The sequence below is a fragment of the Salmo salar genome, chromosome 09 (genome assembly GCF_965601325.2).
Source record: "Salmo salar chromosome 09, fSalSal1, whole genome shotgun sequence".
NCBI lineage: Eukaryota > Metazoa > Chordata > Actinopteri > Salmoniformes > Salmonidae > Salmo > Salmo salar.
Window position 1 is genome coordinate 93,610,963 of NC_138299.1, and position 72,089 is coordinate 93,683,051.

General features: G+C 44.6%; 2 protein-coding genes and 1 long non-coding RNA gene across 6 annotated transcripts in view; 2 read left to right on the forward strand and 1 right to left on the reverse strand.

Moving 5' to 3' along the window:
• Positions 1-20,067: 20,067 nt before the first annotated feature.
• Positions 20,068-33,235, reverse strand: LOC145858052 (uncharacterized). The gene is made up of 2 exons (XR_014378829.1): positions 33,010-33,235; positions 20,068-22,122 (listed from the first exon to the last, which is right to left on the reverse strand). It is a non-coding gene; the product is annotated as an uncharacterized LOC145858052 (long non-coding RNA).
• A 2-nt stretch (positions 33,236-33,237) lies between these two features.
• On the forward strand, positions 33,238-46,705 carry LOC106612156 (cytoplasmic polyadenylation element-binding protein 4). 4 transcript variants are annotated; one of them, XM_014213087.3, is made up of 12 exons: positions 33,238-33,377; positions 34,498-35,654; positions 37,021-37,116; positions 38,290-38,383; positions 40,464-40,514; positions 40,684-40,707; positions 41,691-41,867; positions 42,066-42,155; positions 42,262-42,380; positions 42,801-42,915; positions 43,099-43,280; positions 43,503-46,705. In XM_014213087.3, exons 2-12 carry the CDS (start codon positions 34,578-34,580, stop codon positions 43,728-43,730), a joined length of 2,253 nt encoding a protein of 750 aa, XP_014068562.2. In that variant the 5' UTR covers positions 33,238-33,377; positions 34,498-34,577; the 3' UTR covers positions 43,731-46,705. The 4 variants fall into 4 exon arrangements, with proteins under 4 accessions (XP_014068562.2, XP_014068557.1, XP_045580124.1 ...); XM_014213082.3 differs by having other exon boundaries at positions 38,293-38,383; XM_045724167.2 differs by lacking the exon at positions 33,238-33,377 and adding an exon at positions 33,429-33,842.
• Positions 46,706-70,509: 23,804 nt separating this feature from the next.
• msx2 (Homeobox protein MSX-2) overlaps positions 70,510-72,089 on the forward strand; it is a 2,309-nt gene continuing 729 nt past the window's right edge. The window contains 2 exon segments of the mRNA NM_001141603.2: positions 70,510-70,953; positions 71,883-72,089. The exon segment at positions 71,883-72,089 is cut by the window's right edge and continues 729 nt beyond it. Of these exon segments, the coding sequence (NP_001135075.1) occupies positions 70,587-70,953; positions 71,883-72,089 (574 nt within the window). The 5' untranslated portion in view covers positions 70,510-70,586.

Here is a 72,089-nt window from a genome sequence, read left to right on the forward strand (position 1 = left end):
TCCTCTCATGTCATTTCTTCTCCTCTCTTCTCGTCTCGTCTCCTCTCCTCTGCTCTCGTCTTGTCTCGTCTCCTCTTCTCTCTTCTTGTCTCCTCTCATCTCTTCTCCTCTTTTCTCGTCTCTTCTCGTCTCCTCTGATCTCCTCTCTTCTCTTCTCCTCTCTCAACTTCTCTCTCTTCTGTCCTTATCTCCTCACCTCTCCCCTGTCTCCTCCTCTCCTCTCCTCTCCTCTCCTCTCCTCTCCTCTCCTCTCCTCTCCTCTCCTCTCCTCTCCCTCCTCTCCTCTCCTCTCCTCTCCTCCCTCTACTATCCTCTCATCTCCCCTCCTTGACTCTCCTGTCTCATCTCCTCACTTACCTCTGCTCCTCTCCTCTCCTCGTCTCCTCCACAGCCTGATACTAATGAATGGTGTTCTCTATGTGGGGCCTGGATATGTGAAGCCCAGAAAGCTCCACATGAGTGATGATTCTGTCTGTGCCAGTATTCCGCACACACACACACACACACACACACACACACACACACACACACACACACACACACACACACACACACACACACACACACACACACACACACACACACACACACACACACACACACACACACACACACACACATACGCCTGACCTGCTGTGAACACAGGGGCTTGCTGTATCAGATCAGGCCACTGTCAAAGACGCAATTAGACAGAGCATAAGCCCTCCTCTCGTACTGTCACTGTGTATTAGATAGATACTGGCCCTCCTCTCATACTGTCACTGTGTTAGATAGAGACAGGCCCTCCTCTCATACTGTCACTGTTTTAGATAGAGACAGGCCCTCCTCTCATACTATCACTGTGTTAGATAGAGACAGGCCCTCCTCTCATACTGTCACTGTGTTAGATAGAGACAGGCCCTCCTCTCATACTGTCACTGTTTTAGATAGAGACAGGCCCTCCTCTCATACTGTCACTGTGTTAGATAGAGACAGGCCCTCCTCTCATACTGTCACTGTTTTAGATAGAGACAGGCCCTCCTCTCATACTGTCACTGTGTTAGATAGAGACAGGCCCTCCTCTCATACTGTCACTGTGTATTAGATAGAGACAGGCCCTCCTCTCATACTGTCACTGTGTATTAGATAGAGACAGGCCCTCCTCTCATACTGTCACTGTTTTAGATAGAGACAGGCCCTCCTCTCATACTCTCACTGTTTTAGATAGAGACAGGCCCTCCTCTCATACTGTCACTGTTTTAGATAGAGACAGGCCCTCCTCTCATACTGTCACTGTGTTAGATAGAGACAGGCCCTCCTCTCATACTGTCACTGTGTTAGATAGAGACAGGCCCTCCTCTCATACTGTCACTGTGTTAGATAGAGACAGGCCCTCCTCTCATACTGTCACTGTTTTAGATAGAGACAGGCCCTCCTCTCATACTGTCACTGTGTATTAGATAGAGACAGGCCCTCCTCTCATACTGTCACTGTTTTAGATAGAGACAGGCCCTCCTCTCATACTCTCACTGTTTTAGATAGAGACAGGCCCTCCTCTCATACTGTCACTGTTTTAGATAGAGACAGGCCCTCCTCTCATTCTATCACTGTGTTAGATAGAGACAGGCCCTCCTCTCATACTGTCACTGTGTATTAGATAGAAACAGGCCCTCCTCTCGTACTGTCACTGTGTATTAGATAGAGACAGGCCCTCCTCTCATACTGTCACTGTTTTAGATAGAGACAGGCCCTCCTCTCATACTGTCACTGTGTATTAGATAGAGACCCTCCTCTCATACTGTCACTGTTATAGATAGAAACAGGCCCTCCTCTCGTACTGTCACTGTGTATTAGATAGAGACAGGCCCTCCTCTCATACTGTCACTGTATTAGATAGAAACAGGCCCTCCTCTCATACTGTCACTGTATTAGATAGAAACAGGCCCTCCTCTCATACTTTTACTGTTTATGGAACATTAAGAACACTTCCCATAAAAACCACAAGAAAACATTTGCAAAATTCAGAGAAAGTTCTAAGAATGTTATTGAAAAGTACATTCCGTTCTCAGCATCAACAGAACTATCTCTATCTTCTATCTTGTTAGTGTGTTCAGGTGTTGTGCCCGCACCCACTAATTGGCCACACCTGATTTTAATGAGTGCTTGTTTCCTTTGAAATAGGGTCTGGTTGAATAGACTAAAATGAACAGCTTCGTTTGAGTAAATAGAAAAATATGGCATAGTAGCTCCATCCTGGTGACTCAGTGGACTAATTCCAATTTCCAAGGGAAATTTCACCATTTGTCAACTTCATATCATCATCTCCAGCACAACATTAATATATGTGAACATTGCATGGTTCTAGATTTTGTAGTAAAAAATATGGAGAAAGATAGGTGTTTCCAATGACATCCTCGGTGCGCATCATGTGATTTCAACCAATTATGAGTAGGCATTGCCTACTAATTGTCTACTAATTGGTTGGCGATTTCACGTCTTCCTCTCGATTTTTTTGGTTACAAACACGCCCTTTCCACATATGTTGATGTTGGGGTGGTGCTGGAGATGATGAATATGAAGTTGAAACATTTAGAAATTTCTCTTTAAGCCAAACTAAGCTAGCAATGTTATTAAAGTCTTACTGAAACATTCAGTGACATTTTTAAGGAAGTTGTAAAAAAAAAAAGGCCAAATAAACTATACTTTTCATCCTCAGAACTTTGATGAAAACTTTCAGGGAAAAATAGTAAAACGTTCTCAGAACCTCCCTGCAACTTAAAGATTTACTTTCCCAGGCTAAATTTTCACTTCCGTTCTTAGAACGTTGAAAAAACGTTCAGTTTTACCGGTCAGGAAATGTACACTATAGCTTCGTTCCCAGAACCAATGGGAAACCAAATACATATGTTCCCACAACTTCCATGAAACAAATGTGCTAGCTGGATGCTCTCATTTCATTTAAAAATCCCACAAAAACTCCCACTGTAGTTAACATCATTACTAACCTTTAGACTTATAAGTTACCATACCAGTCTCAGTGATGGCTAACTCTTGAAATTAATTTGGTCTTTACAGAATTAGATAAATCAGCTTTTCATTTTTTTGCACCTTACTTGTGGAATAATCTTCAAAATTCTCTACAATTTGATGTTTTGGTGCCTCTATGGCAATTCAGAAAGCTGATTGATGACCTTCTGATTGAAAACGGTGTTTGTTTTTTATGATTCTGTTTTGTATTTCTGCTTTCCATGTGTGTATCTTTCTAATTACAGGGATCATTTGTAAAAGAGACCTTGGTCTCAACATGACCTGTTAAAATAAAGGTTCAAATAACAAATGAAAAAATACCCACTGGGCAAAGACGTCAATTCAACATCTATACCACGTTGGTTCAATGTTATTTCATTGAAAAGACGTGGAAACAATGTTGATTCAATCAGTGTGTGCCCAGTGGGACAGGAACTCCAATTGCAGTAGCAAGGACTCGCTGACCTCCTGGACAGTGCCAGTGGTTGACAATAGCTAGTGTGTGTGTGCATGCGCGCGTGTGCACACACTCAGAAACGTAGGTCACAACCAAACAGGCACACACACACACACACACACACACACACACACACACACACACACACACACACACACACACACACACACACACACACACACACACACACACACACACACGTTGAGCCTATTAGCAATTCCTTTACCTCATCTCTTGGTCGACTGTAGTTGCATGGAAAAGAGAGCAGAATGGTAAATGGTCTGTTCCAGTCAGGCAGGCTGCAGGGTGAATTAGGCCCTTACAGCTCTGTGACGCAGGTAGCCACAAGGCTAACAACACACGTTCCCGCAACTTTAGAGAACATTCCCTTAAGAGTCTCATTAGGTCATTGTCTAATGTTTTAATAGGAATGGTCCCATGATGTACAAGAAATGTTTCCAAGAGACCATTCCCTTAAAGTCAAATTGAACTTACCCAGACTGTGGTTGCCATATTCTCGGAACTTAAAATCTAAAGTTCAAGACACGTTTCATGGGAACGTTGCAAGAACATTTGATTCCAGTTTTCTGTAGGTTAAGAGAATATTCCATCAATGTCTCACCAAACATACACAGAACATGGTTGCAATGTTCTCAGAATGTAAGCTATTAATATTCTTGACGCTTTAATAAGGATCGGACCCTTGTTTTCAATTTTTGCCTAAAATGACATACCCAAATCTAACTGCCTGTAGCTCAGGCCCTGAAGCAAGGGTATGCATATTCTTGGTACTATTTGAAAGGAAACACTTTCAAGTTTGTAGAAATGTTAAAGGAATGTAGGATAATATAACACATTAGATCTGGTAAAAGATAATATAAAGAAAAAAACAACAGTTTTTTTTGTATTTTTTGTACCATCATCTTTGAAATGCAAGAGAAAAGCCATAATGTATTATTCCAACCCAGGTGCAATTTAGATTTTGGACCATGTTTCTATCAGAAGCAACACTACCACCTGGGCCATGTTTCTATCAGAAGCAACACTACCTGGGCCATGTTTCTATCAGAAGCAACACTACTACCTGGGACATGTTTCTATCAGAAGCAACACTACCTGGGCCATGTTTCTATCAGAAGCAACACTACTGTCGTGTCTTTGGCATCATTAAACTGCAGACTGTTATTTTATCAAATCAATTCTCTGTAATTATTATTACGTGATTAAACTAATCATGTAAATGTAATTAACTAGGAAGTCGGAGCTCCAAGGAAAATCTTCAGATTACAAAGTTATAATTTTCTTAATATAACTTTCAGATATTTTAATATCTGATCAATTAGTCTTCTAATTAATGAATAATTCTTTACCTCACGTTAGTCTCATTCCAAACATCGTAAATTGTTGGATATATGCACGAACCCAGCCTTCACTATGAATCATCCATACATCAATTGTCTTAATCATTTATTTATTAACTAACAAAATAATCACAGAAATGCATAAACAAACAAACAGTAGATATGCTTACAAGGAAATGATAGGGGATGTGTCCTAGTGGGCTAAACCGATATATCGGCTTGGTGGACAAAAGGAAAGTGGGTGTGGACTGAGAAGGGCGCGAAAGACAAAAGTCACTACACAGTTGATAATTATATATTGAAATCCTTTGCACATGAACGCTCACTCATTCGGGAATAATTGCAATCAATATATATATTTACACTCAGTGTGTCGTCGTGATCTCAGTTGGAATCGTCCGTCTTTCTGTTGGAAGTTCATCCGCCCGTCTTTCGTGGTTAGAATGGATACTTCAGAGTCCCATTCAGAAATGTTATTTTAGAATAGATGTTTTGGCGGTTGTCCGTCTTCGCATCCAATGGTACAGAATTCCTAGCTACAGACTAGTAATTAGTATCGAAGAGTTACTCTTATTCTGTCGGAATCAATAGTCTCAGAGTTTCAACAACCATTACAACCTTAGCTTATACTCAGGTTTTATGGTCTCTACTCAAACCTTAGCTCCCTCGATGCTCGAGGTATGCGTGGTCTGCAGGGAAATTCCCCAGGTGCGGGTTATATCCAGAACAGTAGGAAAGGGCTGTCCCATGATGCCAGATCAATGTCTGTGCTCATGGGGCGGGCCTATGACTTAGTTAAACTCCAAAGGGAATTGGACTCTCCTTCATTAAACAGTTAAAAATCACATTACATAATTTCAGAAATAGTTTCATCTTTACTCATTCATTTTATACAACAATTAGATGCAAGCCACACAACGGAGACTCTTGTATAAACAGTGTCACGATCATTTTGAAGAACGGACCAAGGCGCAGCGTGTGTTGAGTTCCTGTCACGCCCTGGCCATAGAGAGGGTTTTGTTCTCTATTTTGGTTAGGCCAGGGTGTGACTGGGGTGGGCGTTCTATGTTCCTTTTTCTATGTTTTTGTATTTCTTTGTTTTGGGCCGAGTATGGTTCCTAATCAGAGGCAGCTGTCTATCGTTGTCTCTGATTAGGAATCATACTTAGGCAGCCTTTTCCCACCTGTGCTTTGTGGGATCTTGTGTTTGTTTAGCTTCCTGTGAGCAGCCCAGAACATCACACTTCGTTTTCATCTGTATTGTTTTGGTGAGTTTCGTATTTATTAAACATGTGGAACTCTAAGTACGCTGCATCTTGGTCTACTCCTTTAGACGATCGTGACAGAAGATCCCACAAAGAAGGACCAAGCAGTGTGCCCAGGAGGAGCAAGGATCCTGGGCCAGGGAGAGAAAGGACTGGATATGGGAGGACATCCTGGACGGCAAGGGATCCTACACTTGGGAAGAGATCCTGGTCGGAAGGGATTGCCTCCCATGGGAACAGGTGGAGGCACTCAGAAGAGCGGAGGCAGCAGGAGAAAAGGACCAACCGCAACGGTATGAGGGAACACGGCTGGCAAGGAAGCCCGAGAGGCAGCCCCCAAAAAAGTTTTTGGGGGGGCACACGGGGAGTGTGGCAGAGTCAGGTTGGAGACCTGAGCCAGCTCCCCATGCTTACCGGAAGCAGCGTGGTACTGGTCAGGCACCGTGTTATGCTGTGAAGCGCACGGTGTCTCCAGTGCGCGCTCATAGCCCGGTGCGCTATAGGCCAGCCCCCCGCAAGTGCCATGCTAGAGTGGGCATCGAGCCAGGACGGGTTGTGCAAGCCGTGCACTCCAGACCTCCAGTGCGTCTCCAGGACCCGGTCTATCCTGTGCCTGCTCCCAGAGCCAGGCCTCCTGCATGTCTCCCCAGCCTGGTGAGTCCTGTGCCTGCGCCCAGAGCCAGGCCTCCTGCAAGTCTCCCCAGCCTGGTGCGTCCTGTGCCTGCTCCCAGAGGCAGGCCTCCTGCATGTCTCCCCAGCCTGGTGAGTCCTGTGCCTGTGCCCAGAGCCAGGCCTCCTGCATGTCTCCCCAGCCTGGTGTGTCCTGTGCCTGCGCCCAGAGCCAGGCCTCCAGCATGTCTCCCCAGCCTGGTGAGTCCTGTGCCTGCGCCCAGAGCCAGGCCTACGGAAAGTCCCGCCTGTCCGGAGCTGCCAGAGTTGCCCGCCTGTCCGGAGCTGCCAGAGTCGCCCGCCTGTCCGGAGCTGCCAGAGTCGCCCGCCTGTCCGGAGCTGCCAGAGTCGCCCGCCTGTCCGGAGCTGCCAAAGGCACCCGCCTGTCCGGAGCTGCCAGAGTCGCCCCCTGTCCGGAGCTGCCAGAGTCGCCCGCCTGTCCGGAGCTGCCAGAGTCATCCGCCTGTCCGGAGCTGCCCGAGTCGCCAGCCTGTCCGGGGCCCGCTGCGAGGGTCCCCACTCCAGAGGCGCCACCTAAGTGGGCCAAGCCGAAGGTAGAGCGGGGTCCACGTCCCGCACCAGAGCCGCCGCCATAAGGAAGGCCCACCCGGACCCTCCCCTTTAGAGTCAGGTTTTGCGGCCAGAGTCCGCCCCTTTGGGGGGGTACTGTCACGCCCTGGCCATAGAGAGGGTTTTGTTCTCTATTTTGGTTAGGCCAGGGTGTGACTGGGCTGGGCGTTCTATGTTCCTTTTTCTATGTTTTTGTATTTCTTTGTTTTGGGCCGAGTATGGTTCCTAATCAGAGGCAGCTGTCTATCGTTGTCTCTGATTAGGAATCATACTTAGGCAGCCTTTTCCCACCTGTGCTTTGTGGGATCTTGTGTTTGTGTAGCTGCCTGTGAGCAGCCCAGAACGTCACGCTTCGTTTTCATCTGTATTGTTTTGGTGAGTTTCATATTTATTAAACATGTGGAACTCTAAGTACGCTGTGCCTTGGTCTACTCCTTTAGACGATCGTGACAGTTCCACATATTTATTACTGTGAAACTTCAACTAAAAAATCATACAACGAAAGTGAAGCATAGAGCGCACATCAGCACTCAACAAAATAATATCCCACAAATGCAGGTGGGAGAAAGGGCTTCCTAAATATGATCCCCAATTAGAGGCAACGATTACCAGCTGCCTCTAATTGGAACATACAAAAACACCAACATAGAATATATGAACTAGAACACCCCCCAGTCACGCCCTGACCTACTACACCATAGAGAACAAAGGGCTCTCTATGGTCAGGTCATGACAGTACCACCCCCCCCCCCCCCCCCCCCCCAAGGTGCGGACTCCGGCCGCAAAACCTGAAACCAAATGGGGAGGGTAGGGGGGTGATTAGTGTTGGTGGCGGCTCCGGTGTAGGTCGTAGCCCCCGCCCAGACCCCGGATCCGGCCATCACACCGGGCTGAACGCCGTGCCTGGACTGGGCATCGACGCAAAGGAAGGCTCCGGCCATGGAGCTGGGTTGGACGCTGTGCCTGGACTGGGTACTGGCGCAGAGGAAGGCTCCTGCCCTGGAGCTGGACTGGACGCCGTGCCTGGACTGGGCACCGGCGCAGAAGAAGGCTCTGGCCCGTTGACCGTCGCTGGAGGTTCCGGACCGTTGACCGTCGCTGGAGGTTCCGGACCGTTGACTGTGGCTGGAGGTTCCGGACCGTTGACCGTGGCTGGAGGTTCCGGACCGTTGACCGTCGTTGGAGGTTCCGGACTGTGGACCGTCGCTGGAGGTTCCAGACTGTGGACCGTCGCTGGAGGTTCCGGACTGTGGACGTCGCTGGAGGTTCTGGACTGTGAACCATCGCTGGAGGTTCCGGACTGTGAAACGTCGCCGGAAGCTCTAGACTGTGAACCATCGCCGGAAGCTCTGGACTGTGAACCGTCGCCGGAAGCTCTGGACTGTGAATGCGCACTGGAGGCCTAGTGCGTGGAGCCAGTACAGGTGGCACCGGACTGGTGACACGCACTTCAGGGTGAGTGCGGGGAGCTGGCACAGGACATATCGGACTGGGGAGGCGCACTGGAGGCCTGATGCGTGGAGCCGGCACAGGTGGCACCGCACTGGTGACACGCACTTCAGGGCGGGTGTGGGGAGCTGGCACAGGACGTACCGGACTGGGGAGGCGCACTGGAGGCCTGATGCATGGAGCCGGCACAGGTGGCACCGGACTGGTGACACGCACTTCAGGGTGAGTGCGGGGAGCTGGCACAGGACGTACCGGACTGGGGAGGCACACTGGAGGCCTGGTGCATGGAGCCGGCACAGGTGGCACCGGACTGGTGACACGCTCTTCAGGGCGAGTGCAGAGAGCAGGCACAGGACGTACCGGACTGGGGAGGCACACTGGAGACCTGGTGCGTGGAGCAGGCACAGGTTGTACCAGACTGGTAACACGCTCTTTAGGGCCAATGTGGTGCCGAACACACCAAACCAACATCTCTCTCCTTTCTCTCTCTCCCAACTTCTCCATCGCCTCCCTGACGGTCTCTGGCTCTTCAGGGCGAGTGCGGGGAACCGGCACAGGACATACTGGGCTGGGGAGGCGCACTGGTGGCCTGGTGAGTGGAGCCGGCACAGATGGAACTGCAGCATACTCCTCGCCAAAACCTCTCTCCGGTATCCCTCGTTGACCTCCTCCAGAGTTTGCCATTGAGGCTTTGGCACTCCCCGCTGCTCCGCCGACCGCTCCATGTGCCCCCCCCCAAAAAAATGTTGGGGTTTCTGTGGCTGTGGTCCCCGGTATCATCGCTGTCCCCCTATGCTCCTTGGCGACCAAGGAAGGGTCTCGTGTCCTCTCATGTCCTCCCAAGTCCAAAACTCCTTTACCTCATTTACGCGCTGCTTGGTCCTGCGTGGGTGGGATATTCTGTCACGATCATTTTGAAGAACGGACCAAGGCGCAGTGTGTTTTGGGTTCCCCATATTTATTACCGTGATTCTTCAACTAAAAAACAATAAACATACAACGAAAGTGAAGCACGGAGCGCACATCAGTACTCAACAAAATAATATCCCACAAATGCAGGTGGGAGAAAGGGTTTCCTAAATATGATCCCCAAATAGAGGCAACGATTACCAGCTGCCTCTAATTGGGAACCATACAAAACACCAACATAGAAAATATAAACTAGAACACCCCCTAGTCACGCCCTGACCTACTACACCATAGAGAACCAAAGGCTCTCTATGGTCAGGGCGTGACACAGAGTTATGGTAATGTGGATGCATTGTCTGTCATGAGTTTCACAAACATTAAACAAAATGGACCAGCCATAGCTGGATTCTCCACCGACAATGTGCACACATTCTCCAAAACATTGACATTGTTCAGTTCTCAAGTTCTGTGATGTACACGAAGTTCCTTTGATCTACTGTGAAAACTTCTCTCTCAATACTGCCTGGCCATGAGGAGAGAGACTCCTCTATGAATTTATGACCTGCGATACAGAGCCTGGGTGTAGGGAGAAGAGAGAGAGAGAGAGAAAGAGGGGGATGGTGCTCGCTATACCCAAAGAAGGACACGTCATGACACTACCACCTGGGCCATGTTTCTATCAGAAGCAACACTACCTGGGCCATGTCTCTATCAGGTGCAAAACTACCACCTGCGCCATGTTTCTATCAGAAGCAACACTACCAGCTGGGCCATGTTTCTATCAGAAGCAACACTACCAGCTGTGCCATGTTTCTATCAGAAGCAACACCACCACCTGGACCAAATTTATATCATAAGAAACACTACCTGGACCATGTTTCTATCAGGTGAAAGACTACTACCACCTGGACCATGTCTCTATCAGAAGCAACACTACCAACTGGACCATGTTTCTATCAGATCCAACACAACCACCTGGGCCATGTTTCTTTCAGAAGCAACACTTCAAAATGCGCCATGGATCTATCAGAAGCAACACTACCAACTGGGCCATGTTTCTATCAGAAGCAACACTACCTTCTGCACCATGTTTCTATCAGGAGCAACACCACCACCTGGGCCATGTTTCTATCAGATCCAACACAACCACCTGGGCCATGTTTCTATCAGATCCAACACAACCACCTGGGCCATGTTTCTATCAGATCCAACACAACCACCTGGGCCATGTTTCTATCAGATCCAACACAACCACCTGGGCCATGTTTCTATCAGATCCAACACCACCACCTGGGCCATGTTTCTATCAGATCCAACACAACCACCTGGGCCATGTTTCTATCAGATCCAACACAACCACCTGGGCCATGTTTCTATCAGATCCAACACAACCACCTGGGCCATGTTTCTATCAGAAGCAATACTACCACCTAGGCTATGTTTCTATCAGAAGCAACACTTCAAAATGCGCCATGGATCTATCAAAAGCAACACTACCAACTGGGCCATGTTTCTATCAGAATCAACACTACCTGGACCGTGTTTCTATCAGATCCAACACAACCACCAGGGCCATGTTTCTATCAGGAGCAACACTTCAAAATGGACCATGTTTCCATCAGAAGCGACACGATCACCTAGGCCATATTTCTATCAGGAGCAACACTTCAAAATGCTCCATGGATCTATCAGAAGCAACACTACCAACTGGGCCATGTTTCTATCAGAAGCAACACTAACAACTGGGTCATGTTTCTATCAGAAGCAACACTAACAACTGGGCCATGTTTTCTATCAGAAGCAACACTAACAACTGGGCCATCTTTTCTATCAGAAGCAACACTACCTGCACCATGTTTCTATCAGAAGCAACACTACTACCTGGACCATGTTTCTATCAGAAGCAACACTACTACCTGGACCATGTTTCTATCAGAAGCAACACTACCACCTGTGCCATGTTTCTATCAGAAGCAACACTACCTGGGCCATGTTTCTATCAGAAGCAACACTACCACCTGTGCCATGTTTCTATCAGAAGCAACACTACCTGGGCCATGTTTCTATCAGAAGCAACACTACCACCTGTGCCATGTTTCGGCAACAAATGAGGACTGTTGCAGATAGAAATGAATGAGGAGAGCTGATTTGATTCCTCATCATAGACACATGCTTGTTCTTCATAGTATATATCCTCCACGCTGACCCTCAACATTGGTGCCCCTCAGTGGTGTGTGCTTAGTCCCGTCCTGTATTCCCAGTTCACCCACGCGCAACTCCAACACCATCATCTAGTTCTTTGACGACACGATGGTGTTAGGCCTGATCACCGACAGTGATGAGACAGACTGTAGGCAACTAGATCCAGCCGTGGGCTGATTGTTGTCAAGGGGTGCAAACTAAGCCCAAAAAGAGACCTTATTTGAAAATAACAATAATTTCATACCTTGATTGCATTGAGATACGATCACGTCTCTTTTTTTAAACTGAATTCATGGTGATTTTAGTCTTTTTTCTATACCAAAAATATATTTGTAAAAAATAAATACAAAATCGCTAAAACTTTGCTGGGCCCAAGAAAAAATTACTTACAAGCCAGTTTGGCCCACAGGCCGCCTGTTGCAGACCCCTGGCCAATAGGGAGGAGGTCAACGACTTAGCAGTGTGGTGCCAGGACAAGAGCCTCTCCCTTAACACCTATAAGACCAAGGAGCTGATCGTAGACTATAGGAGAAAGAGGGGAGGGCACACCCCCATCCACATAGGCTGTAGTGGAGCGGGTCGTGAGCTTCAAGTTCCTTGGCGTCTTCATCACTAAGAACTTAACATGGTCCACATTGACCTGCACAGTCGTGAAGATGGCACGGATCCTCAAAAAGATATACAGCTGCACCATTGAGAGCATCTTCGCTGCATGCATCACCGCTTGGTATGGTAAATGCACTGCCCTCGACCACAAAGCACAATAGACGGGTGGTGCGGACAGCCCGGTACATCACGTGGCCGAGCTCCCTGCCATCCAGGACCTCTATATCAGGCGGTGTCAGAGGGAGGCCTGAAAAATTGCCAAAAACTCCAGCCACACAAGCCATAGACTGTTCACTCTGCTACCATCCAGCAAACTGTACCAGAGCATCGGCTCTCAGAACAACACGCTCCGAGACAGCGTCTACCCCCAAGACTGTTAAATAGCAATTAGACTGCTAAATAGTTAATTAAATGGTTACACGGACTATCTGCATTGACTCTATGCACACACTCACTAGACTATATGTACACACTACATACACTCTCACACAAAACATGTAAACATCAACATAGACTACAAACACACACACATTTCAGCTATTTAGAATTCTACAGATTCCCACCTTTCAATGACAAACAAATAATAACATATATTGCTAATAATGTGAGAGTAGGGTGACTGCCCTAGCAGGTTTTGAACCCTGGCAACCAGCACCAATGACCAACACCCTAACCAACATCCCAATAAGGGATATCTCTAGAGCATGTTCTTATTGGGCCAGTATAGTTTGGCCTTGTCCCTAAAACCTAACCCCTCCTACCTAGGCACTTGAAATGACTTGATAGGTGTAAACAATAGGGTGAATACACTTTGAAGTAAATCCCAGCTCTGTTAAAATTACACCCAAGAAAAACTATTATTGATCATAGTGATTCAGGAGTACCATTAAAACAGGTTAATTTACCCCACCAACGTTATACAATTATACAGAAATACCTTAAATTGTTGAAATAAATAAATCAAATCACTGATGAGAGAATAGTCAAATGAACTGATAACTGACACAGACACAGTGGTGTAGTAGGAAGAGCTGAATGCTGTGAACCAAGAGGTTGTGAGTACAAGTCCCAGGTTGAGGACATGTTGTATTGACATACACAATATAATCATATATGTAAATTAAAAGCACTGTGTGTGAGAATCCCTAACCTTGGCAACAGCTAAAAAGAGCTGTCAGTGGTTCACCAAAGCAGCTTGTTGATGGGCTTGGCAACAGTAATTAGGCGTGATTAAACATTTTCTTGAACTTTGGGACCATAAGGCGGCATCCTAACAACTGATACACAGAAGTGTTATTGCAACGTTCCCATGAAACGTGTCTAGAACATTCATATCTTACATTCTGAGAACATAGCAACCATATTCTGTGTATGTTTGGTGGAACATTGATGGAATATTCTACTAACCCTCAGGAAACTGGAAACAGGAATGTTCTTGCAATGTTTTCATAAAACATGTCTAGAACATTCATATTTTATATTCGGAGAACATGGCAACACCAAAACATGCTAAAAAGGTTTTCAGAAAGTTTTTGATAACATAGATAGGGGGACATTCTAACTAAAATTACGGGTAACATAAAAACTTTCTCTCTCCCTAGAATTGTTAGCTGGGCAGTTATTGTACACTCTAGTATGCATCCCAAATGGATGTATACTAGTTCCCTATATAGTGCACTACTTTTGACCAGAGCCCTCCCAGCTAGCACATTTGATTCCATTGAAGTTGTGGGAATGTACATTTTTGGTTTCCCATTGGTTCTGGGAACAAAGCCTAAGTTTCCTGACCGATAAAACAAAACGTTTTTTAATCGTTCTGAAAGCAGAAGTGACATTTCTTCCTGGGAACGTACATTTTTAGGTTGCAGGGAGGTTCTGAGAAAGTTTTATTATGGTTCCCTGAGTTCTCCAAGTTTTCTGTGAGGTTTTATTAACAGTCTGAGAAATGATAGGTTGTTTGGAGGATTTTGAATAACTTCCTAAAACTTCCCCTGAATGTTTCAATAACACTTTTAATAACACCGCTAGATTATTTTGGGTGAAGTTTTCTAAACCCCATGCACAGATGGAAATTCATTTCTTTAGGGATTAATCATGCAAACATTTCTTTTTTATTGTGACACAGCATCAGTGAGACTCTATCCATGGAATTAGTCCACTGCACCACCAGGATGGAGCTAGCATGCCATGTTTTTTTTTTTACGCATACAAAGCTGTTCATTTTTCTAGTCAAACAAACCCCATTTCAAAATCAGGTGTGGCTAATTACTGGGTGCAGCCAACACACCTGAACACACTTAGCAAGATAGAGGGAGTTTTGTTGTGGCTGAGAACGGAATGTATAAATAACATTCTTAGAATGTTCTCTGAATGTTATTGAAGTTTTTTGTGGTTGTTATAGATCGTTTTCTTAATGTTCTGAGAACAGAATGTATGTTTTTAAATAACATTTGTAGAACATTCTCTGAACGTTACAAACATTTTCTTGTGGTTTTTAATGGAATGTTTTCTTAATGTTTCTCAGAACAATTTGAGAACATTACTTTAAATAGAACAATGAGGAAACCTGTGACAAACATTATGCTGAAGTACTGAAATTCCCAAAGAAGAACGTTGTTTCTTAACATTCTTGGAGCAATTTGAGAACATAACTTTATGGCAGTCATCTAATAATACACAGACAAACAAAGTTTTTAGTATTAGGTAACGGGGAAGAGAGGAGAGGAGAGCAGAGTTTCAAGTTGTATTAGTTGTATGTACAAAATACACATGGTATATACCGTCCAACGAAATGCTTACTTGCTGGTTCTTTCTGGACAATGGAACAACAATAAGAAATAATACAAGATAAGAAACCGAACATAAAGTAAATGGATCAATAGAAGAGAATAAACATTTTAGCATCAGTATAATATTATAAGAATAAGAGGAGAAGAGAGGAAATGAGAGGAAAGGAAAGGGGAGAGGAGAGGAAAGGGGAGAGGAGAGGAGAGAGGAAAGGGGAGAGGAGAGGAGAGAGGAAAGGGGAGAGGAGCGAGGAAAGGGGAGAGGAAAGGGGAGAGGAGTAGAAGGAAAGGGGGAGAGGAAAGAGGAAAGGGGAGGAGAGGAGAGGAGAGGAGAGGAGAGGAGAGGAGAGGAGAGGAGAGGAGAGGAGAGGAGAGGAGAGGAGAGGAGAGGAGAGGAGAGGAGAGGAGAGGAGAGGAGAGGAGAGGAGAGGAGAGGAGAGGAGAGGAGGAGAGGAGAGGAGAGGAGAGGAGAGGAGAGGAGAGGAGAGGAGAGGAGAGGAGAGGAGAGGAGAGGAGAGGAGAGGAGAGGAGAGGAGAGGAGAGGAAGGAAAGGGGAGCGGAGAGGAAGGAGAGGAAAGGAGGAGAGGGCAGGAGGAGAGGGGGAGAGGAGAGGAAAGGAGAGGAGAGGAGAGGAGAGGAGAGGAGAGGAGAGGAGAGGAGAGGAGAGGGAGAGGAGAGGAGAGGAGAGGAAGGAAAGGGGAGAGGAGAGGAAAGAGAGGAAAGGAGGAGAGGGCAGGAGGAGAGGGGGAGAGGAGAGGAGAGAAGAGGGGAGGGGAGGAGAGGAAAGGAGAGAGGGCAGGGGAGGAGAGGAAAGAGGAGAGGAAAGGGGAGGAGAGGAAAGGAAAGGAAAGGGGAGAGGAGAGGAAAGAGGAGAGGAGAGGAAAGAGGAGAGGAAAGGGGAGGAGAAGAGGAATGGAAAGGAAAGAAGGAGAGGAGAGTCAGACTCATATCACTGTACACATTCAGAGATCCAGCCGGTCAAATGTTGTTGCTCGCTACTTCTCTTCTTCCAGGATCTGATGCTTCTGGACTTATGAATTACATCACCACCTAGTGGCCTCTGTATTTATTTCACCTATCAGCTCTGTAACGGAAACTGAAAAAAGGACGGAGAAATGAAACATGACCCTTGTTCTCATCTGATGTGGTGCATCTTTTCTCAGCTGACGTTGAAATACGAGCTGTTTCAAGTTTCAACGACTAGAAAGATCCAAAGATCTCTTCTATTCAGACACGAGGTCAGGCGGTCGGCGGGTTTGTATTGAGCACTTCCTTCGTCGGGTTTGTTAACAGTGTCCGTTGTCTCCACTGAACATATGACGGATAACCTTGTCTCACTAAACATTAGGACTATGGTAGGGGTTTGAGAGGAGTAAACTTCATAACATTTCCAACCATACTAGAGTGCTTTTCCAAACACCATCAGTTCATGTTCAGTTCAGTCCTGATGGTTTTTAATGGTGTGTGTGTGTGTGTGGTGTGTGTGTGTGTGTGTGTGTGTGTGTGTGTGTGTGTGTGTGTGTGTGTGTGTGTGTGTGTGTGTGTGTGTGTGTGTGTGTGTGTGTGTGTGTGTGTGTGTGTGTGGACGTGTTTAACTATTCTTGTGGGGACCAAAAGAATAGTAAAATAACCCAAATTTGACCAACTGGGGACATTTTGTTAGTCACCACACGGTCAAATTCTATTTCTAGGGAGTTTAGGGTTAAAGTTAGAATTAGTGTTAGGGTTAGAATTAGAATTGCCTTAAATGTGAAGGTTAGGAGCTAGGGTTAGATTTTGGATTTGGAGCTAGAGTTAGATTTTGGGTTAGGAGCTAGGGTTTGGTTTAGGGTTAAGTTTAGGTTTTTGGGTTAAGGTTAAGGTTAGGGTTAGGGTAAGAGTACGGGTTAGTGTTAGGTTTAGGGAAAATAGGATTTTGAATGTTACTTTGTGCGTGTGCGTGCACGTGTGTGTGTCTGTGTCTGTGTGTTTTACTGATGGAGCAATTCAAACACTTCAAAAGTAGTTCATCCCGAGTTTTAAATTAGGCCTTGGAAAGTGTTCTCCTTCCCCATGTTTATTGACATCTCTGTCTGTCCTCTTTCTCTGCTCTCTGTCTGGAGAGTGACACCGGACATCAGTGTGGATGTGTGTTGTAATATACAATGGCCACCAGATGGCGACTTCTCACCAGTGACAAGTGCTATCCAACCATTTCCCAGGAGAACTTCAATACGTTCTAAACGGCACCCAATTTTCTATATAGTGCACTACTTTTGGCCAGAGCTCTATGGGCCCTGCTCAAAAGTAGTGCACTATATAGGGATAGAGTGTAATTTGGACAGGATTGGCCTCCTCCTAGAGAGTTATTGTGTGTGTTAGGATAGGGTTTGAGCAAAACCCTGCACACTACATATCAGCTGTCACAGTTAAGAGGTGAATAGTGACAGGGACAGTGTAACTGCCAGGGGACAGGAATGACAGGGGACAGGGACAGTGTAACTTCCAGGGGACAGGGATGACAGTCCACATGGATGACAGGGGACAGGGGCAGTGTAACTGCCAGGGGACAGGGATGACAGGGGCAGTGTAACTGCCAGGGGACAGGGATGACAGGGGACAGGGGCAGTGTAACTGCCAGGGGACAGGGATGACAGGGGCAGTGTAACTGCCAGGGGACAGGGATGACAGGGGACAGGGGCAGTGTAACTGCCAGGGGACAGGGATGACAGGGGCAGTGTAACTGCCAGGGGACAGGGATGACAGGGGCAGTGTAACTGCCAGGGGACAGGGATGACAGGGGACAGGGGCAGTGTAACTGCCAGGGGACAGGGATGACAGGGGACAGGGGCAGTGTAACTGCCAGGGGACAGGGATGACAGGGGACAGGGGCAGTGTAATGTGAAATGCCCATACTACAGTCTCTGTTGGAACAACACCAAGGAAACTGTACTAGTCTACACAGAGCACAGCTCAGGTCGTCATGGTAACTGAAACCCTACAGGACCAGTAGCAGAGCCATGGTGAGTAGATCCCCCCCACACACACACACACACACACACACACACACACACACACACACACACACACACACACACACACACGTTCCTACAGTAGGGTGGAACTGGAGTCATCCCTGTGACATAATTAATGAATTAAACCAGTGAACGACTGCGCTGACTATATTAATCGCCAGCAGCATACTACCCTTCATCCCGCTGCTGGCTTGCCTCTAAGCAGGGTTGGTCCTGGTCATTCCCTGGATGGGAGCAGGGTTGGCCCTGGTCATTCACTGGATGGGAGCAGGGTTGGCCCTGGTCATTCACTGGATGGGAGCAGGGTTGGCCCTGGTCATTCGCTGGATGGGAACAGGGTTGGTCTTGGTCAGTCCCTGGATGGGAGCAGGGTTGGCCCTGGTCATTCCCTGGATGGGAGCAGGGTTGTCTTGGTCAGTCACTGGATGGGAGCAGGGTTGGCCCTGGTCATTCCCTGGATGGGAACAGGGTTGGTCTTGGTCAGTCCCTGGATGGGAGCAGGGTTGGCCCTGGTCATTCCCTGGATGGGAACAGGGTTGGTCTTGGTCAGTCCCTGGATGGGAGCAGGGTTGGCCCTGGTCATTCCCTGGATGGGAACAGGGTTGGTCTTGGTCAGTCCCTGGATGGGAGCAGGGTTGGCCCTGGTCATTCCCTGGATGGGAACAGGGTTGGTCTTGGTCAGTCCCTGGATGGGAGCAGGGTTGGCCCTGGTCATTCCCTGGATGGGAACAGGGTTGGTCTTGGTCAGTCCCTGGATGGGAGCAGGGTTGGCCCTGGTCATTCCCTGGATGGGAACAGGGTTGGTCTTGGTCAGTCCCTGGATGGGAGCAGGGTTGGCCCTGGTCATTCCCTGGATGGGAGCAGGGTTGGTCTTGGTCAGTCCCTGGATGGGAGCAGGGTTGGCCCTGGTCATTCCCTGGATGGGAGCAGGGTTGGTCTTGGTCAGTCCCTGGATGGGAGCAGGGTTGGCCCTGGTCATTCCCTGGATGGGAGCAGGGTTGGTCTTGGTCAGTCCCTGGATGGGAGCAGGGTTGGCCCTGGATGGGAGACCAACTGTTGCTGGAAGTGGTATAAGAGGGCCCATAGGAGGCACTCTTCCCCTGGTCACTATGACGAGTAACTTCACTTGCTACCTGAAGACTTAGTACTCAGAGCTAGGCTCAGGTAAAGACAGTCAAATTTTAGTCATTTAGCAGATCTTTTGTCCAGAGTGATTTACAGTAGTGAGTACATACATGTTCATACTTTTTCTCTCCATACTGGTCCCCCATGGGATATGAACCCACAACCCGGGTGTTGGAAGCACCATGCTCTACCAACTGAGCCAAGGACATAGCTCAGCAGCTGAGGTTGTGACACCAGGAATTAAAGAGTGTAGCGAATTCGGGGGGCATTTTCTACCGAGAATGAACATGCTTGCCGATGCCAACCCTGTATTGAATCCCAACACGGCTGCTGTATTTAGCCTTGAATCGTTTTTAATGCTTTCTTGTCCTTACCGTGACAATCTGAGAGTAGAAAAGCATCGGGCTTCATCCGACACACCTTGTTCCTCTCAGCCTGTAAATCTGTCATTATCATCCTCTATAACGTTTTATTATGAAAACCTGTCTCTTTCTGTCAAACCCCTCACCCTCTTCAGGATTCAGATTTATAGAAGGGGAGGCTAAATGTGTTAAACAAGATTTAACTCCTGTGGTGTTTATGCTTATCTCAAATAAGAGAAATGGCTTAATTTATAAATATAATATCAAGTTCACATCGAAAACCTAATGTTGCTGAAATGGTTTTTATTGTAAATAAAGGAAGTAATTGAAGACACAGAATTGGAGGAAGACGTGAGAATGACAAATATACTCTAATTGTTTGAAATCAGTGCACAAGACACACAAGCAGTAACAGTAAATAGTTTATACAATGGAGCATTCAAAGACTGACAATAATAATTGATCAAAATGTAATTAGAGAATTCAGCTAAGGGCTTTTGTGCCCAGAGTGATTTAAGGGGAGAATACTTTTGACACCACAGAGGGACAAACAATTGAACAGAAATAATTAAAATGATATTTAATTAAGTGATAATGAAGAGCGACTGATCCCTGGCTCCATCAGAATGCCCAGCCCGTAAGGAACAGAAGACGGAGCTGACTGACTGTCAGCCGGGAACAGGTGTGGAGGTCATGAACAGAGGCCCAGCCGGGAACAGGTGTGGAGGTCATGAACAGAGGCCCAGCCGGGAACAGGTGTGGAGGTCATGAACAGAGGCCCAGCCGAGCACAGGTGTGGAGGTCATGAACAGAGGCCCAGCCGAGCACAGGTGTGGAGGTCATGAACAGAGGCCCAGCCGGGAATAGGTGTGGAGGTCATGAACAGAGGCCCAGCCGGGAACAGGTGTGGAGGTCATGAACAGAGGCCCAGCCGGGTACAGGTGTGGAGGTCATGAACAGAGGCCCAGCCGAGCACAGGTGTGGAGATCATGAACAGAGGCCCGGCCGAGCACAGGTGTGGAGGTCATGAACAGAGGCCCGGCCGAGCACAGGTGTGGAGGTCATGAACAGAGGCCCAGCCGGGAATAGGTGTGGAGGTCATGAACAGAGGCCCAGCCGAGCACGGGTGATGAGCACGGACAGAGGCCCAGCCGAGCACAGGTGTGGAGGTCATGAACAGAGGCCCAGCCGGGCACAGGTGTGGAGGTCATGAACAGAGGCCCAGCCTGGCACAGGTGTCAAGGCCACGGACAGAGAACCAGCTGGTGGTGGAGTGGTCCGTACAGGAGTGGAGGACTGATGCGGTTAGAGGTATGGAATGGATGCTGGATGGTAGGACACCTACAAAGTCATCTGATTGGCAGCATGTTTTTTTGCATCACTCTTCATCAATGCCACCAAATACCAGCATACCACAGCGCATTTTCAACAACCTACTTGAAGGTCTGCTTCCTCTAAAGGCTGAACTGCATCTCATGTTGACCCAACAAGTGTGCCTTGTTGCTGGGTTGCCAACTCTGAGCAGTACAGCCCTCCTGGCCAAATTTATCTGGAGATATAGCCCTGGTATACTCTCTTTTGGAACTATGTCTCCTGAAATGGCAAGCATCCTTACTGTCAAAAATCAAATCAAATGGTGGAGTAGCCCGTACAGGTGTGGAGGACAGAGGCCCAGGTGGTGGAGTAGCCTGTACAGGAGTGGAGGACAGAGGCCCAGGTGGTGGAGTAGCCCGTACAGGTGTGGAGGACAGAGGCCCAGGTGGTGGAGTAGCCTGTACAGGAGTGGAGGACAGAGGCCCAGGTGGTGGAGTAGCCTGTACAGGTGTGGAGGACAGAGGCCCAGGTGGTGGAGTAGCCTGTACAGGTGTGGAGGACAGAGGCCCAGGTGGTGGAGTAGCCCGTACAGGTGTGGAGGACAGAGGCCCAGGTGGTGGAGTAGCCCGTACAGGTGTGGAGGACAGAGGCCCAGGTGGTGGAGTAGCCCGTACAGGTGTGGAGGACAGAGGCCCAGGTGGTGGAGTAGCCTGTACAGGAGTGGAGGACAGAGGCCCAGGTGGTGGAGTAGCCTGTACAGGAGTGGAGGACAGGGGACTGACTGATGCAGCTGTGGACTGGATGCTGGTAGATGGGGTGAGAGTAGGATGAAAGGTGCCAACAAGAGGCAGGGCTGTCTCCAGCACTGGAACTGTCAGGCCCTGAAATTCCACAAGCTCCACAAAGCCCTCATCATTCTCCCCTTGGACATCAGGATCACCTGTCTCCAGTTCCTCAATGGCAGCCTTGTAATCCTGCAACACCAAACCAGTCTGATCGAAGAGTTACTCCAAACCTGTCAGCTCCCCTAAAGAAAAAAGAAAAAAAACCTGACATAAATATATGACAATACACCGGACTGAGAATAGAATAATTCTATAATAACATTTCACAAAGAAACGTGTTGCTGTTTGTATTCAATATAAAAGCTGCATTAGATTATTAATTAAATTAAAATGATATTGCCATTACTAGTGTATTTGTGTGGAACAGTGTAAGGAACCATATGTTCCAACTGATGACCTTCCTACTGCACAGAATGTGGGCAATACAGCTTTACCTGCCAGAGCTTCCTGGGCATCCAGAGCAGCATAGGATGGGCAAAGTACATCTCCATCTCTACTGAGCTGCAGATGGTGGTGGAGGGCGGTCCCACCACATTTGGTCAACCCTGGCAAAGTCCATCTCTGGAATCCCATTCCCCGACCACCTGAACAATGCCTTGGACACCAACTTACGGTCCACATCAGGCAAAATGCGTTGCCAGTCGCCAGGACCACAAATACAAATTCCATCCAGACACCGTTGTCCTAGAGCACACAAAAAACTATACATACCTCGGCCTAAACATCAGCGCCACAGTTAACTTCCACAAAGCTGTGAACGATCTGAGAGACAAGGCAAGAAGGGCATTCTATGCCATCAAAAGGAACATAAAATTCAACATACCAATTAGGATCTGGCTAAAAATACTTGAATCAGTCATAGAACCCATTGCCCTTTATGGTTGTGAGATCTGGGCTCCGCTCACCAACCAAGAATTCACAAAATGGGACAAACACCAAATTGAGACTCTGCATGCAGAATTCTTCTCAAATATCCTCCGTGTACAACGTAGAACACCAAATAATGCATACAGAGCAGAATTAGGCCAATACCCACTAATTATCAAATCCAGAAAAGAGCCGTTAAATTCTACAACCACCTAAAAGGAAGCGATTCCCAAACCTTCCATAACAAAGCCATCACCTACAGAGAGATGAACCTGGAGAAGAGTCCCCTAAGCAAGCTGGTCCTGGGGCTCTGTTCACAAACAGACCCCACAGAGCCCCAGGACAGCAGCACAATTAGACCCAACCAAATCATGAGAAAACAAAAAGATAATTACTTGACACATTGGAAAGAAATAAAATAAAAAACTGAGCAAACTAGAATGCAATTTGGCCCTAAACAGAGAGTACACAGTGGCAGAATACCTGACCACTGTGACTGACCCAAACTCAAGGAAAGCTTTGACTATGTACAGACTCAGTGAGCATAGCCTTGCTATTGAGAAAGGCTGCCGTAGGCAGACATGGCTCTCAAGAGAAGACAGGCTATGTGCACACTGCCCACAAAATGAGGTGGAAACTGAGCTGCACTTCCTAACCTCCTGCCAAATGTATGACCATATTAGAGACACATACTTCACTCAGATTACACAGATCCACAAAGAATTCAAAAACAAATCCAATTTTGATAAACTCCCATATCTACTGGCAATGTTAACACGTTTCCCATGCCAATAAAGCCCCTTGAATTTAATTGAGAGGAGAGAGAGAAAGAGAGAAAAAGAGAAAAAGAGAGGAGAGAGAGGAAAAAGAGAGAGGAGAGAGAGGAGAGTGAGAGAAGAGAGAGGAGAGAGGGAGAGAGAGGCGCAGTGGTCTAAGGCTGTGCCACTAGAGATTTCTTGATTCGAGGCGGCTCACAATTGGCCCAGCAACGTCCGGGTTAGGGAAGGGTTTGGCCCAGCAACGTCCGGGTTAGGGGAGGGTTTGGCCCAGCAACGTCTGGGTTAGGGGAGGGTTTGGCCCAGCAACTTCCGAGTTAGGGGAGGGTTTGGCCAGCAGGGATGTCTTTTCCCATTGCGCACCAGCTACTCCTGTGGCGGGCTGGGCGCAGTGCACGCTGACACTGTCGCCAGGTGTATGGTGTTTTCTCCGACACATTGGTGCTTCCGGGTTAAGTGGGCATTGTGTCAAAAAGCAGTGCGGCTTGGTTGGGTTGTGTTTCTGAGGATGCACGGCTCTCAACCTTCGCCTCTCCCGAGTCCATACGGGAGTTGCAGTGATGAGACAAGACTGTAACTACCAATCGGATACCACGAAATTGGGGAGAAAAATAAAAATTATAATTAAAAAAAAGCTTGATAATAGCAGCATCATATTTTTATGAGATTGCCATGCAGCAGCATGCACTGTGCAGCTTGGAGCTGCCCAACACACACACGCTTTGATGTGTTCTGATTAATCTCAAAGGGATAAATAACTGATTAATGTACAGTGCATTCAGAAGCTATTCAGACCCCTTTCCTTTTTCCACATTTTATGTTACAGCCTTATTCTAAACTGTATCAAATACATTTTTTTCCTCATCCATCCACACACAATACCCTATAATGACAAAGTGAAAACAGCAATCGGGGAAGAAGGGCCTTGGTCAGGGAGGTGACACTGTACATTATATTCCATGTGAGTTCAAGATGGCGCCGACAGAGATGGTCGCCTCGCTTCAAATCCATAAGAAACTACGCAGTAATTTTTTTAAATTTATTATTTCTTACATTGTTAGCAAAGAAAATCTTAAGTGTTATTACATACAGCCGGGAATAACTATTGGATATAAGAGCGTCGTCAACTTACCAACATTACGATCAGAAATATGACTTTCCCGAAGAGGATCCTTTGTTCGGACCTCCACCCAGGACAATGGATCTAATCCCAGAGTCCGACCCAAAACAACATCGTCGCCGCAGGAGAAGCAGATGGAGCGGCCTCCTGGTCAGACTTAGAAGCCGAGCACACAGTCCACCGCTTCCAAGCATATTACTCGCCAATGTCCAGTCTCTAGACAACAAGGTGGACGGAATTAGGGCACAAGTTGCCTTCCAGAGAGACATCAGATACTGTAAAATTCTCTGTTTCACGGAAACATGGTTCACTCAGGAAACGTTGTCAGAGTCGGTACAACCACCGGGTTTTTTCATGCGCCGCGCTAACAAAAACAAACATCTCTCTGGTAAGAAGAAGGGCGGGGGTGTATGCCTCATGATTAACGACTCATGGTGTAATAATAACATACAGGAACTCAAGTCCTTTTGTTCACCTGACCTAGAATTCCTTACAATCAAATGCCGACCGCATTATCTCCCAAGAGAATTCTCTTCGATTATAGTCACAGCCGTGTATATCACCGGGTAGCCTTAGACTGTCATGTTCTTCAAAGGGACAGGACCAAAGCGCAGCGTGCGTATAGCTCCACATATTTTATTGCAAAGTGAAACTTAACAAAACAACAAAAGACCAAAATGAACGTGCCGTTCCTAGCACGCAATGCACTAAACAAAACAATAAACAAGCAACACAATGTGACTACGTGGTGACCCAAGCACCAATACCAACAATATCCCACAAACACAGGTGGGAATAATGGCTACCTAAATATGATCCCCAATTAGAGGCAACGATTACCAGCTGCCTCTAATTGGGAACCATACAAAACACCAACATAGAAATATTGAACTAGAACACCCCCTAGTCATGCCCTGACCTACTACACCATAGAGAACCAAGGGCTCTCTATGGTCAGGGCGTGACATAAACAATAATGTCGACGTATACGCTGACTCGGTGAGTGAGTTTATTAGGAAGTGCATTGGAGATGTTGTACCCACTGTGACTATTAACCTGTTGGGGATAGGGGGCAGTATTTGCACGGCCGGATAAAAAACGTACCCGATTTAATCTGGTTACTACTCCTGCCCAGTAACTAGAATATGCATATAATTATTGGCTTTGGATAGAAAACACCCTAAAGTTTCTAAAACTGTTTGAATGGTGTCTGTGAGTATAACAGAACTCATATGGCAGGCAAAAACCTGAGAAGATTCCTTACAGGAAGTGGCCTGTCTGACCATTCCTTGAGCTTCTTGACTCTGTTTATTGAAGACTGAGGATCTTTGCTGTAACGTGACACTTCCTACGGCTCCCATAGGCTCTCAGAAGGCGGGAAAAAGCTGAATGATGGAATTCCAGCCCCAGGCTGAAACACATTAGCGCTTTTGGCAAGTGCTCTATCAGAGGACAATGGGCTTAGGCGCGTGCACGAGTCGACCCCATGTTTTTATTTTCTATCGTCTTTGAACCTAAACACAGATTCCCGGTCGGAATATTATCGCTTTTTTACGAGAAAAATTGCATAAAAATTGATTTTAAACAGCGGTTGACATGCTTCGAAGTACGGTAATGGAATATTTAGAATTTTTTTGTCACGAAATGCGTCGTGCGCGTAACCCTTATTTACCCTTTCGGATAGTGTCTTGAACGCACGAACAAAACGCCGCTATTTGGATATAACTATGGATTATTTGGGACCAAACCAAAATTTGTTATTGAAGTAGAAGTCCTGGGAGTGCATTCTGACGAAGAACCCCAAAGGTAATAACATTTTTCTTATAGTAAATCTGACTTTGGTGAGTGCTAAACTTGCTGGGTGTCTAAATAGCTAGCCCTGTGATGCCGGGCTATCTACTCAGAATATTGCAAAATGTGCTTTCACCGAAAAGCTATTTTAAAATCGGACATATCGAGTGCATAGAGGAGTTCTGTATCTATAATTCTTAAAATAATTGTTATGCTTTTTGTGAACGTTTATCGTGAGTAATTTAGTAAATGTTTAGTAAATTCACCGGAAGTTTGCGGGGGTATGCTAGTTCTGAACGTCACATGCTAATGTAAAAAGCTGGTTTTTGATATAAATATGAACTTGATTGAACAAAACATGCATGTATTGTATAACATAATGTCCTAGGTGTGTCATCTGATGAAGATCATCAAAGGTTAGTGCTGCATTTAGCTGTGGTTTGGGTTTATGTGACATTATATGCTAGCTTGAAAAATGGGTGTCTGATTATTTCTGGCTGGGTACTCTGCTGACATAATCTAATATTTTGCTTTCGTTGTAAAGCCTTTTTGAAATCGGACAGTGTGGTTAGATTAACGAGAGTCTTGTCATTGAAATGGTGTAAAATAGTCATATGTTTGAGAAATTGAAGTAATAGCATTTCTAAGGTATTTGAATAACGCGCCACAGGATTCCACTGGCTGTTACGTAGGTGGGACGATTTCGTCATTTGAGTCAATTGGAGGTGTACCTGTGGATGTATTTCAAGGCCTAACTTCAAACTCAGTGCATCTTTGCTTGACATCATTGGAAAATCATCTGTACAAACAATAGCACGCAAGTATAAACACCATGGGATCACGCAGCCGTCATACCGCTCAGGAAGGAGACGCGTTCTGTCTCCTAGAGATGAATGTACTGTGGTGCGAAAAGTGCAAATCAATCCCAGAACAACAGCAAAGGACCTTGTGAAGATGCTGGAGGAAACAGGTACAAAAGTATCTATATCCACAGTAAAACAAGTCCTATATCGACATAACCTGAAAGGCCGCTCAGCAAGGAAGAAGCCACTGCTCGAAAACCTCCATAAAAAAGCCAGACTACAGTTTCCAACTGCACATGGGGACAAAGATCGTACTTTTTGGAGAAATGTCCTCTGGTCTGATGAAACAAAAATAGAACTGTTTGGCCATAATGACCGTCGTTATGTTTGAAGGAAAAGGGGGGGGGGCTTGCAAGCCGAAGAACACCATCCCAACCATGAAGCATGGGGGTGTGGGGGTGCTTTGCTGCAGGAGGGACTGGTGCACTTCACAAAATAGATGGCATCATGAGGGAGGAAAATTATGTGGATATATTGAAGCAACATCAAGACATCAGTCAGGAAGTTGAAGCTTGGTCGCAAATGGGTCTTCCAAATGGACAATGACCCCAAGCATACTTCCAAAGTTGTGGCAAAATGGCTTAAGGACAACAAAGTCAAGGTATTGGAATGGCCATCACAAAGCCCTCACCTCAATCCTTTAAAAAATGTGTGGGCAGAACTGAAAAAACGTGCGCGAGCAAGGAGGCCTACAAACCTGACTCAGTTACACCAGCTCTGTCAGGAGGAATGGGCCAAAATTCACCAAACTTATTGTGGGAAGCTTGTGGAAGGCTACCCGAAATGTTTGACCCAATTAAACAATTTAAAACCGATGGGGTCAAATTGGGGTCATGATAGGGGCTGCACCAAATGTTTGATGTATTATAATAATTGATTTTGCTGATGTTATAGTAATAGAGGAGGAGAGGCTATGGGACCCCTCCTCCTCCACATTTATAGGGTCCTAGACTATAGATTAACAACATATATATATTTATTTATTCATTATAAGGTTTTAAAATTGTTCCACAGTTTTTTCAAAGTCTCTGCCTCTTATAAAGAAAAGGTCTGAGAAATGTGTGAATTATTGCATGGTGTCTGTGAGAAAGCACTTCAAAGATAAACATAGAGCCCTGCAGGGGAGTTAAAGAGATGAGGCTAGTCAGACATACCTCTATAAATCAACTTGGGGGAGTGGACATTTACTGCTGAGGCCTTAGAAAACACTGGAACTATTGTATCGCTCTTGCAAGTTTGTATAGCTGTGTATGCATGGGCTTGGTCTGATGAGTAGAAGGTAATGACATATGCAGTGACATCACTAGGGCTGGACTTCGGGCTTAATAAAATAACTGGGGACTCTTCCTATGGGGCAGAACTCAGGAGGGACATCAGTTGTATGTGTGATGTTTGAGCTTTGACTTCTGTCTACAGCTGTATTTTGATGAAAATTATTATGATTTCTAAGTGCACATTTTGAGTGTTCCTTATTTGTTAAGTAAAAAAACGAAGCACAGAAAAACGGAACCAACAAAGGCAATACTACCAAATACTAATTGAGTGTATGTAAACATCTGACCCACTAGGAATGTGATGAAATAAATAAAAGCTGAAATAAATCATTCTCTGTACTATTATTCTGACATTTCACATTCTTAAAATAAAGTGGTGATCCTAACTGACCTAAGACAGGGATTTTTTACTAGGATTAAATGTCAAGAATTGTGAAAACTGAGTTTAAATGTATTTGGCTAAGGTGTATGCAAACTTCCGACTTCAACTGTATATACTGTATTTCATACCATCTATTGCATCTTGCCTATGCCGCACAGCCATGGCGCATCCATATATTTATATTTACATATTCTTATTCCATTCCCTTACATTGTGTGTATAAGGTAGTCATTGTGAATTTGTTAGATTACTTGTTAGATATTATTGCACTGTTGGAACTAGAAGCACAAGCAATTTGCAACACTCACATTAACATCTGCTAACCAAATGAATGTGAGCAATAAAATTTGATTTGATTTGACAAAGAAACTGATGGTCACTCTGACAGAGCTCCAGAGTTCCTCTGTGGAGATGGGAGAACCTTCCAGAAGGACAATCACCTCTGCAGCACTCCACCAATCAGGCCTTCATGGGGATGGTGCCAGGTGTCCTCCAGATGTGACGCTTGGCATTCAGGCCAATGAGTTCAATCTTGGTTTCATCCGACCAGAGAATCTTGTTTCTCATGGTCTGAGAGTCCTTTTGGCAAACTCCAAGCAAACTGTCATGTGCCTTTTACTGAGGTGTAGCTTCCATCTGGCCACTCTACCATAAAGGCCTGATTGGTGGAGTGCTGCAGAGATGGTTTTCCTTCTGAAAGTTTCTCCCATCTCATTTTTACATTTTTTACATTTTACATATTTAGCAGACGCTCTTATCCAGAGCGACTTACAGTAGTGAATGCATACATTTCATACATTTTTTTTTTTTCTGTGCTGGCCCCCCGTGGGAATCGAACCCACAACCCTGGCGTTGAACACCATGCTCTACCAACTGAGCTACAGGGAAACTGTAGAGAGAAACTCTGGAGCTCTGTCAGAGTGACCATCGAGTTCTTGGTCACCTCTTCTGACCAAGGCCCTTCTCCCCGGATTGCTCAGTTTGGCCGTGCAGCCAGTTCTAGGATGAGTCTTGGTGGTTCCAAACTTCTTACATTTAAGAATGATGGAGGCGGGGCCTCCCGAGTGGCGCAGCGGTCTAAGGCACTACAGACCCAGGTTCGATCCTGGGCTGTATCACAACCGGCCGTGATCGGGAGTCCAATAGGGCGGCGCACAATTGGCCCAGCATCGTCCGGGTTAGGGGAGGGTTTGGACGGGGGGGGCTTTACTTGGCTAATCGTGCTCTAGTGACTCCTTGTGGTGGGCCGGGTGGCAGCAGGCTGACCTCGGTCATCAGGTGAACGACCTCCGACACATTGGTGTAGCTGGCTTCCGGGTTAAGCGGGCAGGTGTTAAGAAGCGCAGTTTGGCGGTTCATGTTTCAGATGATTTTCACCTCCTGAGCCCACTGGGGAGTTGCAACGATGTGACAAGATTGAAATTGGGGATAAAAAGGGGGTAAAATACCACAAAAAAAATGTTTTGAGGCCACTGTATTCTCGGGGAACCTTCAATGCTGCAGAAATGTTTTGGTACCCTTCCCCAGATCTGTACCTCGACACAATTCTCTCGGAGCTCTACGGACAATTTCTTCAACCTCATGGCTTGGTTCTTGCTTTGACACGCACTGTAAACTGTGGGACCTCATATAGACAGGTCTGTGCCTTTCCAAATCATGTCCAATCAATTGAATTTACCACAGGTGGACTCCAGTCAAGTTGTAGAAACATCTCAAGGCTGATCAATGGAAACAGAATGCACCTGAGCTCAAATTCGTGTCTCATAGCAAAGGGTCTGAATACTTGTCAGTAAGGTATTTATGTTTTTTATTTGTAATACATTTGCTAAAACGTCTAAAAACCTGTTTTCGCTTTGTCATGATTGGGTATTGTGTGTAGATTGATGAGGGCATAAGGCTGTAATGTAACAAAAAGTGGAAAAAGTTCAAGGGTCTGAAAACTTTCCAAATGCACTGTATATCCTTTGCGCCACCCCAAAGATAACACCCTTGATAGGAGCCCTGCTTCAAAGATCCACACACAACACTTTCAAATCCCACATGCTCGTGAGCTGCAGAGCACGCTCCTTCTGTTCCACAGAAACACAAAAAACTAAATAAGCCCACTTGTCGTTATTCTCATCAACGTCACCTCATCCAACCAATCCACAATTTTAATAGGGACTTCAAACGGATCTCCCCAGGTAACAGTGTCAATGCAAAACCCTTATTCCAACCTTAAAAATACTTATTCCTTTCCACTACCACTTTATTTCTCTTATTTCCACTGTAATCCAATTCTTCTCACCATCATCTCCACTCCACATGTCGTCCAATTCAAACAGAACATCAGTTTCCGACATTTTCCCAAAACCAACCCCCCATGGGCCTCCTCCTCCTTCAGTCTTCTTTTTGTCCTTTGGACTTTATATGGTGTTTGGCAACCAATTCATGGTGCATTACCACCACCAACTGGACTGGAGTGTGGACCTCAGTTCATCTTTCAATCAGCCACGTGGGTATATGCTCCTAAAAACCAATGAGGTTTCAATAAGTATAGGGGGATAAAAGGATGTATCTGTTCAATTTGTAATTCTTTATGTATCCAATAAAAATACACTGCAGTTCAAATATTTGGGGGGATTTAGAAATGTCTTTGAAAGAAAAGCAATTTTTTTGTACATTAAAATAACATCAAATTGATCAGAAATACAGTGTAGACATTGTTAATGTTGTAAATGACTATTGTAGCTGGAAACGGCTGATTTTTTATGGAATATCTACATAGGAGCACAGAGGCCCATTATCAGCAACCATCACTCCTGTGTTCCAATGGCACGGTGTGTTAGCTAATCCAAGTTTAGCATTTGAAAAGGCTAATTGATCATTAGAAAACCCTTTTGCAATTATGTTAGCACAGCTGAAAACTGTCATCCTGATTAAAGATGCAATAAAACTGGCCTTCTTTAGACTAGTTGAGTATCTGGAGCATCAGCATTTGTGGGTTCGATGACAGGCTCAAAATGGCTAGAAACAAAGAACTTTCTTCTGAAACTCGTCAGTCTATTCTTGTTCTGAGAAATTAAGGATATTCCATGCAAGAAATTGACAAGAAACTGAAGATCTCAAACAACGCTCTTCACAGAACAGCACAAACTGGGCTTAACCAGAATAGAAAGAGGAGTGGGAGGCCCCGGTGCACAACTGAGCAAGAGGACAAGTACATTAAAGTGTCTAGTTTGAAAAACAGACGCCTCACAAGTCCTCAACTGGCAGCTTCATTAAATAGTTCCCGCAAAACACCAGTCTCAACATCAACAGTCTAGAGGCGACTCTGGGATGCTGGCCTTCTAGGCAGAGTTCCTCTGTCCAGTGTCTGTGTTCTTTTGCCCATCTTAATCTTTTATTTTTATTGGCCAGTCTGAGATATGTCTTTTTTTTTTTTCAACTCTGCCTAGAAGGCCAGCATCCCGGAGTCACCTCTTCACTGTTGACGTAGAGACTGGTGTTTTGCAAGTACTATTTAATGAAGCTGCCAGTTGAGGACTTGTGAGGTGTCTGTTTCTCAAATTAAAAGTCTAATTGAAACTTGTTCATTATTATTTAATCCCCTTTCAATAACCTATCATTTCCGTTCTCAGAACGTTAATGAAAACTTTCCGGAAACCATAGTAAGACGTTATCAGAACCTCCCTGCAACCTAAAAATGAACGTTCCCAGAACAGGTGAAATTTTCACTTCAGTTCTCAGAACATTCAGTTTCACCGGTCAGGAAACATATAGCTTCATTCCCAGAACCAATGGGAAACCAAAAACGTATGTTACCACAACTTCCAAGGAACCAAATGTGCTAGCTGAGTCAAAATGTGCCTCTTATCTTGCCTTTTTCTTGGGTCTAAATGTGTTTAATAAACCCATTGAATCATAGCTGAATATCACACAGAAGCCTTGACTGACTAGATGTTTAAATGCAGGCAGTATTGAATGTATAAAATACATCTAGTTTGATTTCCTTACATTATATTCCTGTACGTCCAACTCCCACCCATGAATTTCTCGACATCCTTATTTGGGCGGAGAACGTCTTGAACGCATGTGCCATTTCATTGAAAAGGCGTGAGATGGGTGTGGCTTCCCCACACATATCCAATTAAACCCCAATCATCTGTGGAAAGGGGCGAGGCCGCAGAGGGAAACCCTTGCAGTCTGTGGACCGGAGTTGGTGGAGGGGGCGGGGTTATGAGCCGGAAGTGTCTACCGACTGGTCCAGCTGTCATCGACTAGAAGAGACCATTCGCACCGGCTGACTTGGAAATGCAGAAAATTGAAAAAAGCTGAAATATGGCAACATCTAGGAACCATAAGGACATGACGACAATTTAGAGGTACATAATGCACGATCTAGAATGAGTTTCATAAATGTAATGTCATACCAGAGAACTGCACTCAGGTTTGTACTCGTAGTTTGGAATTGCTCAATTATGATGACAACGATTGGTGCTAAGCTATGACATTGAACATACAGGACACGAAACCGACGAGGTCGTTTAAAGATACACATACCATTTAATACCAATATTACCGCAAATCAAGCCCGTGTATCGCTGTCGGTGGAATTTTAGGATACATTTAATTGCTAGTCGACATTGTTGCTTATCTGCGTCGATTGCTCGCTAGATCGGCTACAATGTATCTACTGTGGTAGCTTGTCGGCTATTACCCTAGCGGCTTTTATACAGGGAACTAGGCTACCCTAGATGCAGAACAGACAAGAGACGTCATCAGTATTTGCTTTAAATGGTCGCGTCGGAGTTGGTCATTGGAGAAAAAAAAAAAAATCAAGATATTCGGTAGGTGTTGGTGTATTTACCTTAATTATAACGCGCGGGCATAGACACGCTACACTGCATATAGACCGCATATAGATCAACACTGATAATCGCAATGTGTTTGATTGACAGGGCACATGGAGCCCAACGCAGCAGCTGTTAGCTTGCTAGCCACATAACGACCTTTGGGAAGTGAAACGTCAACTAACAGTGTAGCCAGCCTGCCTGGTTGGTGCTATGTGCTTCTACCACATCTAACCTACGCAGCTTAACTCGAGTGTTTTCTGTTGTGGCTTGTTAGTGCTACTGCTATACTTAGTCTGTGTAATTTTATCATGTAGCCTTGGCCTACCGTGGTTGAGCGAGTCAATGATTTCTTCTCATTGAGTTACATCACAGGACTAGCAGGCTGCAGTTGCAGCAAAGTCACTGCAGTTGGCGAGGCTGGTGTTGTTTTGGAAGGCCTGTAGGCTCAAATTGTGGTGTGACAGCCTTTGTATTTATGTCCTCAACCCTCCCTCCCCCCCTCCTTTCTCCCCCCTTTCTACCTCACCCACTATTTCCCCTACATCACCCTTTCCTCCCCCTTTCTCTCTCATGCCTTCACTCCTCACCTCCCCCTCACCCACTTTTCCCCCTTCTCTCCCTCACTCATCTCCTTCCTTATGTTAAACAGTAGGAAATAGGCCTAGAAGACACTGTGATAAGAAGAACCAAGTTAAGGAGGAAACATCAGCTTTACCCCAGGATTCATAAATGGACGACTACGGCTTCGGAGTCCTGGTGAAGAATAACTGCAGTGGCAACAAATCTGCTTTCCCTGTGAGGATCCCTCCTCACCTCCAACCCCAACCCTCCCACCTCAATCATCCCGCCAACCCCCCCAGCCCCCCTTCATTCATCAATAGCACCTCGGCCACCAATGGAGGAGGTAGCGCCTGGCTGTTCCCCTCCGTAACACCCCACAGTAACATGCAGGATGAGATCCTTGACTCCGACAAGGCCAAAGCCCTGGACCTGCAGGAAAAGGCCCAGCCGCAGGCCCTCTCCCCTGGGCAGCAAGAGGCCGGAGGTGGCCTAGGGGAGCTAGATGGGTCTCTACCTGAGGACTGCTCCATGGAGAAGGGCTCATTGGAGAGCAGCGGTGGGAAGGAGAAGCTTAGGGGTGGGATGGACTCCCCTCCGGTGCTGGGGGGGTTTGACTACCAGGACAGCCTGGGGATGGCGACGTCTGGAGCCCAGTCCACCACCACTACCTCCTCCCTGACCTCCTTCAACAACTGGTCCCCGACCGTACCCTCCAACCCCTCCCCCGTGGTCAGTGAGGACGTTGGGAGCGGGTTCTTTGGCCCGGCCGGTTCCAATGCTAACGGACCCCCAATGCTTTTCCAGAACTTCTCCCATCACGCCGGGCCCGGCTTTGGAGGGGTGGGGGGTAGCTACTCCCCCCAGATTGGCCCTGTCTCCCAGCACCACCCTTCTCCACACCCCCACCACTACCACCCCCACAACCAGGGGGTCCCCCCGCAGCACCGCCGTTCCCCAGCCTCCCCCCACCCTCCCCAGCCCTCCTTCCCCCCTCACCCCCACCGCTCTGGAGCTTTCACCCAGCTGCCCCACCTGGCCCCGGCCCAGTCAAAGCCCCCCTCCCCTTGGGGCAGCTACCAGAGCCCTGCCCCCTCCACCCCCACTTCCACATCCTGGAGCCCTGGAGTGGGGTACGGTGGCTGGGGAGGGTCACAGGCGGTCCGAGAGTACCGCAGGGGCCTCAACGGAGGGGTGACGGCCCTCAACTCCATCTCACCACTAAAGAAGTCTTTCCCCAACAACCAGGTACTCTTCTAGCTAGTTATACTGCACACCTCTCGTTGAACAACCAGGTACTCTTCTAGCTAGTTATACACCTCCCGTGGAACAACCAGGTACTCTTCTAGCTAGTTATACTGCACACCTCTCGTTGAACAACCATCTACTCTTCTAGCTAGTTATACTGCACACCTCTCGTTGAACAACCATCTACTCTTCTAGCTAGTTATACTGCACACCTCTCGTTGAACAACCAGGTACTCTTCTAGCTAGTTATACTGCACACCTCTCGTTGAACAACCAGGGACTCTTCTAGCTAGTTATACTGCACACCTCCCGTGGAACAACCATCTACTCTTCTAGCTAGTTATACTGCACACCTCCCGTGGAACAACCATCTACTCTTCTAGCTAGTTATACTGCGCACCTCCCTTTGCACAAGCTGGCACTGTACTAGCTAGATATACTGCATCCCTCCCGTCGAACAAGCTGGCACTGTGCTAGCTAGGTATACTGCGCCCCTCCCGTCAAACAAGCTGGCACTGTGCTAGCTAGGTATACTGCGCCCCTCCCATCGAACAAGCTGGCACTGTGCTAGCTAGGTATACTGCGCCCCTCCCGTCAAACAAGCTGGCACTGTGCTAGCTAGATATACTGCGCCCCTCCCGTCAAACAAGCTGGCACTGTGCTAGCTAGGTATACTGTGCCCCTCCCGTCGAACAAGCTGGCACTGTGCTAGCTAGATATACTGCGCCCCTCCCGCCGAACAAGCTGGCACTGTGCTAGCTAGTTATACTGCGCCCCTCCCGCCGAACAAGCTGGCACTGTGCTAGCTAGGTATACTGCGCCCCTCCCGCCGAACAAGCTGGCACTGTGCTAGCTAGATATACTGTGCCCCTCCCGTCGAACAAGCTGGCACTGTGCTAGCTAGGTATACTGCGCCCCTCCCATCGAACAAGCTGGCACTGTGCTTGCTAGGTATACTGCGCCCCTCCCATCGAACAAGCTGGCACTGTGCTAGCTAGGTATACTGCGCCCCTCCCATCGAACAAGCTGGCACTGTGCTAGCTTGATATACTGCACATCATACCTGCTCAGACTGGATGTCCCGAAGGCCTCAGACTGATGAGTAGGTTAACCATAATCATAATGGCCTACAATTTAACTAGTAAATTATTTTCTTTCATTTAAATGTTTTGCCAAACTCATTGTGCTTGATTTAGTTGGTTATGATATCATTTATTCACACCTACAGGCTGTAATCCAGCTATTGCTGTTGTCTATTGAGCCTTAATATAAACTGTCTGTCATGCACATTAATGGTACAATCACATGGTACTATCCCACATGTACTACATGGTACAATCGTACAGAATATTTTCCTGTCTTCCAGGTTCCCTCTCAGAAGTATCTTCGTAACAACTCAGGGTTCAACCACAAGGCTTGGATGGAAGACAGCATGAGTCGCACTGACAACTTCCCTTTCCAGGTGAGTACAGAGATGAGAGAACTGTAGAGGGGAAAGTATATTCATCCACTCTTACAGGACAATGAAAGTGGAGTTAAAACATGCTTTTATATTGTTAAAACCAACACATGTAGCCTTGTTAATGCCTTTTCGATTATGCGCAATACAGTACACATCAAAGTAAATGATAAGAGCAAATATGATCTAGTTACTAAAGTCTAGTAAGTAGATCATCTGATAACATCAATGACAATCAGGCCAGCTAAATGATTCAGCTCACATGTAAGTAACTATGTATTATTGGATATGTAGTCTTATAGATCTGTCATTGTGGTGGTAAGCGAATGCCAGGATGAGGCCTATTCCGGTAATGTGTTCATCCAAAATGACACAATATTCCCTGTATAGTGCACTACTTTTAACCAGAGCCTGGTCAGAAGTAGTGCACTATATATATATATAGGGAATAGGGTGCCATTTGGGACAGAAACCCCAGTCTTCTGTCCTTGTTAGAGATGCAGCGCGCTAGAGATGCCACAACGCCTGTATGACAAACGTTTACATACTGTCATCTCACTTCTGCAGGCTTTGGCCCTGTTTGAAAATCGCAGATCTGACATGACCTGGATTTGCGTAAATCTAGCTTTATCTTTCCAGTCACATACAGATCAGTGATTACTTCAAGGAATGGATTAATTGAAAAGAATTCACTGTTTATCTAGTTTTTTTTTCTTTTTTTTTTTCTCTCTTCACCTTTATTTAACCAGGTAGGCCAGTTGAGAACAAGTTGTCATTTACAACTGCGACCTGGCCAAGATAAAGCAGAGCAGTGCGACAAAAACAACAACAACAGAGTTACACATGGAAGGGGCATAACAGGGGCAGGGGCATGTGATACAAAGCAGTAGATGGTCTACATCTGTAGGCATCTCTGTAGAATCAGATAAATAGATTTAGTCTGGATTTTTGTTGATAAGCCTCACCACAGAATGTCTCCATGGACGTGTAACTGTTTAGAGGGTCTAGAGTACCAGGATAACACGGGTGTCATCTATTATCAGAGCAAAACTCTGTCAGGGATCTAGATTACAACCTACCACCTCTGGGTTCTAGAGTCGGAATGGTTCTATTTTCCTGTTCTTACATAGAACACCGCAGGCTTATCATCGTGTTCCCTGTCTCTATCTCTCTCAGCAGGAGAGAACCCGTTCCTTTGATGGCTTCAGCATGCACTCCCTGGAGAACAGTCTGATTGATATTATGAGGGCTGAACAGGATTCCTTGAAAGGTGGGTTTCTCTGTTTCACACAGTATGAAAAAACACCCTGGGCCTGTATTCAAAGCATCTCAGAATAAGAGTTTATTCATTTTTATTTTATTTCGCCTTTATTTAACCAGGTAGGCCAGTTGAGAACAAGTTCTCATTTGCAACTTTCTCATTTGCAACTGCGACCTGGCCAAGATAAAGCAAAGCAGTTCGACACATACAACAACACAGAGTTACACATGGAATAAACAAAAACATACAGTAGAACAAAAAGAAAACAAAAAGTCTATATACATTGAGTGCAAATGAGATAAGATAAGGGAGGTAAGGCAATAAATAGGCCATGGTGGCAAAGTAATTACAATATAGCAATTAAACACTGGAATGGTACATGTGCAGAAGATGAATGTGCAAGTAGAGATACTGGGGTGCAAAGGAGCAAGATAAATAAAATAAATACAGTATGGGGATGAGGTAGATATATGGGCTGTTTACAGATGGGCTATGTACAGGTGCAGTGATCTGTGAGCTGCTCTGACAGCTGGTGCTTAAAGCTAGTGAGGGAGATATGAGTCTCCAGCTTCAGAGATTTTTGCAGTTCGTTCCAGTCATTGGCAGCAGAGAACTGGAAGGAAAGACGACCAAAGGAGGAATTGGCTTTGGGGGTGACCAGTGAGATATACCTGCTGGAGCGCGTGCTACGAGTGGGTGCTGCTATGGTGACCAGTGAGCTGAGATAAGGCGGAGCTTTACCTAGCAGAGACTTGTAGATGACCTGTAGCCAGTGGGTTTGGCGACGAGTATGAAGCGAGGGCCAACCAATGAGAGCGTACAGGTCGCAGTGGTGGGTAGTATATGGGGCTTTGGTGACAAAACGGATGGCACTGTGATAGACTGCATCCAATTTGTTGAGCAGAGTGTTGGAGGCTATTTTATAGATGACATCGCTGAAGTCGAGGATCGGTAGGATGGTCAGATTTACGAGGGTGTGTTTGGCAGCATGAGTGAAGGATGCTTTGTTGCGATATAGGAAGCCGATTCTAGATTAAATTTTGGATTGGAGATGCTTAATGTGAGTCTGGAAGGAGAGTTTAGTCTAACCAGACACCTAGGTATTTGTAGTTGTCCACGCATTCTAAGTCAGAGAGTGCTGTTCTTGAATCAGTTTTCTCTTTTAGAAAATAAGAAATATGATTATGGTCGGGGGGGGACCTGATCATAGATCAGCAGTCCTACTCTGAGATGCTTTGTGAATATAGGCCATGGTATTCTAAAATACTCCAAACAATGAGAAAATATTAGCTGGACATACAGTAATGGCATATTTTTTTTATGTAGAGATAGGTTGATGTCACATAATTCTGACTGGTTGGTGAAATGGCTGCTTAGCTCAAATCGCTGCACCAACACAAATGTGGTTGTACCGAATACTCATACAAGATGATACTCTTTGATGTCAGTCTTTTGAACGACGTATCCTGCTGAATTCCTGAGCTGCAGTAGTACAGAGTACAGGGAGCACAGCCATATTTAAGACCGAGTCCTCTGAGTGGTGGGAGTTCTGAGCAATACTCTTCTGTCTTAACCTGCTCAATGGAACACACAAAGCTACCTGTTAAAGTACATCTATGCTGGCACTTTCATCTCTGCTCCTCTCTCCACCAACATGAATTAAACATGACGTTTTGTCGCATCCCATTTCTGAAGACACGTTTTATTGCTAAGACTGTCACTATGTTAATGTAGGCCAGTCGATCCACCCTGATTATGCACTTACTTCCCCCCTCTGATCATGTCTCGCAATCGGTCGGCTGTTAAGTCAAGAGTTCTCTGGATGCTTTGATGGTTCTGCTGCTAATCTCAATTCTCATTCTCCTCAGTACATAACAGAACAGCTACAGTTGTTAGAATATCTTGGCTGTATGGAGTGAGAATGCGGTGGCTGTATGGAGTGAGAATGCGGTGGCTGTATGGAGTGAGAATGCGGTGGCTGTATGGAGTGAGAATGCGGTGGCTGTATGGAGTGAGAATGCGGTGGCTGTATGGAGTGAGAATACACATTATTTTGCATTCTAACTGTCTTCTGTCTGTTCCTCTCCAGGTCGCTATGGTTTCTCTCACCAGGGCGGAGACGTGTCTTTGCCCATGAATGGTATGGAAATGTTATTTTGCCTCAATACTATAAAGTTTATAGCTTTGTTCAGTCATTCACAATAGTGGTAGTGAATTGGATGCGATTTGTTCATGGGATTTACATAATTTTGTAACCCTGTGCTGTTAAGAGTTGGTATGAAGGTTGTTGTCTCTTGTTTTACATGCAGCTAGGAGCTATGGCAGACGACGAGGTAAAGCCAAACCCAAAATGTCTTCATGTTTTAGCTTCCATCATATCATTATTTGCAAAGCCTCCATTACAGAGTACATGCTGTCTGTCTGGTTTGGCCTCGCTGTGTAATAGGGTAGAGTTTCAGATATGTGTTTTCCTCCTGACTGCTGACTGTTCACTAGGCCCCGACTGAACCTGCAGAGGAAGACTTAAGTCCCCAGGGAGGATTTGAAATTTGTATTTTTTTTAAACATAAAAATAAATAGTATTAATTCAATCCAAATACTAAAAAGCATGGTAGATTTCCAGGTCATCTTTATTGCAGTCGTGCTGACTGACCGTCTCACAGATTGCTATATTAATAACGTTCAACACTTGTGGTTGTTATGAGCGCGACAGCAAAAAAAAGATGACCTGACATGATTGTAGACTGCCTATTTCCTGCTGGGCTTTTGTGACCTGGCTGTGGTGGCTTGTCACTGGACTTTAACAAAGCATTATGTTGCAAGCGCTTGAGGAAATCGTTGTTGGTTTCATGATCCTCGTTTGTCTTCACAATGAAAAATAAATCCCTCTAGCTCATTTGTTATTTTGATTCCAGTGAATGTATCGCAAGTGAAGAACCTATTTCAAAATGTTATTGTAAGTGTATTTATCTGGATAAAACCTTACCCTTTTTCCACAACTGAGTCAAACAGAGCTGAGCAGAGCTATACCAAGCTGGCCTGGTTAAACGTTCACAATAATTGCTGGAAGGGACAATGTGAAAATGAAATATCGGAGTCAGCACATTATGGTTTGGAAAATTAGAACCACAAATGGGTGCTAAGTGGCTAAAAAAGTCCAGGGTGTCTGGGTTAGTACGGTTTGCTTTGGCAAGATGGTGTGAAATAAGTCCAGGGTGTCTGGGTTAGTACGGTTTGCTTTGGCAAGATGGTGTGAAATAAGTCCAGGGTGTCTGGGTTAGTAGGGTTTGAGTATCTCTTTCTCTACGCCCTCCAGGTCACTCTAACCTGTTCCCCATGGGGGACGAGCACTCCTTCGGAGAGGACGAGTCAGGTGACCAGGGACTTCCTGGTTTAGGATCCGCCCACTGTTTCCCGCAGCTCAATGGAGAGCGAGTGGAGAGGTATTCACGCAAGGTGTTTGTGGGAGGACTGCCCCCCGATATAGACGAAGGTATTGATCAATGAACAGAATAATACACCTTCTACAATGTTGTTTTGGGGTTAAAAACAATGGTTTGAGAGGCGTCTGTGTTTTCTATGGTAATGGGCCCCGACATATGATGTCATAGAGCCTTAGAGGCTGTGGCCCACCATTGCAGGTTGCTGAAGAGCCTGTGTAGTTGACTAGCTTTGACTCTTTCATTCTCAGATGAGATCACTGCCAGTTTCCGCCGGTTCGGTCACCTGTTTGTCGATTGGCCCCACAAGGCTGAGAGCAAATCCTATTTCCCACCCAAAGGTGAGTCTGATATGGTCACATTGGCCAGCGAATACTCGCTGACCTGGTAGGAAGGGAAATGGATGAAGGTCATGCGAGTATTGAGCGCTTTCTTTCCCCTCTCAAGGTTATGCATTCTTGCTGTTCCAAGACGAGACCTCTGTCCAGGATCTGATTGATGCCTGTATTGAGGAGGATGGCAAGCTCTACCTCTGTGTCTCCAGCCCCACCATCAAGGACAAGCCTGTGAGTGGAGCTTTACGTGTGTGTGTGTGTGTGTCTGGCTAGTGTGAGACAGTCTGAGTCTCCCACACACCCAGGCATTATTTAAAAATGTTTTTGACTGTAATTAAACTTCTTGGTTGGAGTTGTCTGTCCTCCTTGTCAGTCTAGCACTGCTGGTATAAATAGTTGTGAGATTTCCCCAGTCCACCCCCCCTAGTTCAGCCCAGTCCACCCCCCCTAGTTCAGCCCAGTCCACCCCCCCTAGTTCAGCCCAGTTCAGCCCAGTCCAACCCCCCCCCCCGGTTCACATCTAGTTGTATGGACATTGAAAGATAATTTTACAGACGTTACATGGAATTTGTTACAGCCTTTTCTAGATGTTGTTTGAGTGTTATATGGGTGTTATCTGAACATTGTCTGGCCATGCCTGTGTTCCTCTAGGTCCAGATCCGTCCCTGGAACCTGAACGACAGTGACTTTGTGATGGACGGCTCTCAGCCTCTGGACCCCAGGAAGACCATCTTTGTAGGGGGGGTGCCACGTCCTCTACGCGCAGGTACTGGACTGTTTCTGTGTCTGAGAGGATTGGTGGGGGCGAGGGTGGAATGGGGTGAGAGAGTGGAAGAGTTAAAGACCCTGAGCTACAGTAGTAATGCCTAGGCTTTAGCTCAGCAGGCTAACACTGTCTGGTGTGACAGACAGCCACATCATCAGCCTATATGTAATGTCCTTGTTCCAGTGGAGCTGGCCATGATAATGGATCGTCTGTATGGAGGAGTGTGTTACGCTGGCATCGACACAGACCCTGAGCTGAAGTACCCTAAAGGAGCGGGCCGTGTGGCATTCTCCAATCAGCAGAGTTACATCGCTGCTATCAGCGCTCGATTCGTTCAGTTGCAGCACGGCGAGATGGACAAACGGGTGAGTCAGTCTGATCTTTGGTAGTTTAGCGGAGCCACATGCGCTGTGCATTTTGTCCAGGAGAAGAACCATAGAGACCTCACCCACACAATAGCTAAGCTACAAAATGGAGCTGGGTCTGAGCTTCTCCCCTCTTGTTTCTCTTTTGTCCCATTCCATCTGGGTATGTTTCATCTCCTCCTCCCACCTTCTTTCCCCTTCTGTCCTCCCCCTTTCCCCCAGGTGGAAGTGAAGCCATACGTGCTGGATGATCAGCTGTGTGATGAGTGCCAGGGGACACGCTGTGGGGGAAAGTTCGCTCCCTTCTTCTGCGCTAACGTCACCTGTCTCCAGTACTACTGTGAGTACTGCTGGGCAGCCATACACTCCCGGGCCGGACGAGAGTTCCACAAGCCACTGGTCAAGGAGGGGGGAGACCGGCCTCGACACATATCCTTCAGGTGGAACTAGGGAGGGTGACGGGCTATGTTGTAGAAAATAAATGCACTTTTCTTTTTTCTGGTTCCTATTTAGTTTGGAAAATTAATTTAAAAGCTTAATTTAATCTTTATTTTTTTAATCGGACCTTCTCAGAACAGTAAATGCTAAGAAGAAGGACAACTAAGTGAAAGAAATCCCGTTTTGAATTTAAGTTAAGGTGTGCATGAGTACTTGGATGCATTATTAGATATGAGAAGAAATGTTTCTTCTGACTTGACTGTACTTTCTTTTCTCGCATTAGCTGGCGAAGCTGCTTACATTTGTTGTCAAGAGTAACATATAACATTTGAGTGAGGTATGTGCTGCACCTCAATCAGTATATTAACTAGAACAGTTGTGTGTTAGAAGGGTACACTTATTTTTGTTAATTTACGCATGCAGGATTAGATTGATATTTGTATCGTTAACCAAAGGTTGAGAGTAACTGGTCGGGTTAAAGTTCAATAGTCAAAGAAAACCACTGCAGAAAGGAAGACTGACTGACAATTCCCTTCATCATAAATAAACTGTTCAGAATACATGCAGGATTATTTAAGAAAAAATTATCCTCTCGGGCCTGGCAGCGATTACTGGCATGTGTTTCTAGATCATGGTTTTCAATTGACTCTTTGTAGCCAAAATGGGCAAACCAAAGATTGGCCTAAAAACAAGTGATCAACGGCAGTTGATTATCTGAGGGGTTTAAGGACTATAAGACTCCATTTTCAGGTTCAGAAGGTCAGGAAGGCTAGTGCTGTTTTTAAGTTGTTGAATTGTGGAGAGAAGGGAGAAACCGTCTTTGGAAAGACAGGTTTCAGCTGATAGACTACAGCCCTAGCTGTCTAGGCAGGGCTCAGGAATTGGCAGTAGTATTAGCTAACTTTATATTGTCAGGGATATTAGCACTGGATGCTAACATGCTAATGTTGTAGTACTAGTAGGAATTCACAGTACAGTGATAGCTAGCTACAGTGTTCCCTGAGTGACTCATAGTATGTAGCCTGGTCCTGGCCTGTATGTGCTTCAGTATTTAACCAACTCCTCTGCCTGTCCTTGTACAGCTAATTAACACCGAGAGTTGGCTAAAGCACAGACAGACTGGACTACCAGGCTAGTCTCATGGTGATCTGATGCACTCTCTCTCCCATGACTGGAGTGTAGAGGAAATGGATACGCTAGTGAATCCTAGCTGTGGAGGATGAATATGTTAGTAGCTGGACACTGAAGAACTTGCTGTCACAGAGATAAAGATATTATTTTATACATGGCCTGCTGATTTTTGTACAGTGTTTTATAGCTGATTATTTTGTCATGAACATATACATTTATTATGCACTACTTTTCTAAATATTTTTTTCAATAGTCATTTTAGGCACATTTTTCATAAGATGGGATAACTCCTTTTGCAATACCTCATTTTTTTCCACTTGGTGAGAAATAATTTTGTACCTTTGTTACTAAGAGATATGCATTTATTGTAAAACTTAATTTAAAAAGAAAAAATTAATGATATTAATATAATTTTCAATTTAGCTTTTTATATATTTAAGTGCTGGTAAATCTTAAATTGTCTGGTCCATTGGTGTGATTGTGTAAAGGAAAGAAACAGCCAGACTACAGATGGTTAGCCAATCGTGTACAGACTTCTCTTTCATAATAATAAACCATAAGTACTGGATCTTAAGGCATGACGAGACCTTTCTAAACTTATTTTGATAGTCTTGAAACATATATCCAGCTTGTAGTGGGTAAGGAAAATCTAGATGACATTTTTTGACATGGGTGGATGAGTAAACCCTTATTCCCTTGTATCATCAGAGTGAATGATGACAGGTGTTCTTAAAAACTAGATTCTCTTTCTGGAACTACCTGAAGGTTCCAGAACGTTCCAGTTATTCTATGCATGCATGACGTGATACAGAATAACAACAAGACTATTGGCTAGTGTTAATGCAGGAAACTATTGTCTAGAGCACTCTCCCTTTTTATTTTTGTTTGAGTTTTTAGTTCTCTCTTTCAGATCGCCTCCTAATATCTAGCTTCTCTTTCTCTCCTAAAGTCTGCAGACAGGCAGACAGGCAGGCAGACAGGATACCAGAGTGATAACACTTGTACGAGTTTAGCCATATAGACAACACTTCTTCCTAAAAGAGACTTGATCACTCCACCCCTGTGATGTGGCATGCTTTGGGACATAGACTTGAATGTGATTCATGTGATTCATCTTGCAAGTTAACTTTGAGCCCTTATGTGCAATTCTTCTTCTTTCCTAAAACAGTTTCTCTCATTCTGCAATGTAAAACCATGTAAACATTAAAACAGGATTCCTTTTTCAGTCTACTATTGTTCATGCTGGTGTCTGCAATGCAAAATGTTCTAATATATATGTGAATTTATTTTTAAACGTTAGTTTTGTGCTTATTCAATGATTTTGCTACTACCATGCTACTGTGATTGAGAAAACATTGTATATACTAGGTTGGTGATGTATTCTCAATTGAAATGTAACACTTTCATTTGGATCAGATTTTTCTATTTTTTGGGGTGATGTGTTGAACTTGTTGATGTCTAGGTTTTCTAATTGCTGTATTGTGCCCCACATTCAGAGGAATAATGTCTGTTAGTATTACTTGATTGCGAAACATGCCAATAGTTTTTAATGGTATGCTGGGAAGGTTGTATTTATTGATATACCTTTTTTACTTGAGACATCATCTTGATTTTTATTATGTCATTTCACATTTATAAGTTCCGATTTGTATTTCCCCCCCCCCCCCCCCCCCCCCCCCAAATTATGTTGTGCTAATAACAGACATCAGTTTTTATAGTTGGTTTGTAGAACTGAAGTAAAAAAAACAAGATCTAATGTCATATAATCATTTGCAGCCAACTATTTATAACTGTATGCATACAACATTTGAAGTATGTGTATTATGAGATGTTTAAAGAATAAAAGTCCAACAGTGGTTGTGGTCAACTTCTTGAGGAAAGCAAAGCGTGTGTGCTGCTAAAAGTGTACATGTACTGGAAAAGGAAAAACGTGCACCGTTTAAAAAAAATTCTTCAGTACATTCCTTTTGAACCCTGCACCCAAATATGAATTACTATTTGACTCATGCAGTACAACACCTCATTCTGTTACTAAAGTGGACACTTAACTCCACTCATGGATTTAAAAACATTGGATTGGTATAAATTGTATTGAGGGAGTTTAGCGCCATATTATACACCAGTCCATTTCTCGAAGGAGAGTAAGTGTACATTTCATGGAGGAGATTGTTCCTCCTCCTCACAATACCCTCCCTCACCCCCTCTACATTGTTTTGTTCCTCTTTTTAATTGTGTAAAGTGTGTTGTGAACTTGACTAGAAGGGTGGAGAATTGGACCACAACCGTTCAATGCAGCTGTGTGTGATGGTGTGACAGACAGACAGCGACAGTGGTTTCTGACACATCTAGCCTGCTGTGCTGAACCAGGTCAGGCAGGGCTATTTATAGATTCAGGCAGATCCAATCCTCCAGCCTGGACCTTTGGCTCCTAATACCAACAACGACAGATACCTAGAGGTTTGAAAGTGTTTGAGAATGCTGGTCTCAGCAGGCCACTGCAATTACAGTTGAACTCGGAAGTTTGCATACACCTTAGCCACATACATTTAAAACTCAGTATTTCACAATTCCTAACATTTAATCCAAATGTTTCGGGTAGCCTTCCACAAGCTTCCCACAACAAGTTGGGTGAATTTTGGCCCATTCCTCCTGACCGAGCTGGTGTAACTGAGTCAGGTTTTTAGGCCTCCTTGCTCGCACACGCTTTTTCAGTTCTGCCCACAAATGTTCTATATGATTGAGGTCAGGGCTTTGTGATGGCCACTCCAATACCTTGACTTTGTTGTCCTAAAGTCATTTTGCCACAACTTTGCTTGGGGTCATTTCCCATTTGGAAGACTCATTTGCGACCCAGCCTTTACTTCCTGACTAATGTCTTGATGTTGCTTCAATATATACACATAATTTCCCTGCCTCATGCCATCTATTTTGTGAAGTACATCAGTCCCTCCTGCAGCAAAGCACCCCCACAACATGATGCTGCCACCCTTGTACTTCATGGTTGGGATGGTGTTCTTTGGCTTGCAAGCTTCCCCCTTTTTCCTCCAAACATAATGATGGTCATTATGGCCAAACAGTTCTATTTTTGTTTCATCAGACCAGAGGACATTTCTCCAAAAAGTATGATCTTTATCCCCATGTGCAAGGGCAAACTGTAGTCTGGCTTTTTTTATGGAGGTTTTGGAGCAGTGGCTTCTTCCTTGCTGAGTGGCCTTTCAGGTTATGTCGATATAGGACTCGTTTTACTGTGGATGTAGATACTTTTGTAACTGTTTCCGCCAGCATCTTCACAAGATCCTTTACTGCTGTTCTGAGATTGATTTGCACTTTTCGCACCAAAGTGCGTTCATCTCTAGGAGACAGAACGAGTCTCCTTCCTGAGCGGTATGATGGCTGCGTGGTCCCATGGTGTTTATACTTGCGTACTATTGTTTGTATAGATGAACGTGGTAACTTCAGGCATTTGGACATTTCTCCCAAGGATGAACCAGACTTGTGGAGGTCTACCATTTTTTTTCAGAAGTCTTGGCTTATTTCTTTTGATTTTCCAATGATGTCAAGCAAAAATGCACTGAGTTTGAAGTTAGGCCTTGAAATACATCCACAGGTACACCTCCAATTGACTCAAATGATGTCAATTAGCCAATCAGAAGCTTCTAAAGCCATGACATGATTTTTCTGGAATTTTCCAAGCTGTTTAAAGGCACAGTCAACTTAGTGTATGTAAACTTCTGACCCACTGGAATTGTGATACAGTGAATTATAAGTGAAATAATCTCTGTAAACAATTGTTGGAAAAATTACTTGCGTCATGCACAAAGTAGATGTCCTAACCGACTTGCCAAAACTATAGTTTGTTAACAAGAAATTTGTGGAGTGGTTGAAAAAATGAGTTTTAATGACTCCAACCTAAGTGTATGTAAACTTCTGACTTCAACTGTATGTGCTATTGAATTTCTGCATGGCAAAGATCTAATTTTCATCAATCCATTTGGTTGGCAGTGGCAAATTGTACTGCTCTTTTGATCAGCGAGTGACAACACTAATGTTCACCAAATAAGTGATTAGTAGCTAAATTGAGAATGAAATAATTGTGCGTTCTGGCATCCTCATCGTTCTTGCTTCTCTAACTGGATAAATAGATTGTTTACAGACTGGGCACATGCAGCTAATCCTAATCCTGCTTGAGGTACGGTACGGCCTGGAGATTCGAGGGACTGTCCATTTACTGGCCTAGCTAGCCAGCAGCATTTCTCTAGCTAGCTAATAACTTTAGCTAGCTAACGTTAACTTCAAGTTATTTTTGATAGACAGGCATAGAAATAAGATACCATGTGCTCAGTTCAAGACTGTTTGCATGCTAAGTTTTGGATCTCAATCCTCACTATGTAGTCAAAGATGTACAGCAAATGAAAGAGTACTTGATCGAGTGGCCCCGCTCACAGAGAAGGCGAGATGCAGTTGTCAAAGAAAAAGATCAAATAAACAAAGTGTAACAACAAACCCGCACTGTCCAAGAAGAAACAAAAGGACGAGAGAACTTCTCTCTCCTCTCCTCCCCAGCAGTGGGCAGCCAGACAGACTGTGTTGAGGACCAGCGGTAGGATGCTGCAGGAGAGCAGGAGCATCAGAGAGAGCCTGGACTCCCTCAGTCAGAGCAGTCAGGTTATACATTTAACTCCGATTGAAGACTAGATTACAATCTGTAATTGATTATGGAACTTCTCTTTCCCTCTCAAACTCAGGAATGGAATAGTTTTCTTTGTTTCCCTTAAATGTTATTATGATTTTCTTTTGCCCAAGTTTATGGACAACCTGGAAAATGTGCTGATTTGAGATGGAATGAAGGTTATTTATGTTACCTGTAACGAAACAGGTACTGTACATCTCCAGCAATCTGTTCATTTAGTTTATTCTTTAATATACTCTGGTTGAAGAAATTGACTATGTTGGTTTTGTTTTGATGGGGAAAACAGATTTTCACTGTTGTCATGGGGAAAGAAGACTTCGGAATTAAAACAAGTTCTTGAGATGGGTGGGACTAAGGTTTAAGAGGGTGTGAATGATGCTGAATGGGTGTAGACAAAGAGCTCTCCAGTAGGGTTACCAAAACATTCAAGGGCCATTTTCTCAAAAGTGGGTTACAAGTTGATCAACTTTCAAAGCATAATTTATTTCCCATTGTTCCTCAACTGTAGTGTATGATATACCATTTTGTAGCTCTGAGTCTCTACTTTTATCCATTTATCCACACAATTTCAAATGTTGCTCACATAATATGGAAGTGGTTGGACACATTTGTGTTATGTCTGGTGAGCTATAACAGGTCAGCCAACCCTCCTGGAGAGCTACTTCTGAGTATGCATGCCGTTGCACCAGCCCTTCTTCCTCATGTAGAACCTCTTTTTCCACTAGAGGGAAGTGTCTCTCGTGTGTGTGTGTGTGTGTGTGTGTGTGTGTGTGTGTGTGTGTGTGTGTGTGTGTGTGTGTGTGTGTGTGTGTGTGTGTGTGTGTGTGTGTGTGTGTGTGTGTGTGTGACAGACAATAATGTACACTCAGCCACCTAAAAGTTGAATACACAGGTCAGCCAAAGCTCAACTTCCTCAGTCAGATGTTCTCAGTAGAGCCAAGAAGTGTCACAATGGCACCCTATTCCCTTTATAGTGCACTACTTTTGACCAGGGCTAATTATAGTGCACTACTTTTGACTAGAGCATATGGTTCTGTTCCTGCTCCTTATTAGCTCTGTTTGTTAGTGAATTAACAACCCACAGCCAACATGTGGTTCTGTTTCCTGTACCTTATTAGTGAATTAACAACCCACAGCCAACATGTGGTTCTGTTTCCTGTACCTTATTAGTGAATTAACAACCCACAGCCAACATGTGGTTCTGTTTCCTGTACCTTATTAGTGAATTAACAACCCACAGCCAACATGTGGTTCTGTTTCCTGTACCTTATTAGTGAATTAACAACCCACAGGCAACATGTGGTTCTGTTTCCTGTACCTTATTAGTGAATTAACAACCCACAGCCAACATGTGGTTCTGTTTCCTGTACCTTATTAGTGAATTAACAACCCACAGCCAACATGTGGTTCTGTTTCCTGTACCTTATTAGTGAATTAACAACCCACAGCCAACATGTGGTTCTGTTTCCTGTACCTTATTAGTGAATTAACAACCCACAGCCAACATGTGGTTCTTCTTATCCTAACAGTAAAATATTGGCAGGTGTAATATTCACAATTGACTATATAAATTGTTGAGCAGCTTCATAATGTTTTGATTTCTAGGCATCATTAGCTGTAGTATTAACAGGCCAGTTGTGTTGCCCTGTGGGCCCTCTGCCCTGTGTGTCACAACACACTCAATTATTATTTTTCTAGAGTTCACACACAGAAAAACATCCCCAAAAGGATCAGCTATATTTGATCAACTGACACGGTCATCTATCTAATCTAGAATATTTGAAATAAGGTATATAAATGTTTGGTAAGACATTAAACTACACCTCTCCCTGTATTTCATTGGTCATTTTGTAGGACTCCCAGTTACTTTCTCAGCAGGGAAATGTTAAACAACCACATACCTCTGGTTATTAGCTCTCCATCTGTGTTTTACCACTTCATGTAATGATTTCCCATTACCTCCTGTCTCTCCTCTACCTGTAATGATTCCACGTTACCTCCTGTCTCTCCTCTACCTGTAATGATTCCACGTTACCTCCTGTCTCTCCTCTACCTGTAATGATTCCCCGTTACCTCCTGTCTCTCCTCTACCTGTAATGATTCCCCATTACCTCCTGTCTCTCCTCTACCTGTAATGATTCCACGTTACCTCCTGTCTCTCCTCTACCTGTAATGATTCCCCATTACCTCCTGTCTCTCCTCTACCTGTAATGATTCCCCATTACCTCCTCTCTCTCCTCTACCTGTAATGATTCCCCATTACCTCCTGTCTCTCCTCTACCTGTAATGATTCCCCATTACCTCCTGTCTCTCCTCTACCTGTAATGATTCCCCATTACCTCCTGTCTCTCCTCTACCTGTAATGATTCCCCATTACCTCCTCTCTCTCCTCTACCTGTAATGATTCCCCATTACCTCCTCTCTCTCCTCTACCTGTAATGATTCCCCATTACCTCCTCCCTCTCCTCTACCTGTAATGATTCCCCATTACCTCCTCCCTCTCCTCTACCTGTAATGATTTCCCATTACCTCCTCTCTCTCCTCTACCTGTAATGATTCCCCATTACCTCCTCCCTCTCCTCTACCTGTAATGATTCCCCATTACCTCCTCTCTCTCCTCTACCTGTAATGATTCCCCATTACCTCCTCTCTCTCCTCTACCTGTAATGATTCCCCATTACCTCCTGTCTCTCCTCTACCTGTAATGATTTCCCATTACCTCCTCTCTCTCCTCTACCTGTAATGATTCCCCATTACCTCCTCCCTCTCCTCTACCTGTAATGATTCCCCATTACCTCCTCTCTCTCCTCTACCTGTAATGATTCCCCATTACCTCCTCTCTCTCCTCTACCTGTAATGATTCCCCATTACCTCCTCTCTCTCCTCTACCTGTAATGATTCCCCATTACCTCCTGTCTCTCCTCTACCTGTAATGATTTCCCATTACCTCCTCTCTCTCCTCTACCTGTAATGATTCCCCATTACCTCCTCTCTCTCCTCTACCTGTAATGATTCCCCATTACCTCCTCTCTCTCCTCTACCTGTAATGATTCCCCATTACCTCCTCTCTCTCCTCTACCTGTAATGATTCCCCATTACCTCCTCTCTCTCCTCTACCTGTAATGATTCCCCATTACCTCCTCTCTCTCCTCTACCTGTAATGATTCCCCATTACCTCCTGTCTCTCCTCTACCTGTAATGATTCCCCGTTACCTCCTAACTGTCAGACATGTTTCAGCTGAACGTACATTATTTATCACAGGCTTAATGACATGGTACCTTCTCACATGAATTACCCTTCTGTCTCGTAGATACCATGAAGATACACTCACTGGCCAGTTTATTAGGTATATCCATCTAGTACTGGGTCGGATCCCCCTTTTGCCTCCAGAACGTCCTGAATTCTTCAGGGAATTCTACAAGGGTTCGGAAACGTTCCACAGGGATGCTGGTCCATGCTGACATGATGGCATGACGTAGTTTCTGCAGGTTGGACGGCGGTACATTCATGCTGTGAACAGCCCGTTCCATCTCATCTCTAAGATGGTCTATTGGGTTGAGGTCTGGGGACTGACCAGGTCTGGGGACTAACCAGGTCTGGGGACTGACCAGGCCACTCTACTAAACTGAAATTGCTGTCATGTTCCAGGCAATGTTTTTCCACTCCTCATTTGTCCAGTGTTAGTGATGGCAAGCCCACTGGAGCCGCTTCTTCTTGTTTTTAGCTGATAGGAGTGGAACCCAGTGTGGTCGTCTGCTCCAATAGCCCATCCATGACAAGGATCGACGAGTTGTGCGTTCCGAGATGCCCTTCCGCACACTACTGTTGAATTGCATCGTTATTTGTCTGTTTGTGACCTGCCTGTTACCTTGCATGATTCTTGCCATTTTCCTTTGACCTCTCTCATCAACAAGCTTTTTTCTCCCACAGGACTGCAGCTGACTGGATGTTTTTGTTTGTCGCACCATTCTCTGTAACCCTAGACCAGGCCTCTCCAATCCTGTTCCAACCCTAATCTAGCACACCTGATTCTAATAATTAGCCGTTTGGTAAGCTGAATCAGGTTAGTTACAACTGGGGTTGGGAGCGAAAACTTACAGGAGGGTAGCTCTCCAGGAACAGGGTTGGTGAGCCCTGACCTAGACACTGTCATGTCTGAAAAGCCCAGGAGGGCGTCCGTTTCTGAGATAGTGAAAAAGCGTGTGCGAGCAAGGAGGCCTACAAACCTGACTCAGTTACACCAGCTCTGTCAGGAGGAATGGGCCAAAATTCACCCAACTTATTGTGGGAAGCTTGTGGAAGGCTACCTGAAACGTTTGACCCAAGTTAAACAATTTAAAGGCAATGCTACCAAATACTAATTGAGTGTATGTAAACTTCTGACCCACTGGAAATGTGATGAAAGAAATAAAAGCTGAAATGAATAATTCTCTCTACTATTATTCTGACATTTCACATTCTTAAAATAAAGTGGTGATCCTAACTGGCCTAAGACAGGGAATTTTTACTAGGATTAAATGTCAGGAATTGGGAAAAACTGAGTTTAAATGTATTTGGATAAGGTGTATGTAAACTTCCGACTTCAACTGTATGCAGATGACTCAACACTATACACGTCAGCTACTACAGCGACTGAAATGACTGCAACACTTAACAAAGAGCTGCAGTTAGTTTCAGAGTGGGTGGCAAGGAATAAGTTAGTCCTAAATATTTCTACAACTAAAAGCACTGTGTTTGGGACAAATCATTCACTAAACCCTAAACCTCAACTAAATCTCGTAATAAATCATGTGGAAATTTAGCAAGTTGAGGTGACTAAACTGCTTGGAGTAACTTTAGATTGTAAAATGTCATGGTCAAAACATATTGATACAACAGTAGCTAAGATGGGGAGAAGTCTGTCCATAATAAAGCGCTGCTCCGCATACTAAACAACACTATCAACAAGGCAGGTCCTACAGGCCCTAGTTTTGTCCCACCTGGACTACTGTTCAGTCGTGTGGTCAGGTGCCACAAACAGGGACTTAGGAAAATTACAATTGTCTCAGAACAGGGCAGCACGTCTGGCCCTTGGATCTACACAGAGCTAACATTAATAATATGCATGTCTCTCCTGGCTGAAAGTGGAGGAGAAATTGACTTCATCACTACATTTATTTATGAGAGGTATTGACAAGTTGAATGTACCGAGCTATCTGAACTACTGGCGCACAGCTCGGACACCCATGCATACCCCACAAGAGGTCTCTACACAGTCCCCAAGTCCAGAACAGACTATGGGAGGCACACAGTATTACATAGAGCCATGACTACATGGAACTCTATTCCACATCAGGTAACTGATGCAAGCAGTAAAATAAGATTTAAAAAAACATAAAAATACACCTTATGGAACAGCGGGGACTGTGAAGCAACACAAATAGAGGCACAAACACAATAACATACGCACTATACACACACGTACACATGGATTTTATATTATAGATATGTGGTAGTGGTGGAGTAGGGGCCTGAGGGCACACAGTGTGTTGTGAATGTATTGTAATGTTTTTAAAATTGTATGACTGCCTTAATTTTGATGGACCCCAGGAAGAGTAGCTGCTGCTTTGGCAGGAACTAATGGGGATCTGTAATAAACCCCAGGAAGAGTAGCTGCTGCCTTGGCAGGAACTAATGGGGATCCGTAATAAACCCCAGGAAGAGTAGCTGCTGCCTTGGCAGGAACTAATGGGGATCCATAATAAACCCCAGGAAGAGTCACTGCTGCCTTGGCAGGAACTAATGGGGATCCATAATAAACTCCTAGAAGAGTAGCTGCTGCCTTGGCAGGAACTAATGGGGATCCATAATAAACTCCTAGAAGAGTAGCTGCTGCCTTGGCAGGAACTAATGGGGATCCGTAATAAACCCCAGGAAGAGAAGCTGCTGCCTTGGCAGGAACTAATGGGGATCCATAATAAATCCCAGGAAGAGTAGCTGCTGCCTTGGCAGGAACTAATGGGGATCCATAATAAACTCCTAGAAGAGTAGCTGCTGCCTTGGCAGGAACTAATGGGGATCCGTAATAAACCCCAGGAAGAGTAGCTGCTGCCTTGGCAGGAACTAATGGGGATCCATAATAAACCCCAGGAAGAGTAGCTGCTGCCTTGACAGGAACTAATGGGGATCCATAATAAACTCCTAGAAGAGTAGCTGCTGCCTTGGCAGTAACTAATGGGGATCCATAATAAACTCCTAGAAGAGTAGCTGCTGCCTTGGCAGGAACTAATGGGGATCCGTAATAAACCCCAGGAAGAGTAGCTGCTGCCTTGGCAGGAACTAATAGGGATCCATAATAAATACAAATACAAACCACCAGTATATTTACTTAGCTTGTTAGGATTACAGTACAGTGTTGTGGATGAAGTCACTCTCAGGAGGTGAATAGGGGTCTAAACAGCCCATTCCAGTGTGAGGTCTGAACAGATTTTCTAATCAGGGCTGTGGTCTGAGACAGAGACTCATTGGTCTTGTTGTTCACTGTATTGTTGATGTGGAGAGGCCTCTGGACAGAGGCTCATTTCTCTATCACGCTATACTCTATTGAACATTTACTCTAACGCTGTGATTGTTGCTAACCCTTTTTCTAAAGAAAGGGAGAGCCACCCCCCCCCCCCCCCCCCCCCGGCCCCAACCCCCCACCCCAGCCTGCTGTTCTGAAGCTCCTGGTGTTGTTTATATGGAGAGGCCTCTGGACACGAAGGAGGTTTCTGGGCTCTTAGGCTAGTCCTGGAAATGGAATGTGTTGTATTAAAGAACCATTAGGCATAGCCTGAGTGTCAGTCTGTTTGTGCTATCATGCCAACTCCTTGTCATACCAGACAATAAGCAATAGAGTTGTCAAGAGCACACACAGATCTGGGACCAGGCTAGGAGAGACCCACCCTGTTACATTAAAAGTAGCATGATAAGCTGAAACACTATTCTACCTGATCGACCACCAAACTCAACTACTATACTGTATATCCATCATATTGTTTGTGTGTCTCTCTGTCTGTGTGTGTGTGTGTGTGTGTGTGTGTGTGTCAGGGTCCCAGTCGCAATGCTTAGTGCTATTACTCACTTGGGCACATTGGGGATGGGTGGCATTCACCACATCCTAAAGCCACACACACACACACACACACACACACACACACACACACACTCTGTATAAGTGAGCCATGATCCCAGCGCTGATTATCCCCAGTGATGCTTACAACAGGCCACCTCTCTGAGTGTCTCTGGTGATTAAAGGTTATAGGAACAATTGTTGTCAACAATTAGATTTTCTTTCGTTGTTATTTTTGTTTCCAGTCTGATGCCAAGACTACATCTTGTTGAGATCATGTTCTGTAGTCAGTACCTCCGGTCCAACCGTTCTCCCACTACCCTTCCACTACCCTTGTACTACCCTTCCACTACCCTTCTACTACCCTCCAACTACCCTCCACTACCCTTTTCACTACCCTTCCACTACCCTTCCACTACCCTTCCACTACCCTTCTACTACCCTTCTACTACCCTCCCTACCCCTACTACCCTTCTACTACCCTTCCACTACCCTTCCACTACCCTTCCACTACCCTTCCACTACCCTTCTACTACCCTTCCACTACCCTTCCACTACCCTTCCACTACCCTTCCACTACCCTTCCACTACCCTTCTACTACCCTTCTACTACCCTTCCACTACCCTTCTACTACCCTTCTACTACCCTTCCACTACCCTTCTACTACCCTTCCACTACCCTTCCACTACCCTTCTACTACCCTCCACTACCCCTCTACTACCCTTCTACTACCCTTCTACTACCCTTCCACTACCCTTTTCACTACCCTTCCACTACCCTTCTACTACCCTTCCACTACCCTTCCACTACCCTTCTACTACCCTTCCACTACCCTTCCACTACCCTTCCACTACCCTCTACTACCCTTCCACTACCCTTCCACTACCCTTCTACTACCCTTCTACTACCCTCCACTATCCTTCTACTACCCTTCTACTACCCTTCTACTACCCTTCCACTACCCTTCTACTACCCTTCTACTACCCTTCCACTACCCTTCTACTACCCTTCCACTACCCTTCTACTACCCTCCACTACCCCTCCACTACCCCTCTACTACCCTTCTACTACCCTTCTACTACCCTTCCACTACCCTTTTCACTACCCTTCCACTACCCTTCTACTACCCTTCCACTACCCTTCCACTACCCTTCCACTACCCTTCTACTACCCTTCTACTACCCTTCCACTACCCTCTACTACCCTTCCACTACCCTTCCACTACCCTTCTACTACCCTTCTACTACCCTCCACTATCCTTCTACTACCCTTCTACTACCCTTCTACTACCCTTCCACTACCCTTCTACTACCCTTCTACTACCCTTCTACTACCTTTCTACTACCCTTCCACTACCCCTCTACTACCCTTCTACTACCCTTCTACTACCCTTCTACTACCCTTCCACTACCCTTCCACTACCCTTCTACTACCCTTCCACTACCCTTCCACTACCCTTCTACTACCCTTCCACTACCCTTGTACTACCCTTTTACTACCCTTCTACTACCTTTCTACTACCTTATCTTATGCTAATTTCACCATATTTATTATGCTTGATACATTTTCAAGGTCCTTATTAAAATTAACTGGTTTGACAACATGTGCATCCCCAAAGGTGTGTGTTTCCTTTCAAGTCTCCTCAGACACACCTTAGAGAGGGAGGGAGAAAGGCAATGTCCCAAATGGCCCATATTCCCTATATATTGGACCCTATGGTCCCTGGTCAAAATCAGTCATTACCTTTGCCGGGGAATACACTGCATAGTGAATAGTATACACTACCGGTCAAAAGTTTTAGAACACCTACTCATTTAATGGTTTTTCTTCATTTTTACTATTTTCTACATTGTAGAATAATAGTGAAGACATCAAAACTATGAAATAACACATATGGAATCATGTAGTAACCAAAAAAGTGTTAAACAAATCAAAATATATTTTATATTTTAGATTCTTCAAATAGCCACCCTTTGCCTTAATGACAGCTTTGCACACGCTTGGCATTCTCTCAACCAGCTTCACCTGGAATGTTTTTCCAACAGTCTTGAAGGAGTTCCCACATGTGTTATTTCATAATTTGGATGTCTTCACTGTTATTCTACAATGTAGAAAATTGTAAAAATAAAGAAAATCCCTTGAATGAGTAGGTGTTCTAAAACTTTTGACCGGTACTGTACATTCTCTGTAGATCTTCTCACACATATATACATGTAGGGTACTTCTACCATACTGTATATGCTAATGACATCCTTTAAACTTGTTGAGCAAGGGGGTGGGGAGGTGTTGAGTTATTTTAGTCTGATGGACAATTACATCTTGTCGAGGTGTTATGTCATGAGGTGTGTGTCTGTGTGCATTTGTGTGTTGGTTTGACTTTGCTCGTTTGACTTTGAAGATAAATTACATTTCCGATGTTACCATAGGGTATTTGACATTTAAACTGCCATAATTTGCTAAAAGATCAGATGCACTCAATCGTTTAAAAGCAGAGCTGTCCTCCTTTAAACGGTTGGTGTCTCAAGTGCCTTGTAATTAACATAGTTTGAAATGTTGTGTAGTTAAAATTTCTAAAAAAAAAAAAAAGAAAAAAAAAGAAGGGAAATAAAGCTACTTTACATACCCCGTATAGGCCTAAATGTAAGAAAAGAAATGTGCCAAATGACTTTCTATGTTCTGAAAAGGCATGTAGAGCTCTGGTGGAAGTCATCAAAACTCTGCAAAGATGCCAAGAAACAACATTTCATTTAGATATGTGGTATGAACATTTTTGTGATTTTATATATACTGAAATGGGTTAAAGAATACTCCCCATGAAGTCGAGGAAAGTTTACAAGCTGAACAAACCTTATTGGAATTATGAGTTAAGGGATCTATGGTCAGTAATGTGCAATGCTGACAGCTTGTTTTTACAGTGTAAAGATGGGAATACAAGACAACAGTGCAGGAAGGAATTTAAAAACAAAACAGCATGTGTTTGATGAAAGACTGCGCCTATTTAAACGGAGATATCAGAGAGGGCAGGTATTACACCTTGAGGAGATACAGACAAGAAATCCTCAACCGTTTTAGAGCCAAATAAACAAGTTAGGACCAAAACGACATAAGAAAATTCCAATGGAAGTCAGGGAAGAGCAGGGGGGGCTGAAATCTGATATTACACAGGTACTTAAGGAGTGGGGGAAGGGGTTTGCTAGTTTGTTCTCAGGTAATGAAAATGTGGCATATTTTGAGGAAGAATTTTTTAAAGACATATGTTCCCTGAGAACTAAACTGGAAAATACAATGTTATAACCCTCTTATATATGTAACCCGTATTTAAATGAGGAGCTGTCAGTGGCAGAAGTTAAGAAGTTGATTGAAGCTGCAAAAAAATGGGAAAGCGTTTGGCATTGATGAACTGCCTAATGAGGTTTTAAAATCCACTAAATTAATTGACATCCTATATGATTTTCTCCAAATGTGTTTTGAGTACAGTATACTGCCATCCACTTGGTATAAGTCTATAGTGAATCCCATTCCCAGATCTTCAAGAAATGACCCGAGAGTGCCATTGAACGGCATAAGTTTATTAAGTACGGTTTATAAATTATATTCATCCATCCTCAACAATAGACTAATTACATTTTTAGAGGATCAAAACATTCTGGTGGAAGAACAAAATGTTTTTTGTAAATCCAGAGCCTGTAAAGATCATATCTTCTCGGTCTGTACAATTATCAGAAATAGATTACACGAAGTGAAGCCTAGTTTTGCATGTTTCATTGATTTCCAGAAAGCTTTTGATTTTGTAAATAGGGATCGTTTAGCCTATAGTTTGTTAAAGACAGGGGGTTGATGGGAAATGTTATCGCGCAATCCAGTCTCTTTACAAAGTATCAATTGCTTGTAAGTGTGTGCCAATGAATATTGTACAGATTGGTTTCCAACACACTGGGTGTAAAACAAGGAGACGCCGTATTACCGACTTTGTTTGCTTTGTTTATAAATGATTTGGCAAAAGAAATTAAAACAGTTAAATATTGGAGTAAGATATGATGATGAAATGCTAAGTATCCTTTTATGTGATGATATTATTTTGATGGCAGAAACTGAACAAGACCTGCAGAACATGTTATTATGTGCAGTCAATTGGTGTAAAAGATAGAGACTCATGATGAACCAGACAAAAACTCAGATAATGCATTTTTAGAAAACCAGGTACTAAGAGAAGTGTTTTTCAGTTTTATTTTGGTGAAGACATTCTTGAGCTTACCAGCAATTATACATTTTGGTATTTTTATTGATGAACATGTTACCTTTCTATACGGAACATCTGCCCTAGCCGACTCTGCAAGTAGAGCTCTTGGGGGAGTTATAGGAAAAACAAAAACACTCAAAGATATTGGTTATGCCATGTATTCCAAACTGTATCAGACATGCGTGTGTCCTGTTCTGGACTATTCTGTAGGAGTGTGGGGTGCTAAGAGGTATTTTTGTCCATAACAGAGCAGTACGTTACTTTTTAGGTGTCCACAAGTTTGCACCTATACTTGCAATAACTGGGGACATGGGGTGGGAACCCTGTGAGGTGAGATGGAAGGTGTGTATGGTGAGACTTTGGAATAGACTGTTGGATATGCCAACTGCCAGAATAGCTAGTAAAGTTTTTTTAATGGGATCTATCCATAGGAGAGCCTGGGCAACTGAAATGTCCCAGCTTTTTCAACAGTCTGACTGTGAACATCTGTACGAAAAACAAATGAAGGGAGACATAGATATGATTATAAAACAACTGTTGATGCAATATGGAAAAAAATGGGTGGAGGAGATTAATCATAAACCCAAATTGAGAACCTTTTGTTTGATTAAGTGTGAATTTGTGTGTGAGAGATATATTATATATAACCTACCTAAAAGCAAGAGATCACTATGTGCACAGGTAAGATCAGAGATATTGTCTCTGCGTATTGAAACAGGTAAGATCAGAGATATTGCCCCTGCGTATTGAAACAGGTAAGATCAGAGATATTGCCCCTGCGTATTGAAACAGGTCGGTATTGGGTTGAAATGGAGGAACAAAGACTATGTAACTATTGTAACCTAGAAGAAATAGAGAATGAAACTCATTGTATCCTCTATTGTCCTTTCTACCACGATATACGCTTGCTCTTATTCCAGAAAGAACACCAGATATATGCTGGCATTCTGTGGATGAGTGATGAGGAGACAGACCACCCGAGATATATTCTGGCATTCTGTGGCTGAGTGATGAGGAGACAGACCACCAGATATATTCTGGCATTCTGTGGCTGAGTGATGAGGAGACAGACCACCAGATATATTCTGGCATTCTGTGGCTGAGTGATGAGGAGACAGACCACCAGATATATTCTGGCATTCTGTGGCTGAGTGATGAGGAGACAGACCACCAGATATATTCTGGCATTCTGTGGCTGAGTGATGAGGAGACAGACCACCAGATATATTCTGGCATTCTGTGGCTGAGTGATGAGGAGAAAATGAAATGTTTTTTTGTCCATTGTGTATTTCCGTTTGTGGAATATTTAGATAAAGCCTGGAATAAAAGAAAAATGGCTGCCTATAATTAAATTGTACAAATATTTATCTTCATTGTGGTAAATGGCATATGTGTATATAGATGGTGTATAGGCTTGTCTCCATTATGAATATTTCCTTTGTGCCAGACTGGGTTCAAATGCCTTCTGTTTAATTTTTCTGTATTTATTTATCTGTATATGTTATGTATGTATGTATCCATGTGTATATATACAGTGTGTATGTATGTACAGTTGAAATTGGAGGTTTACATACACTTAGGCTGGAGTCATTAAAACTCGTTTTACAACCACTCCACAAATTTCTTGTTAACAAACTATAGTTTTGGCAAGTCAGTTAGGACATCTACTTTGTGTATGACACAAGTAATTTTTCCAACAATTGTTTACAGAAAGATTATTTCACTTATAATTCACTGTATCACAATTCTAGTGGGTCAGAAGTTTACATTCACTAAGTTGACAGTACCTTTAAACAGCTTGGAAAAATTCCAGAATTTGATGTCATGGCTTTAGAAGCTTCTGATAGGCTAATTGACATCATTTGAGTCAATTGGAGGTGTACCTGTGGATGTATTTCAAGGCCTAACTTCAAACTCAGTGCCTCTTTGCTTGACATCATTGGAAAATCAAAAGAAATCAGTCAAGAACTCAGAAAAAATAATTGTAGCCCTCCACGAGTCTGGTTCATCCTTGGGAACAATTCTATTCTTAAAATAAAGTGGTGATCCTAACTGACCTAAGACAGGGAATTCTTACAAGGATTAAATGTCAGGAATTGTGAACAACTGAGTTTAAATGTATTTGGCTAAGGTGTATGTAAACTTCCGACTTCAACAGTATGTATGTATACTATTTTACTGCTCCAGGGATGTAATTATTGTTTGGATAACCTTATTTACTATTATGTATTGATTTCTACCTTTAATGTTTTCACTATTTATGCGATGCACAATGTAGAGACCCCTGGAAGAAGAATTATCATTTAATTACCATAGTTTGTGTCAATTAATCCCATAAGGGATGGGTTGCCAATTGGTGTATGACACGAAAATAAAATGTTATTAATTCCTTCATTCATACATTATTTTGTGCAGTAGATTACAGTAGGTGAGAATAAAGAACAGCACGATTGAGATCCATCAAGGAAACATAAAGCAATAAATGTTAGACAATCGAGCCTAAACGCCCAGGAGAAACACACCTGGTCACTTCTCTTACACACACACACACACACACACACACACACACACACACACACACACACACACACACACACACACACACACACACCCGACCCCCTCCAACCTTCCATAAAATAATCACGATTATATTTCAGCTTTCCCCTCTTCCTTGGTTCGCTGAGTCATTCTGTTGTCTTTTGTTGCGTTTCATTGCAAATGTTTCAGTACATGAGTTTACTCTGGGCAACCATAATGTCCAGTATTTTTCCAAACACTGTAATTGCTCTAATGAGAAATTAAGTCTGATTTTGTTGACAATGCTGGTTGTAGTTCCAGCCTGTTTTAGGGCCCCAGGGGTTATATTGATGAGTTGCAGCAATAAGCAAAGAGTCTGAAAAAAATTCCAGCAATGCAAAACTAAACACACCATCAATTCTTCCCCGGAAAGTGGTTACAACTTGGGACATTTACTTTGATTAGTAACTGGTGGTCACTACAATTTGATCATTTAGAAATGACAGACCAGAGGAAAACAACATGGTTGTTCAGCGTACACACACAGGCACAAACACTCATTCTCACGCACAAACACATACACACACACACGGGTACTCAACTGTACTGTGAGAGCATTTTATACTGTGTGTTTATTCACTGTGGTCTAGAAAGCAAATTGTCTTTCGGGAGTGGTTATATTATAATATCCTAATTCATCCCCAAGCAGCCATGTCCCTGTGTGCCCCAAATGGCACCCTATTCCCTAAATAGTGCACTACTTTTGACCAGAACCCTATCTAGGGAAAAGGGTTCCATTTGAGCACACACAGACCCTGTGTGCTCCAAATTAAGCAGAAAGCTCTCTTTCCCAGTTCATTTATTCTTAGTTTTTTCCTATTTTCATTGTTGTTTTTATGATTAAAATCCTAGATCTAAACTGTACTTACAGTATAATTAAATCAAAATGTGGGTGAAGTTAACGTGAAGTTTATTTTGACTTTCATTGTCTAAACCCTTTTCTGTGGACGCAGTTTGACAGGTACAGAATTAAAAATTGGGCTTAGATTATCTTGTCTATTGAAGTCTGGAAATGGTCCTTCCAGACACAGTGAGAGATACAGTGTGGGTCAGGCTGTTTAGAAGAGGTTGTTCAGCTCAGTGATTTGCCTGTTTAACCTGTCTCCAGACCTGTTATTACTGAGAGGTCTCTGACACTGTCAGAAAACAATGTATTTTCATGTTCTTCTAACTTTTAACCCTCCTTAGAGTTGACAGCTGTAATAGGGGGGGGGTTGTCGTATTGCGACCAGTCTATAGAGGAGAACATCTGTCTTACAGGAATTTTGGCCTGTAGCTAAAATCTGGTTCTCCTCAAGGATTCTAATCACAGCAACCCTCCATAGCTCAGACACACCAGTAGGATTGTCAAATGTTTGCCTGCCGACAGTACTTAGCATCTCTGAAACAGTGTGTCGACAGTCACTCTTTTGTGTACACACAGCAAATAGCTTGAAGTCTTCAGCCTCTCAGCCATTTTAAAACAATCTACACCCACCAGAAGGTGGGAGTAGCGTTGTTTGGCAATGCATGTCTGTGTGTGCTGCTTAGTTTATGGTCTAGATTAACTGCGCTAATGTTTCTATTTAGTAAAAAAACCTTGTTGTTAGTAGCCAGACGACCACAGCTAGATAACTACCTAGCAAGAAGATGAAGAAACAATTTAATTCACTCTTCATAATCTCTTACTGCCAGTGCCAGCCCATAGACAAATGTTTAGCTAGCTAGCTAATGTTAACATATTCTCTAGCTAGCACAACATAGCTAGCTAGCTAAGGACACTGTACTAACACAGGCGGTTGTTTCATGGAAACTAATCTATTGTGATTTCATTATAATGTCAATACTAGGTAGTGGTTAGCTAGCTTGGAGGAAGTATTTAGTGTTGTGCATTGCGTCTGTGCACTTAGCTAGCTACCATCCCATAGCCTACAATGCATATGAAGTGTAACTGTCCCATGATATTTAACCGTGGATGTACTGAGAAAATTGCCTCTTTTTTCCTTTTTCTTGTCACTCCTATTGCCCCCCCCCCCCCCCCCCCCCCCCCACGTGGGGGTTTGTGCTCTATGATTGGTTCAAAGTCAAGTCTAGCAAGAGAAGGAAAGGCCTCCCATTGTGATAAGTACCTACAGTATCAGCAGTCAAAAGGGCAGTGAGATTCTCGAGTGTTTCATGCTTAAGGGATTTTGTCCTTGCTACTGACACCTCTGGCTAGTTTCTGGGGTGGATTAGACCAGAGTTTTTAGTGAAGCAAGTATTGTGGTAGAGAAAATACCATTACATTTTCTGTACAACAATATAGACCCTTCCCTTGGTTTCTAGAATATGAGACTGTAGCTTATTGTGACCTCAGGCTAGCTTCTGGGGTAGATTAGACCAGGGTCTATGCTGAAGCAATTAGGATCAAATATTATCAAGCCGAAAACACCATTCAAATAGAATTGCATTAAAGAGGAGACAGAGTAAAGCTGCTAGTCTACGCCTCATAGCCATTCCTTCCTCCTGGTCTCTAGGTCTAGGAAACCATGTGTTTTAGTTTCCTAATGGCTAGAGCTACACAAGCTTAACTCAGAAAGGTGGAACAGACAGAGAGCTGTGTGTGTGTGTGTGTGTGTGTGTGTGTGTGTGTGTGTGTGTGTGTGTGTGTGTGTGTGTGTGTGTGTGTGTGTGTGGCAGTGCTAATTGTATGGTATCTAATCAATGGGACTGAGGGTTGTAATTGTCTGGAGCTCAGGGCTCATGCTGACCTTTAGGTGGACAACCAGAGAGACCAGAGAGATGTGAACACATTCTCTTAAGGCTGGCCGTCTGTATATCTGGGGAGGAGGGGACAGTGTCTATCCCCAATCAGACAGACCCCTGCTGGGCTTGGCGTGGCCACTCTGCCCCCTAAACCAGGGACAGGAATCAGAGGAGAGGAAAGAGAGAAGCGATGAGAGGAGATGACTAATGGGTGGAATCTAAGGATGTCAACATATCAATGAACACATGCTTTTCTTGTGCTCTGATATCAACCGCTCTTCTCACTCAACTGCCTTTCTAGCTAATTGCCTCTTCTCATCAACTCATTAAACTACGCACACACACACACACACACAGATAGAGAGAGAGAGAGAGAGAGAGAGAACACACACTTCACAGTAGGAAACCGCGGGGATGAAAGAGAGGCCTTTAATTGATTTGCATGTGTTTACATGATGCTGGGGCTGCATGGTTGTGTTACTGTAAACACATTGATTCACACACATGTAAGTGCCTCCAGTGTGTCTGGGCTGTGCTCTGTAATCAGTTGAGCATTAGTGTTGTGGTGTCAGCCCCTTGCTCCCACCTGCATCATTAGGCCTTCATGATTCTCTCTCTGTGTGTGTGTGTGTGTGTGTGTGTGTGTGTGTGTGTGTGTGTGTGTGTGTGTGTGTGTGTGTGTGTGTGTGTGTGTGTGTGTGTGTGTGCACAGTTTATTTCACCTTTATTTAACCAGGTAGGGCAGTTGAGAACAAGTTCTCATTTACAACTGCGACCTGGCCAAGATAAAGCAAAGCAGTGCGACAAAAACAACAACACAGAGTTACACATGGAATAAACAAATGTACAGTCAATAACACAATAGAAAAACTATATACAGTGTGCGCAAATGTAGTAAGATTAGGGAGGTAAGGCAATAAATAGGCCATAGTGGCGAAAGTCACGCATCATTTCTAGATTTTCCATATTATGCATTTGTTTGAATAGCGTCCTCGATCTCTACAGGACAGAGACACTTTGTTTTGGAAGACAGATGATATTTATTATTATTATTATTATTATTATCATTATTATTATTATGTACTGGGGCAAGTCCTACAGGTTCAATACATGGCCAAAAGCATGTGGACGCCCTTTCCAATTAGTGGATTCGTTGATGACAGGTGTATAAAATCGAGCACATGGTCATGCAATCTCCATAGACAAACATTGGCTGTAGAATGGCCCGTACTGAAGAGTTCAGTGACTTTCAAGGTGGCACGGTCATAGGATGCCACCTTTCCAACACGTCAGTTTGTCAAATTTCTGCCCTGCTAGAGCTGCCCCGGTCAACTGTAAGTGCTGTTATTGTGAAGTGGAAACGTCTAGAAGAAACAATGGCTCAGCCGCGAAGTGGTAGGCCACACAAGCTCACAGAAGGGGACCGCTGAATGCTGAATCGTCTGTCTTTGGTTGCAACACTCACTACCGAGTTCCAAACTGCCTCTGGAAGCAACGTCAGCACAAGAACTGTTAATGAAATGGGTTTCCATGGCCGAGCAGCCGCACCCAAGCCTAAGATCACCATGCACAATACAAAACGTCAGCTTGAGTGGTGTAAAGCTCGCCGCCATTGGACTCTGGAGCAGTGGAAACACGTTCTCTGGAGTGATGAATCACGCTTCACCATCTGGCAGGCCGACATACAAATCTGGGTTTGGCAAATGCCAGGAGAACGTTAACTGCCCCAATGCATAGTGCCAACTGTGAAGTTTGGTGGAGGATCAATAATGGTCTGGGGCTGTTTTTCATGGTTCAGGTTTGGCCCCTTAGTTACAGTGAAGGGAAATCTTAACACTACAGCATCCAATGACATTCTAGACGATTCTGTGCTTCCAACTTTGTGGCAACAGTTTGGGGAAGGCCCTTTCTTGTTCCAGCATGACAATGCCCCCTTGCACAAGGTGAGGTCCATACAGAAATGGTTTGTCGAGATCGGTGTGGAAGAACTTGACTGGCCTGCACAGAGCCCTGACCTCAACTCCATCGAACCCTTTTGGGATGAATTGGTTCGACGACTGCGAGCCAGGCGTAATCGCCCAACATTAGTGCCGACCTCACTAATGCTCTTGTGGCTGAATGGCAGCAAGTCCCTGCAGCAATGTTCCAACACCTAGTGGAAAGCCTTCCCAGAAGAGAGGAGGCTGTTATAGCAGCAAAGGGGGGGACCAACTCTATATTAATGCCCATGATTTTGGAATGAGATGTTCGACGAGCATGTGTCCACGTACTTTTGGACATGTAGTGTATATCTGAGCTTCAAACAGTCCCACACACAGACACACTCCCTAGCCTGACAGCTCTGCTCAGTCTGTGAGACGATAGACTGAGGTTATTGTGAGCGGGCGCCACACACCTCAGGAAGGTAGTAATTTACCTTCATTACCCTTAAATCCTGCTTAAAGGAGCCGGATTCCACACGCCTAATTACAAGGTGTTAATAACAACTATGTAATGACAGTCATTTACTAACCTGCCTGCCTCCAACCATCAGCCCTCTCCAAATGCCTTGCTCTCACAGTGGAGTGAGTAAGCTGAGATGAGGTTTGAAGTAGAAAAACATACTGAACTGCGTCCCAAATAGCACCCTATTCCCTATATAGTGCACTACTTTTGACCAAAGCCCTATCGACCTTGAACAAAAGTAGTGCACTGCATAGGGAATAGGGTGCCATTTGGGACCCTACCCGACTGACATAATTCTTATTGATTACCATTGTGATTAACTACCAAAGTGGTATTTGAGGTCATAGCGAGTTTCAACATGAGTAGAGAGACTTGTCAGGGCTCCATGGTGCCAGAGATGTGGTAACAACAGTTAAGTTGTCTCTCTGATCCGCTTTCATCTTTCAGCTACCGACCGACGCCCAGAGACAAGTTATGATGACACATAGGCCTAGGCCTACACACACACACACACACACACACACACACACACACACACACACACACACACACACACACACACACACACACACACACACACACACACACACACAAAATCAAGCTAATAGCAGAGAGGGAGATACAGTAGAAGGCCTCTAAGATACCACTAGAATCAGCCCCCCTATCAGCAGCCTGGACTAGTCTGCACTGGGATGACCCTGGCAAAAACACTCCCATGATTGTCCCCCACGATGAAATCAGGGAGGGGACTGTGGCTCTGTCTTCCGTACGTCATCACACGCGATATCTCAGACAGCACTGGTCCGATTTGGACGAAACTTGGATAAATAATGCGTCTTTCCATAGAGATCTGCCATTTACAAGAGTACACTGATTGGCCCAAGGCGGGAGTTTAGTAATGAACAGAAATGTATTAGTCACACGCCATATCTCAATTGGCCCAACAGGGCACTGCAGCATTCATGGGGGACGACATGTTTACTGTTGCCTTGTTTCTATTGATGTGTAGACGGGTGGGTTGTTTTCGAACAAAACTGACACGTGAACAAATTTGGGGCAAAACAGATGGTTGGCTTAGAGTGAAAGGATTGTTGACAACATGTAAAATATATTTCTTCTCCAAATGTTTATTGAAAACATAAATACATTTGCAAAATGAGCATTTGTTGTCTCTGAAATATATTGTTACACTTGTTGGTTAGCCTGCTAGTGAATTTTAGCTGTATTAGCATACGTGACAAGCGTCAAAACAAGACATGGTATCAATAACAAGCTGAAACGAGTCATCTACGATTCCCCACATGGCAGCTTCTTGTCATTGTTGCTAGGTATCTGACCGTTCAGAATCATAACAACGCAAGGCCTTCAGCCCCATGGATGCATGTGCATCATTTTCCTGATGTTTTCAGCCAACCTGCTGTCTATGTACTGCACTGATAGAGTATTTTATTAAATGTGCTATTTTTCATCGTAGTAATGTCCATCATTTGTTGAATGTAGAATATTTTTCAAAATATTATTTCTTAAAATATAAATTATATTATTTATTCTGGGAAAACGGGGTAAGGCAGGCTTAATCTACATATTTGTTGGAATAGCCTTGAGGGAGCAACAATTGAAAATGAATTCTCAGCGATTTTCCATCCACCTCCTCCTCCTCCTTCTTCTCACGCAATTAGCTGTAAATTAGGCTCGTATTTACTCGACCTCGTGTTTACCCTGAGTGTAGTCTGTCCCGAGGGTGTCTTTAACCTCAAGACCCAGGACCACACCCAAAACCCAGAAACTCATAGGCCAATCGCAAGTCTCCTTCCTCTTCTATCGTTTTGTCAGGGTTTGAATTGGTTGAAAGTCACAGTGCTATAAACAAGTGTTCTCATGAGTTTAGACACAGACTTCAGAAGTTGTTGTCCTCTCCGCTGATAACAGTTGAGATGCGCATATTATTATTACCTTTAGGACAAGTTGAATGTGTTCGTCAACATCTGATTTTGGCATAATAAGAAGCATGGATTCTCCAGTAGATTCGACAGATGGCTTTTCAACCTATGAGGACACTCCTCGACCACCGACGCAGCTCAAGGAGCGAAAAACACCTGAATCACCTTTACCTTTCAGTGTGGATGCGATCATGTTGGATAGAAGAACTCCTGGCGACGGAGGGAGACGCCACAGCGGTACGATAATCTCTCCCCTGGGGAATTACTCTATATCGGTGTCCAGAGAGGCGTCTAGTACAGAAGACTTTCCTCACAACTTTGGCCCGTCTTCTTCGACAGTTAAATCAGAGACGTCGGAACCAGGGGACTTTGCGTCCAATTTCGCTCCAGCGCTCCGTAAGTGCTCAACCTTATTATGTAGAAGAGTTATTGAAAAACCTATGGCCTGGTAACTTTTTGGCCCATGGTGATCAATTGGGAAATATCCATTATGTATGTTTACTAATGTATTTTAGAAGTTGTAGCCTATGTGGAAAAAAGATAACTTTCTGAGTTAGAACGGTATAAAACTATTGTACACTGTCTACAGATCAATATCAGTTCTTTATAACTATTAAAAACACTGCATATCATCAGGGGAGAAGGCTAAATGTATGTATTTGTGTATATACACTGAGTATACCAAACATTTGAAACACCTTCCAAATATTGAGTTCCACCCCCCTTTGTGCCCTCAGAACAGCCTGAATTAATCAGGCCATGCACTCTACAAGGTTCCAAAGCTTCCACAGGGATGTTGACTCCAATGCTTCCCACAGTTGTGTCAAGTTGGCTGGATGTCCTTTAGGTGGTTGACTATTCTTGATACATACAGGAAACTGCTGAGTGCGAAAAACCCAGCAGCGTTGCAGTTCTTGAAAACAACCCAGTGCGCCTGGCACCTACTACCATACCCCGTTCAAAGACACTTCAATCTTTTGTCTTGCCCATTCACCCTCTGAATGGCACACATACACAATCCATGTCTCAAGGCTTAACAATCCTTCTTTAACCTGTCTCCTCCCCTTCATCTACACACATTGAAGTGGATTTAACAAGTGACATCAATAAGGGATCATAGTTTTCACCTGGATTCACCTGGTCAGTCTACAGTATGTCATGGAAAGAGCAGGTGTTCTTAATGTTTTGTACACAGTGTATTTTGATTCATGTTCTCTTTCTGTCTATTAGTGACATGTTTAGGCTAATGGATGTTGACAAATACCACAAACACTCATTATGCCTTTAATGATACATCCCTCTGTCCCTCCCTCCTTTCTCTCCAGACCAGCTCAGTCCCTCCTTGAGGAAACACAAGACCAACAGGAAGCCCCGGACCCCCTTCACCTCCTCCCAGCTCCTGTCCCTGGAGAGGAAGTTCCATCAGAAACAGTACCTGTCCATTGCAGAGCGGGCCGAGTTCTCCTCCTCCCTGTCCCTCTCAGAGACCCAGGTAAAGATCTGGTTCCAGAATCGACGGGCTAAAGCCAAGA

Excerpts from the sequence above, each read along its gene's own strand:
- LOC106612156 (XM_014213087.3), top strand. The coding sequence starts at position 34,578 with ATGGACGACTACGGCTTCGGAGTCCTGGTGAAGAATAACTGCAGTGGC. Across the intron at positions 41,868-42,065 it reads GCCCCCCGATATAGACGAAG|ATGAGATCACTGCCAGTTTC; the intron begins GTATTGATCAAT and ends TTTCATTCTCAG. Across the intron at positions 42,381-42,800 it reads CCACCATCAAGGACAAGCCT|GTCCAGATCCGTCCCTGGAA; the intron begins GTGAGTGGAGCT and ends GTGTTCCTCTAG.